Below are 72,089 nucleotides of genomic sequence, written 5' to 3' on the forward strand. Positions count from 1 at the left end.
TGCCTGCCTTTCCAACCCCTGACAATAACCCATCTACCTTATTTTACCTGAAGTGTGACTACCTCCCTGTATCTCCTCTCAATAACCCTCTCTGCCTCCCAAATGATCCGAAGTTCATCCAGCTCCAGTTCCAGTTCAAGGTTTTCGAGGAGCTGGAGTTGGGTGCACTTCCCACATATGCAATCAGTAGGGACACATCTGGTATCCCTTACCTCCCACATTCTACAGGAGGAACATTCAAATGCCCTAACCTCCAGTCCCACTATTCTAAATTCCCAGCGAGACAACAGAAAACTACTGAAAAAGAAATTAGTCTACTTACCAATCCAGCATACAGAACCTTTTTTTTGATTAGAGGAAGAGGACAGATGGGAAATACTACCTGAGTAGTGTTTCAGGTAAAGCAACCGTCCAAATATAAAGCCTCACTTATCCAGCAGTCCCGTATCTGCTCCTACTCAGCGTGTGCTCCACCTATTCACAAAGTAAGTTTATATGCTTTAAATTTACCTTCTCGTTGGGCCTCTGGTCCTCGCTGTCACTACTCCCATTTCAACTGCTGCTGATAAAATGAAGACTGCTGAACCCCTGGGGTAAGTTTATATACGATACATTTATCTTTCCGGTGGGCCTCTGGACTTCACTATCGCTCCTCCCATTCCCACCGAGAAAATGACAAAAAATAATCCTGACAATCCTCCTCGATATCTGCAACACCCCACCAATCTTTCTATCATATGATGAGGATTTTGAATCTGAATAGAACAAGTTATTTAGAAAGGACAAATAAGAGCATGTCAGAGTATAAATTAGCTCTGAAGAATTAAATTGCATGTATTTCAGTGTAAGGGGTCTTACATGTAATGCTGATGAACTCAGGTGACACTTTGGAGCAGGGCATTGGGATGTCATAGGAGAAAGTGAGGACTGTAGATGCTGGAGATCAGAGCTGAAAATGTGTTGCTGGAAAAGCGCAGCAGGTCAGGCAGCATCCAAGGAGCAGGAGAATCGACATTTCGGGCATAAGCCCTTCTTCAGGATTGGGATGTCATAGCCATTACAGAAACTTGGCTGAGGGATGTCCAGGTTTGAAATGTTATAAGAAGGATAGAAGGAGGGGGTTGTGGCATTTTTGATTACTGCTATAACTAGAGAACATATTTCTGAAACAAATGTCCAGTGAAAATATATGAGTTGGGAACAAATTGTCAACAATATATCAAAAAATGCTCAATGTCAACTAAATTAAAAAATTACCATATATCATTATTCACTTTACTAAATGTATAAATAGAGCAACCTGAGTTTTTCAAGTATCGTTATTTCAGATGTGCTTTTGCAATATATTTTCAAGATATTTAGGCAGCACGGTGGCTCAATAGTTAGCACTGCTGCCTCACAGAACCAGGGACCTAGGTTTGATTCCCACCTTTGGCGACTGTATGGAGTTTGCACATTCTCCCCGTGTCTGCTTGGATTTTCTCAGAGTGCTCTGGTTTCCTCCCACAATCCAAACATGTGCTGGTTAGGTGAATTGGCTAAGCTAAATTGCCCATAGTGTTAGATGCATTAGTCGGGGTAAATATAGGGGAGGGGAGTGGGTCTGGGTAGGTTACTCTTCGGAGGGTTGATGTGGGCATGTTGGGCCAAATGGCCTGTTTCCACACTGTATGTAATCTAATATTTGTGCAGGTTATCTCAGCAATGCGGATTCTGGGTAATCCAAGATGGAGGACGGGAAAAAATTTCTGGCTGTACAGCTTTTCCTTTTTTTGAGGTAATTTAGGTGCTGGAGGTGATTTCCTTGAATTCCAGGAGCAGCAATTACTGTTTTATATACTGTTTTGGAACTTTGGAAAAAAAAAGTCAAAACAACAGCAGTTTTAAAAGGGAGAAGAACAGACAAAGGAAGCACATGGTGAGGACAGTGCAGGAGAGAGAGAGAGAGAGAGAGAGAGAGAACCTGCACAGTTACCGCCTTTGCTGTTTTTAAATTCATGTGTCGCTGGACATTGGAGTACATCTGGGAAAATTAACAAAGTGAAATTCACAACTAATCTTGGAGGAACCAGTTTGGGCGAAGTTCACAACACAGAATCAGATAAGTTAATTGTTGTTTGAAATCTGTCCAAGAGAAAAGCTCTTGAGTACAGTGGGTTCTTCCTTGATTATATATTTTTTTGGAGGTACGTCTTATGATTAAGCTTAAAATATAAGCCATAGCTATTAATTTAGCCTGGTGCAGTGTTTTGTAGAGGAATAAGACGGTGTTATTTTCTGGGTCTGTAGATTGTGAAGGAACAAAAATGGCCTTTACAGTGATATGTACTTCTTGTCAGATGTGGGAGTTTAAAGAGAGTTTAAGGGTTACTGCGGATTATACCTGCCATAAATGCTGTTGGATGCGAATCTTATCAGATCGAGTGGATCGGTTGGAGAGACAGATAGAAACGTTGAGGAACTTGCAACAGCAACAGGATACGATGGATGGTAGTCATAGGAAGGGGGGAAAGTCTCAGATACAGTCTCATAGATGGGTTAACTCCAGGAAGGGTAAGAGAGGTAGGCACCTAGGGCAGGAGTCTTTTGTGGATATACCCATTTCCAACAGGTATGCTGTTTTGGAAAATGAAGGGGGTGATGGATTCTCAGGGGAATGTAGCATGAACAGCCAACTTTCTGGTATTGAGACTGGCTCTAATGCAACGAGAGATATGTGGCTTCCAAGAGATCAATTGTGTTAGGGGATTCTATAGTCTGAGGTACAGACAGACATTTCTGTGGCCAGCAGATAAAAATCAGAATGGTGTGTTGCTTTCCTGGTGCCAGGATCAAGGATGTCTCAGAGAGGGTACAGAATGTTCTCACGGGGGAGAGAGGCCAGCAAGAGTTCATTGTCCACATTGGAACCAATGATATAGGAAGGGAAAAGGTTGAGATTTTGAAGGGAGATTACAGAGAGTTAGGCAGAAATTTAAAAAGGAGGTCCTCAAGGGTAGTAATATCTGGATTACTCCCAGTGCTATGAGCTAGTGAGGGCAGGAATAGGAGGACAGAGCAGATGAATGAATGGCTGAGGAACTGGTGTATGGGAGAAGGATTCACATTTTTGGATCATTGGAATCTCTTTTGGGGTAGAAGTGACCTGTACAAGAAGGACGAATTGCAACTAAATTGGAAGGGGACTAATTTACTGGCAGGGAAATTTGCTCGAACTGCTTGGGAGGATTTAGACTAGTAAGGTGGGGGAGTGGGACCCAGGGAGATAGTGAGGAAAGGGATTGATCTGAGATTGGAATAGTTGAGAACAGAAGTGAGTCAAACAGTCAGGGCAGGCTGGGACAAGGTAGGACTAATAAATTAAACTGCATTTATTTCAATGCAAGGGACCTAACAGGGAAGGCAGATGAACTCAGGGCATGATTAGGAACATGGGACTGGGATATCATAGCAATTACAAAGACATGGCTCAGGGATGGGCAGGGCTGGCAGCTTAATGTTCCAGGATACAAATGCTACAGGAAGGATAGAAAGGGAGGCAAGAGAAGAGGGGGAGTGGCATTTTTGATAAGGGATAGCATTACAGCTGTGCTGAGGGAGGATATTCCAGGAAATACATCCAGGGAAGTTATTTGGGTGGAACTGAGAAATAAGAAAGGGATGATCATCTTATTGAGATTGTATTATAGACCCCAAATAGTCAGAGGGAAATTGAGAAACAAATTTGTAAGGAGATCTCAGCTATCTGTAAGAATAATAGGCAGTTATGGTAGGGGATTTTAACTTTCCAAACATCGACTGGGACTGCCATAGTGTTAAAGGTTTAGATGGAGAGGAATTTCTTAAGTGTGTACAAGACAATTTTCTGATTCAGTATTTGGATGTACCTACTAGAGAAGGTGCAAAACTTGACTTACTCTTGGGAAATAAGGCAGGGCAGGTGACTGAGGTGTCAGTGAGGTAGCACTTTGGGGTCAGCGACCATAATTCTATTTGTTTTAAAATAATGATGGAAAAGGATAGACCAGATCTAAAAGTTGAAGTTCTAAATTGGAGAAAGGCAAATTTTGACGGTATTAGGCAAGAACTTTCAAAAGTTGATTGGAGGCAGATGTTCACAGGTAAAAGGACAACTGGAAAATGGGAAGCCTTCAGAAATGAGATAACAAGAATGTCAGGGTGAAAAGGAAGGCTGATAGGTATAGGGAATGCTGGATTCTAAAGAAATTGAGGGTTTGGTTAAGAAAAAGAAGGAAGCATATGTCATGTATAGGCAGGATAGATCGAGTGAATCCTTAGAAGAGTATAAAGGAAGTAGGAGTATACTTAAGAGGAAAATCAGGAGGGCAAAAAGGGGACATAAGATAGCTTTGGCAAATAGAATTAAGGAAAATCTAAAGGGCTTTTACAAATATATTAAGGACAAAAGGATAACGAGGGAGAGAATAGGGCCCTTCAAAGATCAGCAAGGTGGCCTTTGTGTGGAGCCACAGAAAATGGGGGAGATACTAAATTAATATTTTGCATCAGTATTTACTGTGGAAAAGGATATGGAAGATATAGACTGTAGGGAAATAGATGGAAATGTCCAGATTACAGAGGAGGAAATGCTGGATGTCTTGAAACAGTTAAAGGTGGATAAAAGGTGGGGCTTTTTTCCCTGGAGCGTCGGAGGCTGAGGGGTGAACTTATAGAGGTTTACAAAATTATGAGGGGCATAGATAGGATAAATAGACAAAGTCTTTTCTCTGGGGTCAGGGAGTCCAAAACTAGAGGGCATAGGTTTAGGGTGAGAGGGGAAAGGTATAAAAGAGACCTAAGGGACAACTTTTTCATGCAGAGGGTGGTACATGTATGGAATGAGCTGCCAGAAGATGTGGTGGAGGCTGGTACAATTGTAACATGTAAGAGGCATTTGGATGGGTATATGAATAGGAAGGGTTTGGAGGGATATGGGCCCGGTGCTGGCAGGTGGGACTAGATTGGGTTGGGATATCTGGTCGGCATGGACAGGTTGGACTGAAGGGTCTGTTTCCATGTGGTACATCTCTATGACTCTTTCTATGACTCTAATTTGTCTAAAGCTGGATCAAGGCTCCATGAGATACAAAGCTGTCCTGACAGAATCCATAATGAGCATCACTGAACAGGCTATTGGTGAGTAAGTGCTGCTTGATAGAACTGACAATATCACCTTCCTGATGATAGACAGTCGATAGATGGGACAGTATTTGGCTGGTTGGATGCAACATACTGAGGAAATTTTCTATGACTTCCTTTGTTGTAGCTACTTTGAACAACCAGGCAAAAGCTGTGTTTGTTTTAGAACAAATGTCTAAGGCACCATAGCAGGAATTTGTTCAGGTTCACTGTTTTTACCTCATCTATTCAGCTGTTGCCTGATCTCATGTGAAATAGATCAAATTGGCTGAAGTCTAGCATTTAATCTGGTAGAAATCTCCATCTTAAAGATTCCGTTTTAACACTAATTCAGTAAGATTTTCAGTTGAGTTTGAGTTATCTAACTAGAGTTAGAAACATTAAATTATTTAAAAGTAATTCAGTCAGTAGTTTATTAGATTCAACAGGTTCAACATACTGCACAAGCTAAATGAAACCTAAGACACGTTGGAATGTTTTGCCATCTCAGAAGACAGGCTAACACATGGCACAAAGTGGGTGTTGATCTTAGTAGCTCAAGATGACAGTGAGTTAGCAGTTTGTTTGAGGTAATCACACTTCGTGTTCGTTGTTTTCCTTCTCAGGGTGGCTGACGTGTTCGATTATTTTTTCTGGTCTTCTACCTGGCAAAGACTGCTTCCTCAACACTAAGCATCTATCAACATACCAAACTTTCTGGGCTGGTTGTTTATCATGTGTAAATCACAGTTTGAGTGAGGATCTAAAATCTGGATTTAGGCTGTTGTCAGGAGCAACAAATCTATGTGGGCTTTTATTAACCACAAAATGACTTTTCAATATAAAATAACATTACAAAATAGATTCAGCATTAATACTGTGCTAAAATAGTTGAAAGCTGCATTCCTGCTTTGCTGAGCTGGCTAAATGAAAAGATAAAGCAGACAATTAAGTCTTCATAAAATGAATCATAAGACATTAAGGGAAGTCCCAGGTTCGATTCCGGCCTCAGGTGACTGTCTCTGTGGAGATTGCACATTGTCTGAGTGGGATTCTTCCAGGTGCTCTGGTTTCCTCCCACAGTCCAAAGATGTGCAGGTCAGGTGAATTGGCCATGCTAAATTGCCCGTAGTGTTAGGTGCATTGGTTAGAGTGAAATGGATCTGGGTGGGTTACACTTTGGAGGGTCGGTGTGGACTGGTTGGGCCGAAGGGCCTGTTTCCACACTGTAGGGAATCGAATCTAAAAAAAATTAACTGACCACCCTGACTAACCTTGAACTTGCAAGTGTGAGACATAATATGCGTAAGACAATACTGTTTCCAAGGAAATATCAATGAATTAACCTGCTGTCCAATAAGTCACCTTATCACATTTTATTGGTTTGCCTTGTAATTAGGGTTGTACTGTCTCTTAAGAAACATATAAAAATGGCTTGTTCAAATTCAATTGCACAGTTTTCTCCAAGGAACACAGTAGCTGTTAACCTCTGTGTTGCTGGACTAACCTGTGCCCGACGTTGTAATAAACTGGTGAACCTTGCTGAAATAGACCACAATCCGAGTGATTATTTTGACCGATCTCTTTGGGGAGGGGTCTAGATCTTCATATGGTGCTGTGACTCAGATATGACATGGACGGATTGTGGACAATGGTGTAAGAGCCTTGGGTCGTTCACTGTTGAGAGTTGAGGAATCGGCCACGCAGACGTGAGTTTTTTTTTCATATTCGTCTGGTTTTCGTCTCATTCAAGTAATGGTTGACCTGACCCCTCGCTGTCTTCCATCTCAGTCCAGACTGTAAAGGATCAGTCTTGGTAAAATAAGAAAAGGAGATAAATGGGATCTGGTGGGGTGCTCTGAGAAAAAGAGATAGAGCAATAAGATTCAGTTGGATTGGCATTGTTTAAATTGATAGTTAAATTGTTCTGTGAAATAAAGAAGTATCGCGATATATTAGAACGAAACTGTCAGGGTTTAAGAATGTCAGGAATGTTCTGCAGAAATCATTAGTCTCGTTGCTCATTGTCAGGCTATTGATTAGTGCAAGTTTTATAAGGTAAAAACAATGACTGCAGATGCTGAAAATCAAATACTGGATTAGTGGTGCTGGAAGAGCACAGCAGTTCAGGCAGGTTCCTGATGAAGGGCTTTTGCCCGAAACATTGATTTCGCTGCTCGTTGGATGCTGCCTGAACTGCTGTGCTCTTCCAGCACCACTAATCCAGTAGTGCAAGTTTTATGTCGAGTTTATTTCTATTATATCTGTTCGGCTTGGCTTGACACTTTTTTTTCTACTTGTTTTGGTGTTTGTTCTTTGTTTATGAAATATGGAGGGCGTTTGTTGCCTTTGTCATGTTTAAAAAAAATAAGAAAGCTGGCTAAGGACAAAATTACTGTTAGAAATGCTGATACAATTCTTGCTACTCAACCACAGGAAACTAGTGTGCGTACTCAACAGGGTCCTAGTGTCCGGACAGAAAGTTCTGCTGAAAGCATCTTAAGATTTAAAAAATTAGCAATAGAGAATTTGCTCGCCCCAGGGTTATGACAATTGAAACACCACTTGATAAGCCCTGGACCCACGCTGAAATCCGCTTCATGCTTCAAGATGCCCCTGATGCACTTGAGTGCCCAACATTAGTTTTAATTGGCTAGCACAAATCTACTGAAATTATAGTTGCTTGCTTCAGGATGTCCAGACTTCAATGAATTTGGCATACAGGACACATTAGGTAACTATTAAAGACTCTGTTGTATTTCCCCAAGTTGTGGGCGAATGCAGAGGCACAAAAGAAAAGTTATCTTGTAAATAGAAATAGACAATAGGGCCATTCTGCCCTTTGAGCCTGCACCACCATTCAATATGATCATGGCTGATCATCCTTAATCAGTATCCTGTTCCTGCCTTACCTCCATTACCCTTGATTCCACTATCCTTGAGAGCTCTATCCAACACTTTCTTAAATGAATCCAAAGACTGGGCCTCCACTGCCCTCTGGGACAGAGCATTCCACACAGCCACCACTCTCTGGGTGAAGACGTTTCTCCTCATCTCTGTCCTAAATGGTCTACCCCGTATTTTTAAGCTGTGACATCTGGTTCGGCACTCACCCAGCAGTGGAAACATGTTTCCTGCCTCCAGAGTGTCCAATCCTTTAATAATTTTATATGTCTCAATCAGATCCCCTCTCAGTCTTCTAAACTCAAGGGTATACAAGCCCAGTCGCTCCAGTCTTTCAGCGTAAGGTAGTCCCACCATTCCAGGAATTGACCTTGTGAACCTACACTGCCCTCCCTCAATAGCCAGAATGTCTTTCCTCAAGTTTGGTGACCAGAACTGCACACAGTACTCCAGGTGTGGTCTCACAGCTGCAGAATAACCTTTTTGCTTCTATACTCAATCTCTCTTGTTATGAAGGCCAGCATGCTATTAGCCTTCTTCACTACCTGCTGTACCTGCATGCTTACCCTCATTGACTGGTGTACCCAGATCTCTTTGTACTGCCCCTTTACCTAAATTGATTCCATTTAGGTAGTAATCTACCTTCCTGTTCTTGCCACCAAAGTGGATAACCATAACATTTGTCCACATTAAACTGCATCTGACCACTCACCTAACCTATCCAAGTCACCGTGTAATCTCCTAACATCCTCTTCACATTTCACCCTGCCACCCAACTTAGTATCATCAGCAAATTTGCTAATGTTATTACTAATACCATCTTCTATATCAATGATATATATTGTAAAAAGCTACGGTCTCAGCACTGATCCCTGAGGTACCCCACTAGTCACTGCCTGCCATTCCGAAATGGAGCCGTTTATCACTACTCTTTGTTTCCTGTCAGCCAACCAACTTTCAATCCAAGTTAGTACTTTGCCCCCAATACCATGCGCCCTAATTTTGCTCACTAACCTCCTATGTGGGACTTTATCAAAAGCTTTCTGAAAGTCTAGGTACACTACATCTACTGGATCTCCCTTGTCCATCTTCAGAATTACATCCTCAAACAATTCCAGAAGATTAGGCAAGCATGATTTCCCCTTCGTAAATCCATGCTGACTCTGACCTATCCAGTTACTACTATCCAGATGTGTTGTAATTTCATCCTTTATAATAGACTCCAGCACCTTTCCCACCACTGAGGTCAGACTAACTGGTCTATAATTTCTTGCTTTCTCTCTCCCACCTTTCTCAAAAAGTGGTACAACATTAGCCACCCTCCAATCCGCAGGAACTGATCCCGAATCTATCGAACTCTGGAAAATAATCACCAATGCATCCACGATTTTTCGAGCCACCTCCTTCAGTACCCTGGGATGTAGACCATCAGGCCCCGGAGGCTTATCAACCTTCAGACCTAACAGTCTCTCTAACACCAATTCCTGGGAAATATAAATTCCCTTCAGTTCAGGTCCTTCAGCCACTGTTACCTCAGGGAGATTGCTTGTGTCTTCCCCAGTGAACACAGATTTGAAGTACCAATTCAATTCTTCTGCCATTTCTTTGTTCCCCATAATATATTCCCCTGTTGCTGCCTTCAAGGGCCCAATTTTAGTCTTAACCATTTTTTTGCCTTTCGCATACCTAAAAAAGCTTTTACTATCCTCCTTTATATTTTTGGCCAGTTTATCTTCGTATTTCCTTCTTAGTAATCCACTGTTGTTCTTTAAAAGCTTCCTAGTCCTCCGTTTTCCCACTTATGTTTGCTATGTTATACTTTTTCTCTTTTAACTTTATATGTTTCTAAACTTCCCTCATCAGCCACGGCCAACCATGCCTCCTCCTAGGATCTTTCTTCCTTTTTGGAATGAACTCTGATCCTGCACCTTCTGCATTATACACAAAAATATCTCCCATTGTTCCTCCACTGTCATCCCTGCTAAGGTATTGCACCATTGAACTTTGGCCAGCTCCTCCCTCATAGCTCCATAGTTCCCTTTATTCAACAGAAATATTGTCACTTCCAATTGTACCCTCTCCCTCTCAAATTGTAGATTGAAGCTTACTGTATTATGGTCACTACTTCCCAATGGCTCCTTTACTTCGAGGTCCCTGATCAATTCTGGTTCGTTGCACAAGACCACATCCAGATTTGCCTTCTCCCTGGTAGGCTCCAGCATCAGCTGTTCTAAGAATCCATTTCAGAGGCACTCCACAAAGACTCTTTCTTGAGGTCCAATACCATCCTGATTCTTCCAGTCTACCTGCATGTTGAAATCCCCCATAACAACTGTAGTAACATCTTCGCGACAGGCCAATTTCAGGTCCTGATTCAACTTACATCCGACATCCAGACTACTGTTTGGGGGCCTGTAGATAACTCCCAAGAGGGTCTTTTTACCTTTAGAATTTCTCAGCTCTATCCATACTGACTCTACATTCCCCTGATTCTAGGTCCCCCCGTGCAAGGGACTGAATATCATCCCTTACCAACATGGCCACCCCACCCCCTCTGCCCGTCAGTCTGTCCTTACGATAGCACATGTAGCCTTGAATATTCATTTCCCAGGCCCTGTCCACTTGAAGCCACATCTCAGTTATCCCCACAATATCATATCTGCCAATTTCCAAAAGAGCCTCAAGCTCATCCATCTTATTTCTAATGCTTCGTGCATTCATGTATAGTATTTTTAATTTGTTACTGCCCTCACCCTTCCCATCAACTCCTATTTCACTCAACCTTACAGCATGATCCCTTTTTGAGTTTCCTTATATTGTTAGAATTGCAAATTGAACGGCTTGAGAGGTATTTAGATTTTGCACATTTGGTTTGTTATATATCCCAGCCAGGATTTATGTGACTAAACTCCCTAACGCTGACTGTTCTGGAATGTAAGGGCCTCATTACCCTTACAAGAAAGGATAAACAAAAGCTAAAAACTGAGCTATAAAGAAGGTTGAAAAATGTTCATGTGTGTGAGAGAAAGGAGACAGAGAGAGAGAGAGAGTAAGACAGGGTGTGTGTGTGTGTGAGAGAGAGAGACAGAGAAAGCCCCACAGCTTGTAGAAAGTTTAACCCTTTGTGATTCAGTTTGGATGCACATTTGTTTGTTGGTGATTCAATGTTTGTGTTTTGTTCCCTGGAGCTCGAGATCCGGGACTGTTTTGGATTAGATTAGATTAGATTCCCTACAGTATGGAAACAAGCCCTTCGGCCCAACCAGTACACACCGACCCTCCGAAGAGTAACCCACCGAGACCCATTCCCCTCTGAATGATGCAGCTAGCACTATGGGCAATTTAGCATGGCTAATTCACCTGACCTGCACATCTTTGGACTGTGGGAGAAAACCGGAGTACCCAGAGGAAACCCATGCAGACACGGGAAGAATGTGCAAACTCCACACAGAGAGTCACCCGAGGCTGGAATCGAACCTGGACCCTGGTGCTGTGAGACAGCAGTGCTAACCACTGAGCCACTGTGCTGCCCCCATTTTGAATCTGATTTGCATTTTGGAAAATTAACATGATTTCTTTTAAGGTTAAGGATTCATCAGTGATTATGAAATGAAATATTGAAATATTAACCCCATTCTTCTTACAGGTCATGACTGCCCGACTGTCAGTTTCTAACTAACCTTTTGTCCTTACATGAAAGCTAACCTTATTCAATATCAGATCAGTTTAATACAGAGGAAGACAACATTATAACCTTTTTTTTGTTTCAGACTCATTTGTTTCCACTTAATTTTAAGTCTGCTGTGTTTCATTGGTGATTATGATGTGCCAGTAGCAGCTTTATTGAGTGAGTCCCCTCCTTCAATGACGATTGAAGTTTAATTCAACATTACGCTGTGATAAATCATGTAACAAAATTAATATCCTATGGTTAATATCTGTGTCTTTGGATTCAGCCATTATTCATGCATTAGAAGTTTTTTTTGTCATCTGAGTAGACAAAAACTTTTAAGGTAACTGCAGCCATTTCACGATCTATAGCATTGTAAATGAGTAATGACTGGTCAGGACCAATTAAGGAACCTAAACTTGGATTTAAATTAAGGGACTAAAACCAATAATTGTGGTGGATTTCAAAGTTGGAAACTGTATACATTTTGCATTTTAAATATTAAATATTGAATGAAGGAATTTCCAATTTATATTAATAAGTTTTAAAATGTCTTCGTCACTTGTTCACTTTCCACCTTTGAATTACAGATAATGATTATTTCATTTATTATTTTTAATAGTCAACTATATTAGCCCGAATCACAAAATCAAAATTAATTGGCAGGATCGTTTGGTTTTATTCCCTTACACATTGTCAGTGACCTGTCTCATTGCCTGATGATTAATTTGAAGCATGGCTGCATTAATTCATTGTTAACTAAAGAATGGAAAGCTACCTTACTGACCAGTTGAAGAAAATCTGCATGTGATTGGGGGATAGACTTATGTATAGCAGATGGAACTCCCAAAAGCTGGGAGGTGACTGTGAATGGATATATGAAAAATAAAAGGGACATACGAGAATGTATGGAGGAATTTACAAACAGGATCAAAGCAACAGTACATAAAATAGAGAACTTAGATTCTACTAGGAATCCCGAGCTTATGTCTGGCTTACCAACCTTTTCTGAGGATGGGGATTTTGTCCCTAGATATCCACAGAGCCCCTAACATCTCCCGATTGCCCCCAGCAAACCACCCACTTACTACAAATCTTTCCTTCTTTTGAAAAAGAAGCATCCAGTCTTCATAGCCGACATCAAAGGGTTGAGTAGCCTGCGCCATCCTAAACCAGGTCCCATCCCGGGAACTAGAGTTATGTTAATGAAGCATGCCCCTGACTGCAAGACCAAACCAGTCCAATTTGCTCAATATGTCCAAGCATGAAACAAATTTAAGTGCAGTAAAATTCTGGGAATAGCCTGAATACGAATGGCTCGTGTTACAAGACTGAAATATGTGGCTATCTGTCTGACGGAAGTGATATACAATTGAACAATAATCAAGAAACTCAATTACCTTTGTTTAACCCTATGCTTTTGCAATGTTTTCCACCTGGAATCATTGACGTGATCCAGACCAACAATACAAACCAGTCCAGGAATTTCCAGTCGCAAATGAGGTGAGCGGTGGTTTTCTATTAGATGGTCAGAACCGGACTGAGGCACAATGCAAGTTACAAGTAAAACTAATTATGTCCAGCACCCTTGCAATCCCAAATGCCATATGCCAGCCCTGATAAGATTGATTGAAACCAGGTTGCCCACTGGGGGGGCGGAACCTACCTCAGGTGCCCACCACTGCTGCGCAACCTTTCCCCAAGGGGACCCCGAAAACAGGTCAAACAGGCCCCAGAATTTCACCTTTGAGACTGGGAACAAGACTGCAAAATCTCCTAGGGACAAATGGCTGGCCCTTGCTTTAATTTTTGAAATGTGGCCACTGGGGAGTAATGTGTATTTAATGTTACCTTGGAGCTGATGTGGAGAATTGACATGCTTTCGTCCTAGCAAAAAGAAAAACTGTTAATGTACATTGACTCTTCATTGTGCTTTTAATATGATCTATGATTATGGAGCCTTGTGGGAACATTGAAGATTTAACCCCCAAGCTGCAGCATTATAGTAATGCTGTTTTGTCCAATTAAAGTCACGCAAATTCGTGAAGCGTTCCATATTTTTTGGGTGGCACAGTGGTTAGCACAGCTGCCTCACAGTGCCAGGGACCCGGGTTCAATTCCCACCTCAGGCAGCTGTCTGTGTGGTGTTTACACATTCTCCCCTTGTCTGCGTGGGTTTCCTCTGGGTGCTCCAGTTTCCTCCCACAGTCGGAAGATGTGCAGGTCAGGTGAATTGGCCGTGCTAAATTGCCCGTAGTATTAGGTGCATTAGTCAGGGGTAAATGTAGGGGAATGGGTCTGGGTGGGTTGCTCTTCGGAGGGTCGGTGTGGACTTGTTGGGCCGAAGGGTCTGTTTCCACACTGTAGGGAATCTAATCTAATCTAATCTGGCAATTATCAAGATGCTTGGCTCATGCTGAGGAAACTGAGACTGTTTCTAAAGTAGTGGGCAAGTGGATGCAGCTGCTAAGCAGGCAGTCTTACACCCCAAATGTCTGGTCCCATCGGATCCCCCAGCAAAACCTGCTTAGGCACAGTAGAAGGACGGGTATGTAAGATACAGAAATCATGGGTGATGCCCCTGCTGAAAAGCACAAACTATGGCCTCAAATAAGGTATCCCCTCGATACTCAAACCAGAATGTGCATGACCCCTATTGGACAACTTTGTGTTCCTTCCTTGCTGCTGCCTATTTTAAATGATTATGTGTATTTTGTATACACATGGGCAAGGGGAAATGGTTTATATTAACACTCCATGGCCTCCAAGCTCGTTGGAAAGGACCCTTCCCGATCCTCCTCACCAGCCCAATTGCTGCCAAGGTCGCTGGATGCCTTGCCTGGGTCCACCTCCATCATTGCAAGATCATCGCACAAACCCCTCCAAAGTGGGGAGATGATGGAAATGATCGAGATGGTGGAGATGAATGAAAGGGAACTAAGAGAGGAACCGGAACCAGGCTACTAAGATAAAGATGTCTCTTTCGAATAGTAATTCTCCTTCTGTTTCAGATATCCTAACCCTTGCTTTAGCACTGACTACTAGAATCAAGATCGAACTTGCCCTGCTGTGTGGACTTACCATTGCCAGCACTGGTGCACAAGAAGGAACCATCCACCTGTGTGATCCTGAGCAACCAAGATTGTGTACTATCTATGCCAAGAAAATGTCCTTGTGTGCGGAGAGATTGAACATTACCAAGAATGACTGTTGAAGTAGTCAACTACATCAAAAAGATTGAACAGTTCAATCAGTGAAAGTGGGCAAAGAATTGGCAGATGGAGTACAACATGGGAAAATGTGAGGTCATGTACTTTGGTAAGAAGAATGGAAGCATGGACTATTTTCTAAATGGGGAGAAGTCTGAAATGCAAAGAAATTTGTGAGTTCTAATCTAGGATTCTCTCAAGGTAAACTTGCAGATTGACTCCGTAATTAGGAAGGCAAATGTAATTTTGGAATTTATTTTGAGAGGACGTACTTCGGAGGCTCTATAAAAGTCTGGTCAGACCACATTTGGAGTACTGTGTGCAGTTTTGGGCCTCATATCTCAGGAAGGATATACTCACCCCAGAGAGTGTTCAGAGAAAGTTCACGAGAATAGTCCCAAGAATGAAAAGCTGAACGTAAGAGGAATGTTTGAGGATTCTCGGTCTGTATTCAGTGGAGATTAGAAAGTTGAGGGGGAAATTAATTGAAACTTATAGAATACTGGATGGCCTGGACAAAGTAGATGTTAGGAAAGACTTTCCCTTTATTCTCAGGCTGTTCTCTTAGGAAGATAAAGGAACAGCCTTAGAATAAAGGGAAGACCTTTTAGAATGGAGAAAAGGAGAAAGTTCTTTAGTCAGAGAGTGGTGAATCTATGGAATTCACTGCCACAGAAGTCTGTGGAGTCCAGGTCATTGAGTATATTTAAGACGGAGATAGACAGGTTCTTTATTGTCAAGGAGACCAAGGGTTACAGGAAGAAAGGAGGGGAATGGGGTTGAGAAACTTACCACTCATAAATTACTTGTGGAGCAGACTTGATGGGCTGAGTGACCTAATTTCAGCTCCTTTGTCTTATGGTCTTATCCACAAGAACAGGATACAATGCTCAACTCATTGTTTATCAGTTCACCACCATGTGAGTGGTACGGTGGCTCAGTAGTTAGCACTGTTACCTCACAGCGCCAGAGACCTGGGTTCAATTCCCGCCTCAGGCGACTGATTGTGTGGAGTTTGCACATTCTCCCCGTATCTGTGTAGGCTTTCTCCAGGTGCTCTAGTTTTACTCCCACAGTCCAAAGATGTGCAGGTTAGGTGAATTGGCCATGCTAAGTTGCCTGTAGTGTTAGGAGGATGGGTCTGGGTTGGTTGCGCTTCAGTGTATCGGTGTGGACTTGTTGGGTCGAAGGGCCTGTTTCCACACTGTAAGTAATCTAATCTAATTACCATTTGCCTTCTATGAGTAAACCTATTCTGAATCCATGCAGCCAAGTCACTGTGCATCCAAAGCTTTTAATCTTCTGGATGAATCTGCCATGTTTGTCTCCATTACTACCAGGACCCTGACTCCCGTTTTCCCCACCTCTGGACCCAATCTGCCTCAACAGCTCCACTGCCCGGGACCCTAACCATATCTTTCCTAACAAGACATCAACGGACTGACATTTACTTTGTCCCAGGTCTGCCAGACGTGATTTTTCCCACCCATCTTTAACTACCCTAAACACTTGCCTGGCCCTCTTGCCACTTTGCTTCTGTGCCACTAAGCATTTATACCCAGTGGCACCTTACCTCCCTGGCAACCTGGCACTTTTCCAATTGTATCCTATCATCTGGCACCCTACTCTCCTGATATCCTACCCATTCTCACCCACATCCCCTCCCACTTGGCATTCTACTCACTCAGCACCCTGTTTCCACCCAAGTGTGGCTCTGAATTCCTGAAGGAACCATGATCACAATCTCCTGTCAAAAATGCAGAGTTCTCTCCTTTCGGAAAAACGCATGAGATTGCTACTCCTCAGAAACTTAAGCCTTATGCATATTATCAGTAAGCATTTAGCCTCAGTGTGTGGAACCATGAAACACATTGGCAGTCTGTGTTCCCAATGATAACCAAGATGAAACAAAATCAAATAAAATCACCCAAGCTTATTTTCTAACAAGGAACATATACACTTGAGTGATTTTAGTGCAGTAAGTGTATTAGGAAGCAGATGTAATTATAATCTATTGAACTCTGCTTCTTGCAATTTATAATCTCACTGAACCCATCAGTAAAATTACTCCCTTACAATAACTTTAATCTATTTATAATTTAGGCCCAATCATTACATGGGCTAGCCTATAAATATATTGTGAAACAGCAACCATTTACAAATGTTTCTCACAGCATGGCTAACATAACCTTGCACATACAACTGTACATTCTTATACTATCATTGGCTTCAGACCACAGACCTTATCTGGGAGAAAGTGAGGACTGCAGATGCTGGAGATCAGAGCTGAAAATGTGTTGCTGGAAAAGCGCAGCAGGTCAGGCAGCATCCAAGGAGCAGGAGAATCGACGTTTTGGGCATGAGCCCTTCTTCAGGAATTCCTGAAGAAGGGCTCATGCCCGAAACTTCGATTCTCCTGCTCCTTGGATGCTGCCTGACCTGCTGCGCTTTTCCAGCAACACATTTTCAGCACAGACCTTATCTGTCTCCAGCCACATTCCAATTTACAACTTACTACTGTCTTACCTCAATGCTCTTTATAGTCCAGCAACTTATCATAGTTCAATGTGGGATCATTATATATAGGAAGGCCTCAAAACATTCATTTTTATTTGCAAGCATCAAAAGTGAATAAAACTCAAACAAACATCAGTTACATTTGCTTCTTGCCACACGAACACAACGATATTTGTAGACAATGAATGATTACTGCAAGCAGTTCTCACTGACTGGAACTGATTGTCTGGCATGTAGTGTCGGAAGCAGCTGCGTTTTATCATGTAAAGCTGATGCTCCTTCTACTCAGTGTCTTCATCCTCCTCTTCACAAGACGACTTCCACTATCCCAGTTTGTCAGCATTCATCATGTCTCCTCATTGTCGGATCCAGTTCTGCAGAGCACAACATATTAGAATTATATGACACACTCTGTCTATACCAGATTGAAAGATCCTAACAGACTGGTCTAACATTAGAACTACATTTTCAGCAAACTAACCAATTAATTTAATCCATCTTTTAAAAGATATCATAACCCACTTCTGGAGCAGATTAGATTTGAATTTATACCACCTGGCTCAGTGATAGTGACACTGCCATCGTGCCACAAACCTGACTTTTTTTTATTCACGCATGGGATGAGGCCAGCAGATATTGCATTCCTAATTGTCATAAGGCACTTAAAAGCCTACACTTATTCACATGTAGTGTCCTAGAGTCTGACAGCATAGAGACAGGACCTTGGCCCAAACTGGCCCATGTTGACCAAAATGTCCATCCACATCAACCTAACTTCCCTGCACTTGGGAAGTTTCCTTTAATACATTCCCTACCAATCTATTTGTCCAAATGACTTTTAAATGTTGTTAATGTACCTGCCTCAACCACTTTCACTGTCAGTTCATTCCATAGGGGTACCAGTGCACCATGATGGTTGGTGTAACTGAGCTGTAGGCCCAGGTCCCAGAAGGTAATGTTGAGAGATGAAGGCTTAAGTGAAAGCATTTGATAGGAACTCAGGGAAAATCAGAATTGATGGGCTTGATAGGGAGTACAAGGAAGAAAGGAACATGAAGGTTTAATTGTCCATCTGGATTGACAGTCTGCAACCTAGTCTGTAAAGCATGACCTGTGTTGCCATCCTTCTTCACCTGAATCACAAATGCTCACTGTTAACAATAAATGACTGTAACCATATCCAGAGTAGGTAGAGTATGTGTTTCTTTTCCTTTCAGAGGATGCAAGCTCTTCTTGTGAATGATGTGATGCCTATCAAGGGGCAATTGCATTAATCAGACATTAACACAGCATAGGTTGAAGACATCTGGAATTATGTTATTGTGTATATGAAGCATATGCAGCGACAAATCATGTCAAATACAAATCCTGGTCATAAGGAATCTTGACCATTAAAAATTAATCAAAGTCATCTCTGTGAAGTAGAAATAATTATAGGTGATATCTAAAGTGTCATCTTCAAACAACATGTTTTTGTAAGCAATACTGCCTTTCCGAGGTGATGTTGCATGGATGGACAAGGTTACAATAATCCTTCTGCATTTACAATCTCCGAATGTATTTGTACAGCATTAGCATGTGGTCCCTATGTTGAAGGTCCATGTGTAGGTATAAGACCATAAGGTCATAAGACAGAGGAGTGGAAGTAACGCCATTTGGCTCATCAAGTCCATTCTGCCATTTAAGCATGGCTGATGGGGATTTCAACTCCATTTACCCGCACTCTCCCCGTAGCCCTTAATTCCTTGTGAGATCAAAAACTTATTAATCTCTGCCTTGAAGACATTTAATGTCATGGCTTCCACTGCGCTCCGTGGCAATGAATTCCACAGGCCCACCACTCTTTGACTGATGAAATGTCTCCTCATTTCGATTCTAAATTTACCCCCTTGGGATATTACTCATGTCTTCCACTGTGAAGAGTGATGTCAAATATTTATTAAGTTCTTTAGCTATTTCCTTAATTCCCAGCCTTCCTGCATCAGTTTGGAGTGGCCCAGTGTTGAGTTTTGCCTCTTGTTTGTTTCTGATGTATTGAAAGAAACATTTTTAATTGTACTGGATAGCCTACCTTCATATTTGATCATCTCCTGCCTTAATTCTCTCTTTGCTATCCTTAGTTTGTTTTTGTAGTCTTCCCAATCTCTTGATTTGCCAGTGCTCTTGGCCATTTTATCAGCTCTCTCTTTATCTTTGATACTTTTCCTGACTTCGTTTGTCAGCCATGGTTGTATAATCCCACCCCCCGGATAATCTTTCTTTTCTTTGGGATGAACCTCTATACTGTGTCTCTATACACCTAGAAACCCCTGCCATCGTTGCTCTACTGTCTTCCCTGTTAGGCTTTGCTTCCAGTCGATCTTCGTCAGTTCCTCTTGTATGCCCCTGTAATTTCCTTTATTTAACTGTAACACCATTACATCTGATTTTACCTTCTCTCTTTCAAACTGCAGACTAAACTCTACCATATTATGATTGCTACCTCTGAAGTGTTCCCTTACTTTAAGATCTTTTGTAAAGTCTGGCTCATTACATAGCACTAAGTCCAGAATAGCCTGCTCCCTTGTGGGTTCCATCACAAGCTGTTGCAAAAAGCCATCTGGATAAGCATTCCATGAATTCCCTTTCTTTGGATCCATTGGCAACATTATTCACCCAATCCACCTGCATATTGAAGTTCCCCATGATCATCGTGACCTTGCCTTTCTGACATGCCCTGTCTATTTCCTGGTACATCTTGCACCCCTGATCCTGACCACTGTTAGAAGGTCTGTACATAACTCCCATTATGTTTTTTTTTGCCTTTATGGTTCCTCAACTCCACTCACACAGTCTCCATATCATCTGACGCTATGTCATTCAGTGCCATAGATTTAATTTCATTCTTAACTAATAAGGCAACCCCATCCCCTCTGCCCACCTCCCTGTCTTTTGATAAGTTGTAGCTCCTTGGATGTTTAACTGCCAGTCCTGAGCCCCCTGTAACCATGTCTCTGTGACGCCTACCACGTCATAATCATTCACGATGATTTGTGCCATTAATTCATCTACTTTGTTACGAATACTACTAGCATTCAGGTAAAGCACCTTAATGCTAATTCTCTTATCTACATGATTTCCAATATCTCTCGTAATATGTCCTAAATTATTTTCTTTCTTTTTGTTTCATTCCTAGTCTGCCTTGAATTAAACCCTGCACACATGCTAACCAGCGGCTTATCTTTCTACTTGACTCCATACTCACTGTTGCTTTCCCTTTCCCTTTCCCCCAACTCACAAGTTTAAAATCCTCATAACCACCCAATTTATCCTTTTCACTAGAACACTGGTTCCAGATCAATTCAGGTGGAGACCGTCCCTTCGGTACAGATCCCCACGGCTCCAAAACTGATGCCAATGTCCCATGAAATAAAATCCCTCTTTCCCACACCAATCTCTTAGCCACATGTTTAATTCCCTAATTTTCTTATCCCTATGCCAATCAGCACGTAGCTCGGGCAGTACTCCAGAGATTATGACCTTCAAGGACCTGTTCATCAATTTCCTTCTTAGTGCTTGATAATCCCCAAACAGGTCCTCCTTCCTAACCTTGCCAATTTGCTTGTACCAATGTGGACCACAACAACTGGATCTTCTCCATCCCGTTCCAATATCCTTTCAAGCTGGTCGGAGATGTCCTGCACCCTGGCACCGGGCAGGCAACACACCATGCAGGACTCCCGATCTGGCTCACAAAGGATACTATCTAACCACCTAATAAGAGAATCCCCTAGAACAATTACCTGTCATTTTGCTCTCCACCCCCCCCCGACCTTGAATGGACTTCTGCACCATGGTGCTGTGATCAGCTGGCTCATCCTGCCCACTGCCCTTTTCCTCATTCAAACAGGAAGCAAAAATCTCATACCTCTTAGATAAGGTCAACTGCTGAGGCTCCTCCATTCCTGAACTCAGAATCCCCCTACCTGCCTCACTTACAGTCATTGTTGTCCCTGATTACTAACTGAATTTGAATTACTTAATCTACCGGATGTGACTGCCTCCTGAAACAAAGTGTCCAGGTAATCCTTCCCCTCATGGATATGCTGCACTATTTCAAGGCTGCACTTGTCAGAATGCTCCAAATTCCATTGAATGGAGGACTATGCCAAGTTATCATTGTTCTTTGTGATATGAATGCTGGCAGCTCATATTACTAAGAATTTGTTCTATTTTTGATATTTCCCAAAACTGGTTCATTGGATGCAGCTCCAGCAGGAGTTATCATTGCTGTGGTCACTGGACAATAAAGGCGCAGAGAAATTGAGGAAGAACAAATGTGCGACCAATCCCAGGACTAGTAGCAACCCCCAGCAGCTGCTGAACAACCTCCACAGGAAGATGTTGCAGCTGAAGGTTCTGCCATATGCAAATAGAAGAGGCCCAGAATCTTTGGCTTTCAATATAGTTTCCTCCAAGTCAGTGTGCCGCAGACTGAGGATGTCCTGGGGTACGGTCACAGAATAGTCAACTGCTGGAACAGGTCTTTTGAACTAAAGGAGTGGGTGGCCATGCCATCCAGGTTACCATCAAGGGGACCACTGTACTAAGTTATGTACCTACTGCTTGTAAGGACCAACTTGGTACCTGTGTGGGAACTCTTCATCCTCAAACATCATGATTTGGAGACACCGCTGTTGCACAGGGGTGTACAAAGTTAAAAATCACACAATACCAGGTTATAGTCCAACAGGTTTAATTGGTAGCACCAGCTTTCAGAGTGCTGCTCCTTCATCAGGTGGTTGCGGAGTATAAGAGTGTAAGACACAGAATTTATAACAAAGTTTACAGTGTCCTCAAACATTGAATGCATTGAGGCTGTCGCCAATTCAATTTAAGGCAGGTGACACCACTTCAACTCTTTTCCCTGTGACAAGGTCAATTCTCCCCAGCCTGACCAGTATATTTTGCCAACATACCTGGATTTCCCAGATGTTAGTTTGTTCAGACTGTCAACATTTCATGTTGAGATGATTATATCACAACGCTGCAGAGTTCATCAATGAATTCATTAAACGTATTTTCTGATCAGGGGAATCACATATCAAAAGTTTAGGACGAATACCTTAGAGACTGCCATGATGCCTATATCCTTGAGAATTCTTATGTTCCTGCTTCATTTCAAGGGTTGGATGTCTTACAGTCAGATGGTTACTGGGAGACAATGCTTATCCTCAGCAACCATGGCTGATCACACTGTTCTGCAACTAAGGCAGTGCGCCAATGCAATGCATTTCATTTTTTGACCCCCAAGCCACCATGTAAGATGATAAGCTTGCTGAAGATGAGGGTGAATGGTTGGATCTGCCTTGCAGTCCTTTCTAGTCAGGGTGGGCTGCAAATTTTTGCATGTTGCCCACTGCAAAACTGGAACCACCCAAGAGGGCATCATAGAAACTGAAGGCCTGTAAGTATGATAGAAGCCATCTGTTATGAAGTTGAAGGCATGTACAGTACTTTTAAGAAAGAGTGAATGCTGTTCTGCACTGAGAGCTTACAAGCAGTACAAGTGTACTGGAAAATTGAAAATATGTAACATTTAGCTGTGAAATAGAGTTGGTTGCTGTTTTGACAACAATTCAAATTTAGCCAATCAATTTAAATTACACCCAGGATACTAAACCCCAATCAAATTTGAATTTATTGTTTTGCCAACATCGAGCGAATGAGACAATCCAAAGTTGGGGTTTTACAAAAACAGGCATTTTGAAAATCAGACAGAGCAACTGCCATCAACACAGATCCAAGAAATTAGGAAAGACTCTCTATCAAAGGTGCATGTTAGAACATAGAACAATACAGTGTGGAACAGGCCCTTCGGCCCTCGATGTGAACTATTCTCAGCTCGTCCCCCTACATTATCCCAAAATCATCCATGTGCTTATCTAAGGATTGTTTAAATCTCCCTAATGTGGCTGAGTTGACTACATTGGCAAGTAAGGCATTCCACACCCTTATCACTCTCTGCGTAAAGAACCTGCCTCTGACATCTGTCTTAAATCTACCTCCCCTCAATTTGTAATTATGTCCCCTTGTACAAGCTGACGTCATCATCCCAGGAAAGACACTTTCACTGTCTACCCTATCTAATCCTCTGATCATCTTGTATGTCTCTATCAAATCCCCTCTCAGACTTCTTCTTTCCAATTAGAACAGATCCAAGTCTCTCGTCCTTTCCTCATAAAACCTTCCTTCCAGACCAGGCAACATCCTGGAAAATCTCCTCTGCACCTTTTCCAATGCTTTCACATCCATCCTGAAATATGGGGACGAGAACTGTAGACAATATTCCAAGTTTGGCTGCACCAGCATTTTGTATATTTGCAGCATGATATTGCGACTCTGGAACTCAATCCCTCAACCAATGAAACCTAACACACTGCATGCCTTCTTAACAGCACTATCCACGTGACAACTTTCAGGGATTTATGTGCACGGACTCCAAGATCCCTCTGCACATCCACACTGCCAAAAATCTTTCCATTGACCCAGTACTCTGCCACCTCTCAGCCCAATTCTGCAGTTTATCCAACCTGTAATATTCTTCCAAAATGTCCACTATTCCACCGACTTTAGTGTCATCTGCAAATTTACTAATCCATCCAGCTATGCATGTGTCTAAGTCATTTATAAAAATGACGAACAGCAGTGGTCTCAAAACAGATCCTTATGCCACAACACTAGTAACCGGACTCCAGGCTGAATATTTTCCATCAACCACCACTCGCTGCCTTCTTTCAGAAAGCCAATTTCTAATCCAAACTGATAAATTACCCTCAATTCCATGCCTCTGCATTTTCTCCATTAGCCTACCATGTGGAACTTTATCAAAGGCTTTACTGAAGTCCATGTATACCATGTTAACTGCCCTACCCTCATCTACATGCTTGGTCACCTTCTCAAAAAAACTCAATGAGGTTTGTGAGACACGACCTGCCCTTGACAAAACCATGTTGACTATTTGAAATCAAATTGTTTCTTGCTAGATGATTATAAATCTATCTCTTATAATCCTTTCCAAAACCTTTCCTACAACAGAAGTAAGGCTCACTGGTCTATAATTACCTGGGTCATCTCTAATGCCCTTCTTGAACAAGGGCACAACATTTGCAATCCTCCAGTCCTCTGGTATTAAACCTGTAGACAATGATGACTCAAATATCAAAGCCAAAGGCTCTGCTATCTCCTCCCTAGCTTCCTAGAGAATCCTCAGATAAATTCCATCTGGCCCAGGGGACTTGTCTACTTTCACTCCTTCTAGAATTGATAACACCTGTTTGTAACTAACCTCAATCCTTTCTAGTCTAATGTCTCGTATCTCATTCTTCTCTACAATATTCTCCTTTTCCTGAGTGAAAACCAATGAGAAATATTCATTTAGTACCTCTCTGATCTCCACAGGGTCCACACTCTACTTCCCACTACTATCTTTGACTGGCCCTATTCCTACCTTAGTCATCCTTTTATTCCTCATGTACCTATAGAAAGCTTTAGGGTTCTTCTTTATTCTATTCGCTAAATACAGCTCATGTCCTCTCTTTGCTCTTCTTAACTCTCGCTTTAAATCCTTCCTAGCTGATCTGTAACTCTCCATCGCCTCATCTGAACCATCTTGCCTCATCAACACATAACCTCCTTCTTCTTCGTAACAAGAGATGCAATTTCTGTTGCAAACCACGGTTCTCTTACCTTACCACTTCCTCCTTGCCTGACAGGGACACACCTATCAAGGACACATAATATTTGCTCCTTAAACCAGCTCCACATTTCCAATGTCTGCATCCCTGGTTTTACTATTCCATTCTATGCATCCTAATTCTTGTCTAAGTGCATTATAATTGCCCTTGTCCCATCGATAACTCTTGACCTGTGGCATGTACTTATCCCTTTCCATGGCCAAACTAAACATAATTGAATTATGGTCACTCTCTCCAAAGTGCTCACCTACAACTAAATCAATCACCTGGCCTGGTTCATTACCAAGAACCAGATCCAGTGTGGCCTCCCCTCTTTTCAGCCCTTTGACGTACTGTGTCAGGGAACCCTCCTGTAACATTGGACAAAAACCGATCCATCAGACATACCAGAGTTATAGCGTTTCCAGTCAATGTTGGGAAAGTTAAAGTCCCCCTTAATGACCACCCTGTTTCACTCCTACCCAGAATAATTTTGCTAATCCTCTCTTCCACCTCCCTGGAACTCTGCAGAGGCCTATAAAAGACTCCAAGCAGTGTGACCTCTCCTCTTCTGTTTCTAACCTCACACCACACTACCTCAGTAGGTGAATCATTCTCAAAAGTTCTCTCAGCCACCGTTATACTATCCTTGACTAACATTTGGAAAATATTCACAGTAAAAAGAACGAAGATGACCCAGGGAGATCTTCAGCCAGAAGAAGACAAGCAACAAAGATGACTGCGGCTATGTGGTTTTGAAATTAAATTGATGTAATTTTAATCAGTGTCTTACTGAAATGGCATATTATTACAGAGTTGGAGGCAGGTAATAATCAGTTTAGAGAAAGGGGGGCTTAGAGTTGTGATAAATTGTTTAATGTTCACTTTTAGAGTTAAAAAATAAATTGATATTATTTTCTTTAAATAGTAGAACTTGTGAGTTCTCTATTACTCATATTTTAACAGGTGAGGCAAACTTTTCTGGGTGTTTGGTTTAATTAACAGAAGGGTTCACTACTGTGTTGTAACACTTCTGAGAAGGAAGGTGAGGATTTTGAGCAGGAGAAATATTAACTTCAGCATGATAGGGTACTTTGCACAATAGTCAGGCAGGACTAAATTAGCACAGACAATGGATGTAAGTTGAGTGAGATCATTATTCAATGATAATAACTTCATTTGTTCCCAAAAGTAATTGTAACTTTTTAATCTTAATTTTATTGAACAAGAAGAGTGAATGTTACCAACTGTTTGAAGGCTTTATAACATGTGATGCTCTCACATTGAACAACTACAAGGTGTTATGTTTTTCTAGGCATTAAGGAAAGATTAGCACAATTTCAGACAGAATTTTATCATGGATTTGCATGAAAGACAGCTTCATTCTTATAGTTTTAGTTACCATGGAATGAGTCAGACTGAAAAAGTAGCAACACATTTACAAATGTGTGGGCGGCACGGTGGCACAGTGGTTAGCACTGCTGCCTCACAGCGCCAGAGACCTGGGTTCAATTTCCGCCTCAGGCGACTGACTGTGTGGAGTTTGCACGTTCTCCCCGTGTCTGCGTGGGTTTCCTCCGGGTGCTCTGGTTTCCTCCCACAGTCCAAAGATGTGCAGGTCAGGTGAATTGGCCATGCTAAATTGCCCGTAGTGTTAGGTAAGGGGTAGATGTAGATGTAGGGGTATGGGTGGGTTGCGCTTCGGCGGGGCGGTGTGGACTTGTTGGGCCGAAGGGCCTGTTTCCACACTCTAAGTAATCTAATCTAAAAAAAATATGACCTTGCATTTTCAATGAGTATCACTTGTACCATATATGTGCCCACAGAAACTTCTCTTTTACATTTTCCTCCAACTATGTACTATGAAGTGGTGTTCCTGACTCGCAGCAGTTTACCTTATGCATGGCTTAGTATATGGCAATGGCAGTGTAAAAGCCAGAAGTTTCTTGAAATAACAAGTGCTGCTGCTGGTAAGCACATGGTGCTGTCAGTGCTTTGTCACAGGAGTGCGAACATAAAATAAGGTGAGTATCAGAGAATTACATGAGAACTCGCTGAAGATGTGGAGAGAAACTCTCCATGGAACTCCTCAAGATTGGTGAAATTCAGTCCAAAATGTTTTAAGTACAAGAATAGGGATATTTATATTCTCGGTTGACCAAAATTAACAACAATACCTAAATAATGCATATATTTTAATCATTGAGTGTATGATTAGTGAAATTAATTAAATCTCAAAAATACCTATTTGCCACAAGTAATATTTGCCTAATAAGCAAGATGAATTACTTGTGAATGCTAAGAAATCTATAGATACAATAGATACACATATCTCTACAAAAGCCTAAAGCAAAATAATAAAACATATAAAAATGTACTTCCAATTCAAACTAAATTTATACAAATAGGTTATCAATTTATTAACTTTCCTGCGACATTAGCAATAGGTTCCAGTTATGATGAAACAAGCAATAAGCTGACAGTAAAATATACATTTCATACCGATACCAGCTTATCAAAGAAATGTGAAGCCTATCGTCAAACTGGACTGATATGAAAGAAGAGCTAATTCTACAAACAAATGAAAAGGGCTTATGCCCGAGACATCGATTCTCCTTAGATACTACCTGATCTGCTGTGCTTGTCCAGTGACACCCTTTGCAACTCTGACTCCAGTATCTGTAGTCTTCATTTTTTCCTAATTATCAAAGAGAGGTCAGGTTTTAGCTGCCTGAGCCAAAAGTGACTCTGAACAATCAATACAAATAGAGCATAACACATCATTATCTACAATTGTTGAGTACATTTGATCTTGAATGCTAAACGATGAACCTATTACAACAGTGTCAGTTATGTTCAGTATGTGTTATCAAGCACTTTACAATGAAAGTTCGTAACATAGACAAAGCAGTTTCACAGATAACATTCTGATTTACCATGTAATTGTGTTCTGTATGATAGTTGGCTCATGTTCCAGCCCTGAATATTGTTATTATACTATTGGGCAGCAAGGTGGTACAGTGGTTTGCACTGCTGCCTCACGGTGCAAGAGACCTGGGTTCAATTCCCACCTCAGGCAGCTCTCTGTGTGGAGTTTGCGCATTCTCCTGTGGGTTTGCTCTGGCTTCTCCCACAATCCAAAAGTGTGCAAGTTATGTGGATTGGCCATGCTAAATTGCCCACAGTGTTAGGTGTAGGGGGGTGGTTTGTGGGTTGGTGTGGACTTGTTGGGCCGAAGGGCCTGTTTCCACATTGTAAGTAATCTAATTACTAATATTATTATGTCAATGGTCTGTAACCAAGCTCATGACAGGACCGTCCATAATGCAATCTTCAACAGTTGGCATGGGAGTGTCACATTTGCTCACTGGCAGATAGGTATATCTCATCTGATTTTTGACTGCATTTAAGAGGTGTTCTTGGCACATTACATACGTTGACACCAGAATCACAAAGACTTGTGTAGTATGGTAGGCAGGAGTCAACTGTCATGAATTTACATTGAAAGGTAGAATGTCCTGTTACCATATTTGAAGGGCACTGTGACAGGTACATATCCCTTGCAAGCCAGGAGTATCACTCAGATTCTTAAAGTAAATGTCAGCACCAAAACACTCTATCCCTTGAACCACCTCTTGATTAGGCGTCCTCCCTTACGCAGAAAGACTAATTCCCTTCTCCAGCCTCTTTGAACTGAGTGTTACAATCCCCCCTTTACTCACTCAGTCATCTTCCATGCTCCAAGCAAATTAAATTACATCTGCACAAATTCAATCATGGCATAGTACAGACGCATCTCAAAAATGATAAAGTTATTCCAAAATTCAACAAGTTAAGTATTTCACCTGTTGTCAGTTGTTAGGAGTCAGAAGGTTCAATTTGCTTACTTGTAGACAACTTCATTTAAAAGGAGAATTTAATTCTGGCAAACATTTCCTTTAAAATTAACGCAAGAGATGTGAAGTGATGCAAAAGGGTTTCCCAGTGCTTGCTGCCAGGAAGCTCAATCCGCCCTGTAAGTTCTGAGAATGTAATTACAGAAGTTCATTCTACCAGAACATAGAATATAGAACAGTACAACCTTTTCGGCTCATGTTGTTGTGCTGAGCATTTATCTTAATCTAAGGTCAACCTAACCTACAAACCCCTCAATTTACTGCCGTTCATGCGCTTGTCCAGCAGTTGCTCAAATGTCCCTAAGTCTCTGACTCTACTAACACCACTGGAAGTGCATTCCACAAACCCACCACTCTCTGTAAAAAAACAATCTCTGACATCTCCCTATACCTTCCTCTAAATACCTTAAAATTAAGGCCCCTCATGACAGGCATTTCTGCCCCCAGGAAAGGATTCTAGCTGTGTACTCTGTCTATGCCTCTCATTACCTTGTACACCTCCATCAAGTCACCTCTCTTCCTTCTTCTCTCCAGTGTGAAAAGCCCAAGCTCACTCAATCTTTCTTCATAAGACAAGCCCTCCAATCCAAGAAGAATGCTGGTAAATCTTCTCAACACACTCTCGAGAGCATCTACATCCTTCCTATAATGTGGCAACCAGAACTGGACACAATATTCCAAGTGCAGTCTAACCAGGGTTTTATAGAGTTGCAGGAAAACCTTGTGGCTCTTAACCCCAATCCCCTTGATAATGAAAGCCCAGACACCATACACTTTCTTAACAACCTGATCGACATGCGTGGCAAGTTGCAGGGATCTGTGCTTGTGGACTCCAAGATACCATTGTTCCTCCACAATACCAAGAATCCTGTCTTTTAACACATATTCAGCATTCAAATTTGACCTTCCAAAATGAATCACTTCACATTTATCCAGGTTGAGCTCCATCTGCCACTTAGCTCAGGTCTGCATCATGTCAATGTCTTCTTGTAGCCTGCAATATCCTTCGACACTATCTACAACACCACCAGTCTTTGTGTCATTGGCAAACTTACTAACCAATCCTTCCACTTTTTCAAGTCATTTATAAAAACTACAAAGAGCAGAGGCCCAAGAACAGTTGCCTGTGGGATACCACTGGCCACCGACCTCCAGGCAAAATACTTTCCATCCACTACCACTCACTGTCTTCTTTCAGTCAGCCAATTCTGTATCCAGACAGCCAAATTTCCCTATATCCCATATCTCCTAACTTTCTGAATGAGCCAACCATAGGTAACCTTATCAAATGCTTTACTGAAATCCAAATCCACCACATCCACTGCTCGACCTTTGTCAACTTGTCTCGTCACATCCTCAAAGAGCTTAATAAGGCTTGTGAGGCATGATCTTACCCTCACAAAGCCATGCTGACTATCTTTAATCAAGCTATGTTTTTCCAAAGTTAAAAATCACACAACACCAGGTTATAGTCCAACAGGTTTAATTGGAAGTAGGGACACTCCTTCATCAGGTGATTGTCACTGGAGGAGTGTCGCTCCGAAAGCTAGTGTGATTCCAATTAAACCTGTTGGACTATAACCTGGTGTCGTGTGATTTTTAACTTTGTACACCCCAGTCCAACACCGGCATCTCCAAATGATGTTTTTCCAAATAGTCATAAATCCTATCTCTCAGAATCCCTTCCAACACCTTGCTTATCACAGGTGTAAGACTAAATGGTCTATAATTCCTAGGGATTTCCCTATTCCCTTTCTTGAACAGAGCAACAACATTTGCTTCCCTCCAATCATCCAGTACTACTCCTGTGGAGAGTGAGGGTGCAAAGATCATCGCCAGAGGCCTCACTGCATATTGAGTAACAAATCAGTCCTGAACACATCTGATAAAATCAGCTCCATCCTTACCATCTGCACTGAGGAGGTTCCAATAAATATTGGGGATTTGAAGTCACCCATAACAACAACTCTGTTACATCAGCATTTTTCCAAGATCTTCTGTCCAATCTGTTCTTCCATCTCCCTGCTGCTTTTGGGGGGTCTATAGAAAACACCTAGAAAAGTGACTGCTCCGTTCCTGTTACTCACTTCCACCCATACTGACTCAGTAGACAAACCCTGCTCAATAACCTGCTTTTCTGCAGCTGTAATGCACTCTCTAATTAACAATGCTACTCCCCCTCCTCTTTTACCTCCCTCCCTGTTCTTTTTAAAAGATCTAAACCCTGGAACATCTAGCAACCATTCCTGCCCCTGTGAAATCCATATCTCAGTTATGGCCACAACATTGGAATTCCAAGTACTGATCCATGCTCTAAATTCATCACTCTTATTCCTGACATTACTTGAAAAAGACATACTTTAACCCATCCCTTTGCCCTATCAACTGTGTATCTTTCCTGATAGAGTCTTTACAATCTATTTCTGCCCATTCAACAACTACCCCCTCCCCTGAGAAACTAGGTTAAGCCCTCCCAAAGTGCTCTAGCAAATCTCCCATCCAGGACATTGTTGCCCCTCCAGTTTAATTGCAACCTGTCCTTTAGTACAGGTCCAACCTTCCCCAGAAGGTATCCCAATGATCTATGTATCTAAAGCTTAATCTCCTGCACCAATCCTGTCGCCACGTGTTTAGCTGCACTCGCTCCCTGTTCCTCGGCTCACTAGCATATGGCACCAGTAGTAATCCTGAGATTACTACTGTGCTTGTCCTGCTTTTTAGCTTCCAACCTAACTCCCTGAAATCACTTTTTACATCCTCATCCCTTTTCCTAGCTATATCATTGGTGTCAATGTGCACTACGACTTCTGGCTGCTCACCCTCCCCTTCAGAATCTTATAGACTCGATCAGAGACATCCCGGATCCTCACACCTGGGAGACAACATACCTTTCTGGAGTCCTGTTCGCAATCACAGAACCTCCTGTTCATTCCTCTAACTATTGAGTGTCCTACCACTGGCACTTTTCTATCCTCCCCCTTTCCCTTCTGAGCCACAAAGCCAGGCTCAGTGCCAGAGACCTGGCCACTATGGCTTTCTCCTGGTAGGTTGCCCCCTCCATCAGAATCTAAAACGGTATACTTATTATTGAGGGGAATGGCCACAGGGGATCTCTGCACTGTGTGCCTGTTCACTTTCTGTCCCCTGACTGTAAACCCTCTATCTTTTCCTGTTCCTGAGGTGAGACTACCTCCCTGTAATTCCCTTCTATTACCTCCTCTGCCTCCCGAATGATCCAAAGTTCATCCAGCTCCAGCTCCAGTTCCCTCACACAGTTTCTGAGGAGTTGGAGTTGGGTGCATTTCCTGTAGATGAAGTCAATGGGGACAGTAGTGGTGATCGTTACCTTCTACATCCTACAAGAAGAGCATACAACTGCCATAACATCCACTCCCACTTTTCTGAATCTCCAACAAGACTATTGAAAAAACTAGTAGCCGTACCAAGTTGGCAGACAGAACTTTTTTGGTAAGAGGAGGAGGATGGGGGACACACTAGCTAAGTTATGTTTTGGGTAAAGCAACTACCAAATATATTACCTCACTTACTCAGCAGTCCCGTGTCCGCTCCTGCTCAGCATGTTCTCCACCTATTCAGAAGATAAGATTTTAAGGGAGGAATTTACTTTCCCAGCAGCCCCCGGTCCTTGTTTTCACCACTCCCGCTGCTACTGCAAAAGAAGAAAACTATATTTTGGCCTTTTGTGCAATTAAGTTCCCCAGCGAACATTGCTTCCTGTTACTTAGCATAGCCCAAGATTTCACTCAAAGAATGGTGCAAAATATCGACAATATCATTTGGTTCTCTACATTGCTAACTCAGTGACTTTCATTTCATTATCAGTCTATAGAGACCCAGGCTAATGAGCAGAGTGGCAGCATCCATACCTCTGGGCTATAAGGTATGAATTGAAGTTCTACCTGCTCCAGAGGTGTCAGAGGTCCATAGCATGTCAGAAGAAGCTGATTAAAATATCTATAATCTGTTTTTTATGTTTATTTTTAAAAGCTCATTGAGCATTTCTTGTTGCAAAAATAACATGAGAAGACCAATAAAAGACTGATACCTGCTACGGTCTTCGACATTCAATCAGTATTACTTATCTCCTTTTTTTCTCCCAAGATGGTTATTTTAATTTTCTAAGTACTGATTTCTGGAGATCAAGCATTGCACTCTATAGCAACATAGTTCTATTACTAGATCACTAGAATTTCCAAGAATACTAATGGAAGAGATTGTTTAGGTGGACGTTTTAGATTAAATGAAAAAAAAGACTCTGGAGGATACTCTGCTGGGCCTACAATCCCAAAAATAAGTGTAAATAATTGTCCGAGCTTACTAAATCTCAACTTAGATGAGACTTGGAAGTCATCAATCATCTTAATTGGATTTCATTCCAGGCATGCAATCTTCTGTTTAGTCCAGATAAATTCGAGGCAATCTCTACCAAACACTCCGTCTTCAACCAACAAAGCTAAATAACAGCTTTACTTCTTCTGATGCATGTACTTCCAATTTTTGTTCATTCATCTGATGCGGATGCTATGAAGTTCCTCAAATTGTTCTCCTGATAATTCATGTAAAGGGCATTTTATGTTAGTACTGTGATCACCCCACACATTAATGCAACATTCATTACTTCCAAAATGGTCTCCTGGACGAATTTTGAACATTCAAGTCTGAGAAAGGAACTTTCCAGATGTATTTTCTTAAACTTCACTTTTTTTTCTCAAATTTCATCTTTGCCAAGTTATAATATGTTTTTTTTCAGAGTGCAGAGAGTATGCATTGTGGTGAGCAAGGCATGTCAGCTGCATGATACAGGCTGAATGGATTGTGTGTCCATCATTGTTTGCATGTCCAATTAGCAATGAAAACAATCAATATGAGGGTTCTAAATGAGGGTTCAAAACATCACACAGAGCACAAAATGCATTCTGAAGATAAAAGGAAGCTTGGAGCTCTTCTTGTGACTAAGTCATTACATATCCAGGTGAAAAACAGTTATGAAAAAATTATAACAAAGAGTTCATATGTTTGATACTCAAAACGTGCTGAGTTAATTAATCTCAACTCTGTTACTAGTAAAGGTGAGACTATTTTCCCAATATCCCCAAGATGAGAGAATAAAAATCAAACATGGACTATCTCGTGTCTCTCACATAAACAAATGCTGGTGCAGACTAGCTGGTCCTCAGCTGTGATGCTTTCCTCAAACAAATAGTCTCATGTAAATGTAATGATGCTATTGCTTTAAGAGGTGTGTTTTGTCTTGGATTCTTTTGGAGAGAACTTGGGAGACAGGTATTGAGCAGTCTCTGAGAAGATAAACAACTTGTGAGGCCTTGGGTTTTTTAAAAAATGTGAAACAGTAGAAGCAGCCTGAGTAGATTTGATCAAGCTCTCATAAATCAATGATTTTCAGTTAGCTTTCAGCAGTTGCTATTGTGGGCTTAAAGAAGTGGAATCTATTTGCTCTCTCTCGATTATAGCCAAAAGCTAGGAGTTCTCTTCCTAGTCTGCTGCATTGTATGTGAGACAAAATCTTTTTCTGACTTGGCTTTTTTGCAAAAGGGTGTGTTTATGGGATGTTATTATACTGGAACAGTCACTTAATAATAGTTACTGTCTCTATTATGCTGTTAAGTTTTCCAATATAATTAAATTATTATAAATCCATCTTTCTTTTGCTGTATTTTAATGACAGTGTTTAGATATATTGTATTTTCCTTAACATCGAGTAGTTTGACCAGTCGAATTGCATCTGGAGCGCAGCATTTTACATTTGCCTTTAAAATAAGAAAAGGTTACGGTCCAGGCTATCATCTTAAATATTTTGAGGAAGTCTGGTCTGGTCTAACACAAAATGCATTCATGAATCCTTATTTCAAAAAGGAAAACTAACATTTAGGGAACTTATAATAGAAATGTTTAAGCTGAAGGAAGACGAGATAGACAGTAGAAAACATTAAATTGAGCCTTTTCTATCAAAAAATAATTGTCTGTACATAAAAATAAAATTATATGTGTACTTCATAACATTTTGTAACAATACTATGAAGGTTGCTTGTCTATATCAAATGAGGGAATAACATTTGGGGTGTGCCTGGATGAGCTGCTTTTTGCAGGGTCAGTGTAGACCCGATGGACAGATTGGTCTTCTTCCATATTGCAGGTATTCTATGATTTTAACTGTAAGTTGTGGGCGCATGGTGGCACAGTGGTTAGCACTGCTGCCTCACAGCGCCAGAGACCCGGGTTCAATTCCCGCCTCAGGCGACTCTCTGTGTGGAGTTTGCACATTCTCCCCGTGTCTGCGTGGGTTTCCTCTGGGTGCTCTGGTTTCCTGCCACACTCCAAAGATGTGCAGGTCAGGTGAATTGGCCATGCTAAATTGCCCGTAGTGTTAGGTAAGGGGTAGATGTAGGGTTATGGGTGGGTTGCGCTTCGGCGGGGCGGTGTGGACTTGTTGGGCCGAAGGGCCTGTTTCCACACTGTAAGTAATCTAATCTTGCTTGATGGGATTCTGAGAAACAGGATCTACATGCCTTTGGAAAGACAAGGACTGATTAGGGATAGTTTGACATGGCTTTGTTTGTGGGAAGTTATGTTTCACAAATTTGATCGAATTTTCTAAAGAGGTGACCAAGATGATAGATGAAAGCAGAGTGGTATATGTTGTTGACATGGGCTTTAACAAGGCCTTCGACAAGGTTCTGCATGATAGACTGATTAATAAGGTTAAATCACATGGGATCTGGAGAGAGCTAGCCAGTTGCATACAAACTTGGCTTGGCAGTATGAGACAGAGGATGGTGGTACAGCGCTGTTGTTCAGACTGGAGACCTGTCACCAGTGCTGCAAGAATTGGCTGGGTTTGTCATTTATATAAATGATTTGGAAAGAATATAGGAGGCATGGTTAGTAAGCTTGCAGTTGACATCAACCAAATTGGTGTTATAGTAGACAGTGAAGAAGATTATCTAAAAGCACAATGGGATCTTGATCAACAGGGTTGTGACCCAAGGAATGGCAAATAAAGTTTAATGCCGATAAATGCATAGTATTGCATTTTGATAAGACAAATCAAGGCAGGACTTACACAGTTGATAGCAAAGCAGTGGAGAGTGGTGTCAAACAAGATATACAGCTCCTTGAAAGTGGTATCACGGGTCATCATCAGCAAGCATTCTCCTTTCATCGCTGAGATCATTTAGTACAAGAGTTGGAACATCATGCTACAGCTGTAGAAGACATTGGTAAGGCCACCTATGGAGTATTGCATAAAATTCTTCTTGTCTTGGCAGAGGGAGGATGTTATTAAACTGGAAAGGGGGCAAAAAAAAATTACAAGGGTGTTGCCAAGAAGTTTTAAGTTATAAGGAGAGGCTGGATAGCCTGGAACATTTTTCTCTGGAACATAGGAGGCTGAGGGGTAACCTTATAGAGGTTTATAAAATCATGAGGAATGTAGATAAGATGAATAGGTTTGAAAGTCTAAAATTAGAGGGCATAGGTTTAAGGTAAGAGAGGAAATATTTAAAGGGGAGGTAAGGACAGCTTTTCACAGAGTTTATGGAACAAGCTGCCAGAGAAAATGGTGGAGGTGAGGACAATTATAACATTTAAAAGTAATTTGGACAGATACATGCATAGGAAAGGTTTAGAGGGACATGGTCCAAAATAGGCAAAAGTGGTATAGTTCATTTTAGGAAACCTGGTCGGCACGGATGAGTTGGGCTGAGGTGTCTATTTCTATGCTGTATGACTCTATGATTATAAATCTACTGGAATTCTCTAAGGGTATAACTGATAGAGTTGATGAGGAATAGCCAATAATTGTGGGTTCAGAAGGTTTTTGATAAGGTCCTATACAAGATATTAATTTGTAAAACTCTATTGAGGGTAGTGTACTGATTGGTAGATAGCAAACCAACAGTAGGATGGATCATTTTTAGTCTGGCATGCAGTGACTAGTGGGTTATTATATGGATTTATAACATATACTGATGATTAAGATGAGGGAATTGAATTTAATATCTCTAAGTTGGCAGATGACACAAAGCTGGGTGGGAGGATGAACTCTGAGGAAGATGCACAAATACAGTGTAATTTGGACAGATTGCATGAGTAGACAAATGCACACCAGGTTAAGTACAATATAGATAAATGTGAGTTTATCCACTTTGGTAGCAAAAGCGTGAAAAAAGATTATTGTCTCAATCGTGATATTTTGGTGAGATCACACCTGGATTATTGTGTGCAGTTTTGGTCTCCTTACCAAAGGAAAGATATTCGGCCTATGAAGGAAGTGTACCAAAAGTTTACCAGACTGATTCCTGGAATGGCTGGACTGAGTTTGAAGAGACACTGGATCTGTTAGGATTATGATTAGTGGAGTTTAGAAGAATGAGGGACGATCTCTTAGAAACTTAGAAAGTTCTGGCAGGATGAGATAGGGTAAATATAGGAAGGATGTTTTCAATGACTGGACATCCAGAACCAGGGGTCATAGTTTAAGGTTATAGATGATTAGATTACCTACAGGGTGGAAACAGGCCCTTCAGCCCAACAAGTCCACGCCGACCCGCCGCCAACCAGACCCACCCCCCTACATTTACCCCTGCACCTAACACTACGAGCAATTTAGGTCAATTCACCTAACCTGCACATTTTTGGACTGTGGGAGGAAACCAGAACACCCGGAGGAAATCCACGCAGACACAGGGAGAATGTGCAAACTCCACACAGACAGTCGCCTGAGATGGGGATTGAACCTGGGTCTCTGGCGCTGTGAGGCAGCAGTGCTAACCACTGTGCCACCGTGCCGCCCATTTGAAGACTTGAAGAAGGTTTTTCCACCAGAGATTGATGAGTCTGTGGAATTCTATGCCACAGAAAACAATTGAGGCGAAAACATTGCAAGTTTTAAAAACGAAGTTAGATATAATTCTTAGCTATAAAGGGATCAAAGACTATTGCGAGAAAATGGGTACTGTTTACTGAACTGAGTGATAAAACACGATCATATTGAATGGTGAAGCAGGTTTGAACAGGCAAATGGTCTACCCCTGCTACTATTTTCTTTGTTTCCATGTCAAAGCACATCACATTCAGTGAAATAGATTTGAAATGCAGTCAGTAACATCTTTGCTGGGCAGACATGAGGGCAGACAAAAGGTTTCCTAAACAACAATGATCTAAATGACCAAATAACAGAGGTGGGCACGTGGAGCATGGAATGTTTTATTTCCCTCTCCGATTCAATTTTGATTTAATCCCTCCACTTCACTTTTTTGATCACATAGGCATTACCCAGAAAGAGAAGGACACTATGTGTCACTGGCCACTTGGGTGTTCTTTCTTCCTGGTTATAGATTCATAGAGATGTACAGCATGGAAACAGACCCTTCGGTCCAATTTGTCCATGACGACCAGATATCCCAACCCAATCTAGTCCCACCTGCAAGAACCTGGCCCGTATCCCTCCAAACCCTTCCTATTCATGTACCCATCCAGATGCCTTTTAAATGTTGCAATTGTACAAGCCTCCAGCACTCCCTCTGGCAGCAATTCCACACACACACCATTCTTTGTGTGAAACCGTTGCCCCATAGGTCTCTTCTTTCTTTCCCCTCTCATCCTAAACCTATGCCCTCTATTTCTGGATTCCCACACCCCAGGGAAAAGAATTTATCCTATCTATGCCACCCATTATTTTCTAAACCTCGATAAGATCACCGATCAGTCTCCGATGGTCCAGGGAAAACAACCCCAGCCTATTCAACCTCTCCCTATAGCTCAAATTCTCCAACCCTGGTAACATCCTTGTGAATCTTTTCTGAACCCTTTAAAGTTTCACAACATCCTGTACTTAATAATCTGACCAATAAAGGAAAGCATACCAAATGCCTTCTTCACTATCCTATCTATCTGCAACTGTACTTCCAAGGAGCTATGAACCTGCAGTCCAAGGTCTCTTTGTTCAGCAACACTGTCCAGGACCTTACCATTAAGTGTATATATCCTGCTAAGATTTGCTTTCTCAAATGCCGCACCTTGCATTTATCTAAATTAAACTCCATCTGCCACTCCGCAGCCCATTGACCCATCTGGTCAAGATCCCATTGTAATCCGAGGTAACCTTCTTCACTGTCCACTACACCTCCAATTTTGGTGTTATCTGCAAACTTACCTCTTAAGCTCACATCCAAATCATTTACATAAATGATGAAAAGTAGAGGACCCAGCACTGATCTTTGTGGCACTCCAATGGTCACAGGCATCCAGTCTGAAAAACAACCCTCCACCATCACCCTCTGCCTTCTACCTTTGAGCCAGTTCTGTATCCAAATGGTTAGTTCTCTCTGTATTCAATGAAATCTAACCTTGTTAACCAGTCTCCCATGAGGAGCATTGGCAAATACCTTACTGAACTCCATGGAGATCACTTCTACTGCTCTGCCCTCATCAATCCTCTTTGTTACTTCTTCAAAAAACTCAATCAAGTTTGTGAGACATGATTTCCAATGTACAAAACCATGCTGGCTATCCCAATCAGTGTTTGCCTTTCTAAATACATGTACATTCTGTCCCTCAGGATTCCCTCCAACTACTTGCCACCACCGACGTCAGGCTCACCAGTCTATTGTTCCCTGGCTTGTTCTTACCACCTTTCTTAAGTAGTGGAACCATGTTAGCCAACCTCCAATCTTCTGGCATCTCACCTGTGACTATTGATGATACAAATATCTCAGCACGAGGCCCAGCAATCACTTCTCCAGCTGCCCCCAGAGTTCTAGGGTACACCTGATCAGGTCCTGAGGATTTGTCCACTTTTATGCGTTTCAAGACATCCAGCACCTCCTTCTCTGTAATATGGACATTTTTTTTTAAAATGTCGCCATCTATTTACCCACAATCTATGTCTTCCATTCCTTTCCCACAATAAACACTGATGCAAAATACTGGTTTAGTATCGCCCCCATTTTCTGTGGCTCCACACAAAGGCTACCTTGCTGATCTTTGAGGGGCCCTATTCTCTCACGAGTTGCCCTTTTGTCCTTAATGTATTTGTAAAAACTCTTTGGATTCTCCTTAACCTTATTTACCAAAGCTGTCAAATGTCCTCTTTTTGCACTTCTGATTTCCCTCTTATGTATATACTCCTGCTACTTTCTAAGGATTCACTCGATCTCTGCTGTCTATACCTGTTATAGCTTCCTTCTTTTTCTTAACCAAACTCTCAATTTCTCTCGCCATCCAGTATTCCCTACACTTACCAGCCTTTCCTTTCACCCTAACAGGAATATACTGTCTCTGGACTCTCGTCACTTCATTTATGAAGACTTCCCATTTTCTAGCTGCCCCTTCACCTGCGAACATCTGCTCCCAATCAACTTTTGAAAGTTCTTGCCTGATACCATCAAAATTAGCCTTCCTCCAATTTCGAACTTTAACTTTTGTATTGGTCTGTCCCTTTTCCATCACGATTTTAAAACAAATAGAATTATGGTCGCTGGCCCCAAAGTGCTCCCCCACTGGCACCTCAGTCACCTGCCCTGCCTTATTTCCCAAGAGTATGTCAGGTTTTGCACCTTCTCTAGTAGCTACATCCACATACTGAATCAGAAAATTGTCTTGTACACACTTAACAAATTCCTCTCCATCTAAACCCTTAATACTATGGCAGTCCCAGTCTATGTTTGGAAAGTTAAAATCCCCTACCATAACCACTATTATTCTTACAAATAACTGAAATCTCCTTCCAAATTTGTTTCTCAATTTCTTGCTGACTGTTAGGGGATGGATAATTCAATCCCAATAAGATGATCATCCCTTTCTTATTTCTCAGTTCCACCCAAATAACTTCCCTGGATGTATTTCCAGGAATATCCTCCTGTAATGCAATGCTGCAATGCTATCCCTTATCAAAAACGCCACTTCCCCTCCTCTCTTGCCTCCCTTTCTGTCCTTCCTATTGCATTGTATCCTGGAACATTAAGCTGCCAGTCCTGTCCCATCCTGAGCCACATTTCTATAATTGCTATGAGATCCCAGCCCCATGTTCCTAACCATGCCCTAAGTTCATCTGCCTTCCCTGTTCAGCCTCTTGCATTGCAGTTAATTTATCAGTTCTATCTTGTTCTCTGCTTTGTCCCTGCCTGCTCTGACCATTTGATTCGCTTCTTTTCTCAACTGTACCAGTCTCAGATTGATCTCTTTCCTCATTATATCCCAGGGTTCCACCTCCCCCAACCTTCAAATCCTCCCGATAAGCTCTAGCAAATCTCCCTGCCAGTATATTAGACCCTTTCCAATTCAGGTGTAATCCATCCTCTTGTACAGATCACTCCCATCCCAGAAGAGATTTTAATGATCTAAAAATGTGAATCCTTCTCCCATACACCAGCTCCTCAGCCATGAATTCAACTGCTCTATCATCACTTGCTCGTAGCACTGTGAGTAATCCAGATATTGTTACTCTCAAGGACCTCCTTTTTTAAATTCCTGCCTAACTCTCTATATTCTCCTTTCAGAATCTCATCCTTTTACTTTTCTATGTTGTTGGTTCAATGTGTACAATGACCTCCTGCTGTGCCCTTTCCCTCTTGAGAACATTCTGCACCCTATCTGAGTTAACCTTGATCCTGGCACCAGGGAGGCAACATACCAATCTGATTTTTCACTGCTGGCCATAGAAACATCTGTCTATGCCTCTGACCAGACAGTCCTCTATCACAATCGATTTCTTGGAACCTCACGTAACCCGCATTGCATTTGACCCAGTCTCATTACCAGAAATTTGGCTGTTCATGCTACATTCACCTGAGAATCCATCACCCCTACAGTTTTCAAAACAGCAAACTGGTGGTGGAATGTGAATAAAATTTTCTGCACTCATTGTTTCTTCAACCGACACGCACATCACATAGGTGCTGGGGAGAAATAAGAATTACTGCTGTTTGGCAATATCCTATTGCAGACTCAGCAACACTCTTTCTGTTGGTAGTATTCTAGAGTCTGATCTGAGAAGACTGTGGATTTGAATTCCATTTCAGACTTTTGAGCACAAGATTCTATGCTGACATTCCAGTGCATTGCCAAGGAAATGGTGAATGCTGGGTCTGCTATTTTGCATATTAGATGTTTTTGTGCTGACGTACATATAAAAGATCCCTTGATACTACTTCAGAATAGAGTCAGAGCATTCTCTTTACTCTCCTCATGAATAATTACCCTCAATAAACATCACTAAAACAAGGATTATCTGGCCACTGTCGCAGCTGTATATGGAATACAGTTACATTCAGACAGGAAACCATACTTCAAAAGTAATTTGTTTTTTGTAAAGTACTTTCAGACTTCATGAGCAGGTTAATGAAAGGTGTCAAATAAATGTAACTCTTTCTTTCATTAATGAATGAAAATCAGCTCCAATTACATGTTGAAGGGATGCTTGAACCAAAATAATCTACCAAAATAAGAGACATAAGAGAACAGGACAGATTGAATGTGAAGTCGAACACGGGCTTATCATTATTTAACCTGGTGTACCCAACATTCTGTCATTTTTATTACAGAACAAAATGTTACCATCAACTCTGGATATAGAACTAAGAGATGGGAGATGTCATTGTTGAAGGCACAACATTTATTTTCCTGAGGAAGCATAGCATCCTGATACTTCACAGGATGCATTCTCTGACACTGAAGCCAACTGTATCTGGTTCATCTGTAATTCCTCTTAAAAAGTGACTTCAATCCAACTTTAAAAGGAGGCAGTAAATGTAACTTGAAATCTGTCATGTGAATCTGTGAACTGAAACCATTTACAGAATCTATCTACAACAGCAAAAGCTTGTATATATGTGTATATAAACATAAATATCACCTTTAGCATAATAAAATATCACAAAGCATTTCACAGGAATATTATTGAGCAAAATTTGACACTGGAGAGATATTCAAAAAGAAAACTAAAAGACGAATCAAAGGCATAGACTTTAAAGAATATCTTAAAGGAAGAAAATGAAGCAGAGAATTGTAGAGGCTTAGAGGAGGGAATTCTAGAAGTGAGAACTTCGGCAGCCAAAATATAAGGCCACTTTAAAATCAGAGGATGGTCAAGAGGTCAGAATTAGTTAAGCTCTGAGGTTTCAGGAGATTGGAGGAGATTACAAACTTTAGAATGGGTAAGATCACACAGGTAGTTGAAAATGAGGAAGAGGTTTTATAATTAGGATGTTGTTGAACCAGGAGTCAATATCACTCCGCTTTGAAATAACTGTATCCTGTTACCAAATCACCCTTTATTGACTTGTGCACAGTACACTGTGTCAGTGTACTTGGAGTCAGTCCCCTCAATGAGGTGATTCTAAATTTCTTGTTTTTTTTTAAATTTAAGTTTACATAAAGATACAAGACATGTAAGCAATTACAGTACAATAGAGAATCAAGGACATCAGCATAGGATGCCCCAAATCTCATTTTAAGCAGTAACAGTACATCAAACCGAACAAAATTGTCACAAAGGTCACTTTTCCTTTCACATGAAAGGAAACATAACATTCCCCAAAGATAAAACATTAAACAGTAGGCAAAGGCCCACCGTATGCAACAAACACCTCACATTAGAGCACATCACCTGAATCAGGTTAAATACAAAACAGTCCATAAGACATATATCAACTGAAACAGCAAAAACAGTAAAAAAAAATACACAACACACAGATTTGGCTCTCAGCCACCCTTCTGACCTTACATCCCAAGCTGCTCCATGCACCAACTAGCCAGTAGCCTGTCTTCTGTTACGTGGACTGGCTAAGAGCCATCCAGCTCCCAACACCTTCCAAACCCCAACTGCCCTACACATCCTCTGGCACTTGGCCACCCTGCCTACTAACTGGGCATGCCCAACCCACTTTCCCCCCCGAGCTAGCCATCAGCCAAATGGTCCCCGGCTGGTCCGTGCACCGTATCCTGCCTTCCATCTAGACCCCTGCACCATCCAACCTCTGGTTATCGCATGCATCTTCTGGCACCTTGCTGCCTCGCAAACAAACTGTCCCTCCCTGGCTCACTTTTTCCCAGGCTGGACATCTGTCTTCCAACTATTGACAAACTGGCCATTGGTTGAGCCTATTTTATATAAGAACACACAAAAATATGACACACACACACAGAAACACACACAAAGAACAAATTCCACTGACAGTAACAGAATCACACACAGTGACAAAGTCCACAGACAATTACAGAGCCCAAACACAGGAACAAAAGTCTACACCCAAAGGCAGCTTCCATGTCCAAAGGCAGAGTCCACACAGACAGGGAGAATCTACTCCCGGGGGCCAAATCGACACTAGAAATTAAATCCACACACGAAACCAAGTACACACACAGGTGAAGTCCACTCATAATGGCAGATTACACTCATGGAGGCACAGACACATCCAGGAAGCACAGACCACAGATTGATGGTCAATCTTACTTGTGAAGGCACAGTCCACGAACCAGCAGTAGGTAGGCAGGGTGCCTTCGCCAAGTCATCCTCCAGTCACCAATCCTCCAGAGTGCACTGACTGCACAAAAATCAGCTCACCAAAAAAAACAGTTCACACTGGCTGTGGCCCAGCAAGCTCAGGAATAAGTTCTCAATAAAAAGAACAGCAGTTTACACTGACTGTGCGACCAGCCAGCTGAGAATTAGTCCTCTCAATCGAGGTTATTTAAATCTCCTGGTTATATTTTCTTTTCCGGCCTCATATTCTCTAGACACCCATGTGGCCAATGAACCATTGACAAGCAAACCACAGAGCGAGCAATGCTTATGTAAAAAAGTGAAAGGGAGGGTAGGGACTAAATCAATATAGAATTGGAGGGGGAAATAAAGCACTCCATTCCCCGCGGTGTCCACTTCTCTGTAAAGGTATCAAGAAGATTGGTAGACACCACATGCTCCTTCTCTGGGGACACCCAGGCCCGAACATAACTGCAGAAGATGGGCAGGCAATCGGCCATAACAACCCCCTGGCCAGCCCACTGCCTGGACTTGTTAATGGCCAGCCTGGTCAGGTCCAGGAGCAGACCCATGAGGAGATCCTCTGACCTCCCTGATCCCCTCCACATCAGGTACCCAAAGACCAGAAACATGGAAGTGAATTGCAACCAGAAGCAGAGAAGAAAGTTCTTCAGGTGACCAAAAAAGGGGTGCAAACACTTGCACCCAACATATACATGGTCCATGAACTCCACAGTGCCACAGCATTTGCAGTTGACTCTGCTGGTTATATATATATTTTTTTAAAAAAGCATCCACACTACTGCCAAACAGCAGTAGTGTCTATTTTAATCAGCACCCATGTTGTGTGTGTGTAGGACACAGTGAAAAAACATCAAGTATAGAAAACTTTATTAATATTCCACCACCAGAAAGTAAAACTACCCAAGTGGCCTGTGGTAAACAGAGCCCCATTCTTAAGGGCAATGCCTACACAAACAAAAAAGTGAAGGGGAGGGTAAGGATTAAATCAAAATAGAATTGGAGGGGCAAATAAAGCACTCCATGCCACTCATTGACTTTCGCTTCCTAAAGACCCCGAGAGAATTAGTGAACATCGTGTGCTCCTTCTCCAGGGACACACGGGTGCAAACATAGCTACAGAAGAGGGGCAGGCAATTGGCCATAAAGGTTATTTGCATGGCTCGCTGCCTGGACCTGTTTATGGCCAGCATGGCCAGGCCCAGGAGCAGATCCACGAGGAGATCCTTTGTCCTGTCTCGGCACCAGATGCCCAAAGATCAGGAGCATTATTGTTTAATTACTGTATGCTTAGTAAATCTGTCACATCTGACCCTCAAAGTGACAAACCTGATTAAATTAAGGAGTAAATTATTAAGTAAAGAATATATAAATACATCTCCTCTAAAAATTGGCTCAGTGGTAATAATTTGTTATTGAGTCAAATGTTTATGGGTTTCTAGTGAACAAGGGCTAGGAGGATCTCATTGAGTATCAGATTGCTGATTGGTGTTGTTAACATGGTAAATCAGAAACACTGGCTGACAGATATAAACCATAATCTTAGAGGCCGGGTGTCTCTGGAGAAGGAGCACGCAGTGTCCACCGACACCCTGGAGTTGTTCAGGGAGAGGTGGGTGCCGCAGGCAGTGGAGTGCATTATTTCTCCCTCCAACTCTATTTTGATTTAATCCCTGCCCTCCCCTTCACTGTTTGATCACACAGCATTGCCCTTTGATGTGAAGGGCACTGCTTGTCACTGGCCACTCGGGTGTTTCTTTGCTTCCTGGTGGTGGAAACTGAATAAAGATTCATACACATTGTGTCTTTCACTGTGTCTCACACCTGCACACACACAACATGGGTGCTGGGGAAAAAATAAGTGCTACTGCAGTTAGGCGGTTGTGTGGGGGTAATTAAAAAATATAAACAGGAGTGCCAGAGGTTCTGTTCTCTCTAAGAGCTGGCTCTGAGGGAGCTGGACCAGTGTGTGCAAGGACTCGCCTCTTGATTGTGTCAAAAAAAAAGAACAGGAGTGTCAGACATCCTGTTAAAAAAACATAATCTTCGATCACACAGCATTGTCCTTTGATGTCAAGGGCACTGCTTGTCACTGGCCACTTGGGTGTTTCTTTTCTTCCTGGTGGTGGAATATAAACAAAGCTTGTTGTTCTTCATTGTGTCAAAAACGTCAATTTTCCTGCACTTTGGATGCTGCCAGACCTGCTGTGCTTTTCCAGCACCACTGTCATCTTGACTTTAAACCTTGGCCCCAGGACATTTACCTGAGCAGCTGGATTAGCTACTGTAATGGAAAATTAACAAATTTAACATTTACTGTGAAATCTGAATTTAATGCTGTGCTGAGTGCTGAGTTCTGCAGCCAGAAGACAGCTTGTCTTTGAACTTTGTAAACATTCAACTTGACCTTGCTACAGTCGAATTCAGCAAAAGCTAAGGAAAGCATAAGAACAGTTATATCCACGACCAGGAGATGAGAAAATAACAGCTTAAGTTTTCCCAGTCTTTGCCCTTGAGAGTGTGATAAGAATGGTATAAGAAGAGTATCTGAATTGTGCTCAAGTGCCCTTTACATGGGACATCTGGTCAAATGAATTGGGTTGATTCTGCAGAATCTGAATAAAGCTCTTTTCTTTGCTCTTGCTAACAGTTGAGTCGAGTTGATTTAATTTCCACGCTAGCTACCCAGTGACATAACTACCACCGCTCCTCACAGACAGCATTAACATGACAGACAAGTAAATGGTTAGGAATAGATAGGGGAGTCCAGGCCAAAAAACATAATCTTACACTGGAAAGGGGCAGTACAAGATATGTCACCGAGGTCCTCAGCCCTGCTTACATTCCAGTTATTGAGGTTAGTAAAGCCAATACACTGCCTTTAATCTGTAAAATACATCACCTTTTCATGTCTTCAAGCTGCTGTGAACACAGACAAGTAGCCCTGGACAGTCCTGATTTACAGTACTTTGTAGATAACTTCTGAATTTGGGAGAGGAGCTGGAATTAGGTTTGTGCATGGAGATGGCTTCAGTTACCTGGAGCTCAGCCTCTGCTTTGAAGTGATGACTTGTAGACATCGAGACTGCTGCCTGGGAGCAGGGCTGGCACTTCTGCTAAAGAGACTAAGCATTTAGTTCAAGGTGACAGTGCAGTCACAATCCCTGTTCCATCTTCTACCCATGAAGTTCAGACTCCGATCAAACCCATCATTTCAAACAGCACTGGACATATAAAGTAAAGCATTCTATGTGCAAAAAAACCCAGGAATCTTTGAATGTGACTCTGTGGAGTCCATGGCCCATGTGTATATGGGATGTGGGAATTTAGACTCCCTTTTTAGTTTTTTAAGGATGCTCTTTTATGTTATTGGTTGCTCTTCAGCCCTATTTCCCTGATCTTTGGGCAGCAGGTGCTGAGGGGAACAGATAGGTCAGAGGCTCTCTTCGTGGGTCTGCTCCTGGGCCTGGTCAGGCTGGACATTAACAGGACTAGGTCGTGGATTGTGGAGGGCGTCATTAGGCCTGACTGCCTTCGCCTCTTCCACAGGTATGTTTGGGCCCGGGCATCGCATGAGATGGAGCACACTGTGTCTATCAGCACTCTTTATCACTTTAAGGAGTGGTGGGCACCCTGGGAGTGGAGTGCTTTATTTCTTCCTGCAATTCTATTTTGGTTTAGTTCCTACCCTCCCTTTCACCTTTTTCACATAAACTTTGCTTGCTCTGGGCTTTGCTTGTCACTGCTTCCTTGGCCACATGGGTGATTTTTCCTGATGGTGGAGTAATAATAAATTATTCAAAGAAAAAAATATATAACTAGGAGAGGGGTTGCTGGAATATAAGCACTATCTCTGTATGACATATATAGAACAGAGAACATAAAACATTACAGAAAAGTACAAGCCCTTTGGCCCTCGATTGTGCGCCGCTCTGTCATACTCATCTGAAGCTCATCCCACCTACACTATTCCATGTACGTCCATATGCCTGTCCAATTACAACTTAAATGCACTTAAACTTTACGAATCTACTACCATTGTAGGCAAAGCATTCCATACCCTTACTACTCTCTGAGTAAAGAAACTACCTCTGACACCTGTCTTATACCTATCTCCCCTCACTTTAAAGTTGTGTCCCCTTGTGTTTGCCGAGCCCATACTTGGAAAAAGGCTCTCCCTGTCCACCCTATCTAACCCTCTGATCATCTTGTATCTTCTATTAAATCACCTCTCAACCTTCTTCTCTCTAACGAAAACAGCCTCAAGGCCCTCAGCCTTTCCTCATAAGACATTCCTTCCATACCAGGCAGCATCCTAGTAAATCTCCTCTGCACCCTTTCCAAAGCTTCCACATCCTTCTTATAATGCGGTGACCATAACTGCACACAATACTCCAAGTGTGGCCATATCAGAGCTTTGTACAGTTGCAGCATAACCTCCTGGTTCCGGAATTCAATCCCTCTATTAATAAAGGCCAAAACACTGTATGCCTTCTAAGCAAACCTGTCAATCTGGGTGGCAACTTTCAGGGATCTGTGTACATGGACCCCGAGATCTCTCTGCTCATCTCACTCCCAAGAATCTTACCATTAGCCCAGTACTTTGCATTCCGTTTACTCCATCCAAAGTGTATCACCTCACATTTGTCCACATTAAACTCCATTTGCCACCTCTCAGCCCAGCTCTGCATCCTATCTATGTCTCTCTGCAACCTACTACATCCTTCGTCACTATCCACAACTCCACCGACCTTAGTGTCGTCCGCAAATTTACTAACCTACCCTTCTAAGCCCTCATCCAGGTCATTTATAAAAATGACAAACAGCAGTGGACCCAACACTGACCCTTGCGGTACGCCCATATTAACTGGACACCAAGATGAACATGTTCCATCAACTACAACCCTCCGTTTTCTTTCAGCAAGCCAATTACTGATCCAAACTGCTATGTCTCCCACAATCCCATTCCTCCATTTTGTATAATAGTCTACTGTAGGGAACCTTATCGAACCTTATCCATATACACCACATCAACCGGTTTACTCTCGTCTACCTGTTTGGTCATAAGTATGGGAAGTAAATATAATACAAAGAAAAAGAAAATAAAAACAAACAAAAACCAGAAGTGATATGTTAAGGTGGGATTTGGGATTCACCCGCATTTCCCTGTGAATTAGTTGTAAGGTGGGGATTGGTGTTTGGTCATGTTGCCCCTTTCCCCTATAAATTGCTGTTTATTGTAAACTGCTGCATATTGTTGACCGTTGTTATTTTTGTACAGTTTAATAAATAAAAAAAGAATATGATCAGGAGATTCCACTGTTTGTTTTGTGGCACTGTAGAGTTCATGGGCCATGTATATATGGGTTGTGGGCATTCCTTTTTTAGTTCTCTTAAGGATCTTCTTCTTTGTTTTTGGTAGCACTTCAGCCCCATGATCTTTGAGCACCCAGTCAGAGGGGGGAGGGCAGGACAAACAATCTCCTAGTGGGTCTGCCCCTGGGCCTGGCCATGCTGTCCATTACCAGGTCCAGGAGCAGAAGTGTAGGGGGTCATTATGGCCAGTTGCCTGCCCCTCTTCCACAGTTATGTTCAGGCTTTGAAGGAGCACACAGTGTCTACCACTACTCTTAACCTCTTTAGGCAGAGGTGGGCACTGTAGGGAGTGAAGTATTTTATTTTTCCCTCCAAATCTGTTTTGATTTAGTCCCTTGTATCCCCTTCACCTTTTTCAGATTAGCATTGCTCGCTGTAGGCTTTGCTTAGCACTGGTTCATTGGTCTCACGGTTGTCTTTTCTGGTGGTAGAATGTTGATAAAGTTATTTTCATTTGGTGTGTCTTGCACCTACACGCACGCAAATATGAGTGGTGAGGAATGTAAGTACTATTGCTATATGACAGTAATTTGATGTAGGTGGAGGATGCGTTGGGGAGAATGGTTGCGGTGGGTGGTAGATAAAGAAAAAAATACAGGAGATTAGATTTCCTCAGTTCAGGTGACTGACCTCCGAGCTGGCTGGCCAGAGCCAGCGTGTTACTGTGGGTTTCAGTTTTTGGTTTTATTTGTTTGCGGGGAACTGGCTCTTGAGTCAGCAGGCCAAAGTCAATGTTATTGTGGGCTTTTGTCTTTATTTATTCATAGGAAAAGAAAATTAAAATCAGAAGAGGTAGGTTAAGGTGGGATATGAGGTTCATCTGCATTTCCCTGTGAATTGGTTGCACGGTAGGGTTTGGGGTTTGGTCTTGCTACCCCTTTCAACTGTAAATTACTGTTTATTGGAAACTGCTATTTAGTGTTGACTGTTCCTATTTTTGTACTGTTCAATAAAGAAAAAAGTATTAATCAGGAAATTCAACTATTTGTTTTGTGGTGCTGTGGAGTCCATGGACCATGTATATGTTGGGTGTGTGCATCTACACTTCCTTTTTAGTTTTCTTAAAGATTTTCTTTTATATCTTTGGTTGCACTTCAGTCCCATGCTCCTGGTCTTTGTGCACCTGGTACAGAAGGGAGTGGGTAGAACAGTGGATCTCCTCGTGGTTTTGCTTCTACTCTTGGCTCTTAGTCTCTTCTGCGGTTATGTTCAGGCCCGCAAGTCTCTGGAGATGGAGCAACAAGTGTCTAACAATACACTTGACTCTTTAGGGAGAGGTGGGCACCATGGGGAGTGGAGTGCTTTATTTCCCCCTCCAATTCAATTTTGATTCAATCCCAAGCCTTCCTTTCAGTTTTTTTTATATAAGCATTGCTCACGCTGGGCTTTGCTTGTCACTGGTTCATTAGCCACATGGGTGTCTTCCCCCCATGCTCCTGATTTTTGGTCACCCGGTGAGGAGGTGGGAGGGTGCCCCAGAGGATCTCCTCATGGGTCTTCTCCTTGGGCTTGGCCTTAAACAGGTCCAGGCAGCGGGCCATGGAGGGGGTAATTAGGGCCGATTGCCTGTCCCTCTTCCGTTATTATGTTCATGCCCAGGTGTCCCTAGAGAAGGAGCACATGGTGTCCAATGCCCTTGAGCTGTTCAGAAATAGATGGGCACTGTAGGGAGGGAAGTGTTTTATTTCTCCCTCCAGTTCTACTTTGATTTAATCCTGACCCTTCCCTTCACTTTTTCATTCACTTAGGCACTGTTGTTTGATGAGAAGGGCACTGCTTTGTCACTGGCCACTCAGTTGTGTTTACATTGTTCTTGGTGGTGGAATAGAATAAAGTTTTTGCACTTCACGTTTCTTCACCGCATCCTATACCAGCACCCACATCATCCGAGGAACAGGAGAGTCGATGTTTTGAGCAGAAGCCCTTCATCAGGAATTCTTGATTATTGGTAAATTATTGGTAATTTATCAAAATTCACTGGACTCTGGGCTAGTTCTGACAAGCTGGAAGACAGTGAATGTCATGCCACTGTTTAAGAAAGGGTGTAGGAGAAAGACAGGTAAATATAGGTCAATTAGCTTAACAACTTGAGGAAAATGCTTGAGGCTATCATTAAAGAAGAAATAGTGAGACATCTGAATGGAAAGGGCTCCATCAAGCAGGTTCAGGAAGAGAATGTCTTGTTTGACAAACTTATTGGAGTTCTTTCAGGATGTAACAAATGCAGTGGATGGAGGGGAACAGTAGATGTTGTATACTTGGATTTCCAGAAGGTGTTTGATAAGGTGCCACATCAAAGACTCATCCATCAGTTAAAAATGCATGGAGTTGCAGGAAATGGCTAACCAATAGAAAGCAGAGAATTGGGATAGATAGGTGTTTCTGTGGTTGGAGCGGGGTGTTGCAGGGGTCGGTGTTGGACCCACAAATCTTCATGATATATATATAAATAATTTGGAAGAGGAGACCAAGTGTAACATATCCAAGTTTGCTGATGACACTAAATTGATTGGCAAGATAAACTGTGCAGAGGTTGTGGAGGGTCTGCAGAGAGATTTAGATAGGTTAAGTGAGTGGGCAAAAGTCTGGCAGATGGAATACAATGTTGGTGAATGGAAGTAAAAATAGTAGATCAGAGTATTATTTAAATGGTGAAAGATTTTAGCAGAGGGACTTAGGAATGCTGGTACATGAAACGCTTAACATATTGATTTGTAGGCGCAACAGGTAATCAGGAAGGTAAATGGAATATTGGCTGTCATTGCTGGAGGGATTGAATTTAAGAGCAGGAAGGTTCTGCTGCATTGTAGAAGGTGTTGGTGAGGTTGCACCTGGAGCATTGTGCTCAGTTCTGGTCTCCTCACTTGAGGATGGATATATTAGCCTGAGGCACTACAGAGGAGGTTCACGAGGTTGATTCTAGAGATGAGGTGGTTGCCCTATGAGGAGAGGTTGAACCGCCTATGACTATACTCACTAGAACTTAGAAAAAGAGAGGATATCTTATAGAAACAAATACAATTATGGAAGAGATAAGAGGGGATAGAGAGGGGATCTTATAGAAGCATATAAAATTATAAGTAGAATGGAAGCGGGCAAGTTGTTTCTGTTGATAGGTGAGACTAAGACTAGGGACATAGTTTTAAGATTAGGGAGAGTAGATTTATGACAGAGATGAGGAGGAACTGCTTTTCTTAGAGAGTAGCAAATCTATGAAATTCTCTGTTCAAGGAAGCAGTAGAGGCAACTTCATTAAATATATTGAAGGCACAGTTGGATGATTAAAGGGTTATAAGGATATTGGAGGTGGGAGGAGCTGGGATGATGGAGAGATCAGCCATGATCTTAATAAATGGAGGAGCAGGCTGGATGGGCCAAATAGCATATTCCTGCTTTTATTATCATGATACTATGAATTAACTAATACCTGATAAAATCTTTCAAAAATTTATGTTCCATTGTCTGATTGTGTCAGTTTGTGCCCAATCTTTATGACTACTAATAAAAAGCAAGTTGGAATGGAAACTTGAGGAAAGATTAAACTTTTTAAAATTTGCACCCACATTGCCTATTGCACCCTGACCAGAAACTCTTTGCAGAATTTGTATTTCTTTTAAACCACCTTAACTGGATTTATAATGAAACTTGGAAAGACTCAATCCTTCCCTTCCCACTACGTTTGTTTGCAGTAGAATTCAATAAAACTGCAAACTATCAGCAAGGGGATTGCTGAGCATCCAACCAACTTAGACTGAGGACCAGAAATACGTCCTCAAAAGGAACCTTTCTCTTATTCAAGTTACTGGGGCATGAATATCCAAATGACTGATGGCACTTTATACACGAAACCATCTTACAACATGGAGTATTCTTCTCACTCTAAAGTCAACTTTGTAATTAAAACCTTTTTACTGGCACCTTTGCTAAGTCCTTGACTAACCTCCTGTATGGAACCTGGATGGAGATGGAGAAAGTACAGGTCATCTTCATACAATCTCAGAAGTATGAATTATAAGTAACTGCAGAGGAGACAGAGATTTATCCATTGTGATTTTTCCCAATTTAGTGACAGTCTCACTGCAGAGGCAGAAATTGATGAGTGGCTCCTGAAATGCATACATAAGTTCGGCTTAATTTTGAAGAACAGGGCAATTCTGCAGAATTTTGTCATAACATTGTGCTGGTTTGCATTGTCACTGCAGAACCTTAAGTATTTGAAGGAAGAAAATATGCAAGGCCAACTGGAAAAGGCAATTAAATTGGATTAATTATACAGCATCATCAAAGAACCAACACAGAGCTGCCTCCAGGTTTGTGTCATTCAGGGAAACAAAACAGCGACTTCTGTAGACTGCTGCTGCACACCATCCAACTGTTCTCTTTTATGCACCACCTGGATACACCTTGGCATGCCCACTTCCCGCCTGGTGGCGGGGAACATCAGTGGAAGGCTCTCTGCATGGGAGTCCTCCCTTTTTCCTCTGGGTTCTGGTTCGGAGGCTGTTGTAAGCAATAGTGCCCCAAAAAATACACAGATTGTCATGGCTATTCGACTCCCAGTCCAACTGTTTATTTTGTGGTGCTGTGTGGTCTCTGGACCATGGTTGTGGGTATTTGGGCTACACTTTTTACTTACCTGAAAAACCTGTTATTATCTTTTTCATTGCACTGCAGCCCCACGCTCCTGATCTTTGGGCATCTGCTGTGGAGGGGTGTGACAGGTTGGAGGATTTCCTCATAGGTCTGCTCCTGAACCTGACCAGGCTGGTTATCAATAGGTCCAAGCATTGGGCCATGAAGGGGGCCATTTCTGTTTTCCAGCATCACTCTAATCTAAACTCTCAATTCTGTTAATTGCCTATCTCTCTTCTGTGGTTATGTTTGAGCCTGGGTGTCCTTGGAGAGGAAGCATATGGTGTCCACTAATGCTTGATGCTTTTAGGGAGAGGTGGGCACCCTTTAGTGGGGGTGGTGGTGGGGGGGTGGTGGGGTGGGGATGTGGACAGTCATTTATTTAGCCCTCAACTTCTCTGTTGACTTAATCTCCACTTTCCCCCTCACTTTCTTCAAGTAAGCATTACCCTTATCAGGCTTTGCTTGTTACTGATTCACTGGCCACATGGGTATTTTCCTGGAGGTGGAAATGTGAAAAGATTAGATTACTTACAGTGTGGAAACAGGCCCTTCAGCCCAACAAGTCCACACCGACCCTCCGAAGATCAACCCACCCAGACCCATTTACCCCTACACTTAACACTATGGCCAATTCACCTGACCTGCACATTTTTGGACTGTGGGAGGAAACCGGAGCACCCGGAGGAAACCCATGCAGAATGTGCAAACTCCACACAGACAGTTGGCCGAGGCGGGAATTGAACCCGGGTCTCTGGCGCTGTGAGGCAGCAGTGCTAACCACTGTGCCACCGTGCCGCCCTGAAGTTCTTTGCACATAGTGTCTTTTGATTGAGTCACTGCCTGTGCCCACACATCATGAGTGATGTTGGGAAAATGTAAGCACTACCACTGTGCAGTGGCAGTACAGGGGGAAAAAAACAGGAGATTCAGAAAAAGAAAGAAAATGAAAATAATGAGTACAGCCATAATGGGCAGAATGGCCTGCTACAGTGCTACATCTTTCCAGGATAATAATATGTTAGAAAGCGAAAATCAAAATTAGTTCAAGCATAAATACAACTGCAATGTAATTTTTCCTCAAAACTCAAATTCCACTTTTAAAGTTTAGTTAATCTAACACCAAAAATTTGAAAAAGCCATCTTTAAAGATATAATTCTTTTAAAGTGGCTTGGCCATGGTAGAAAGAAAGAGCACAATGATGTCTTTTACACAATCCTGATATATTCTAAGCTTCATGAGGGTCCCAGAGCCTCCACACATTGGTACCATTTGTTTTCCTCGCATCACTGGACAAATACCATCATTAAATGTCATCTAACAAATCTTATCTGTTCTGCTAAAAATAGCAGCAGCTTCACTGGGCTGCAATGCCATAATTTTTTTTTCCAGAGCCAAGTGCAAGGTCAAGAAGCAGGGATGAGAGAATCCACCTTGCTGTTCTACAGTCAAGCACAATCAGCAAATGTTCCAGATCATTGAAATAATATTTCATTGCCTTTTCTTTACAAAGATTGGAAACCTAACAAGAAGTTTAAGTATCATGCTATAGCAAAGAGTGCCCTGCTCGATGGGGGATAAAGCGAAGTTGGAACTTTCCTTACTTGGAACAAAAAGGTATCTTTACTAGCAAAGATTTATATTTTTTTCAGAAATAATTTTGTTTCTTGTCTGTCATTTTAATGGGGGAATTAGTTTAATTATTTGAAATAGTGGCCAAAAGAATTTCATATGCTGAGATAAAAGATGTCTGGTTTGAAAACGTTTATTACTGACTTGAAGAGCAGAAGAAGATGGCATCAAGAAAAGAATATACATTAGATGGCTAATGATGCTGTTCTTATAAAATGTGATCTAACCCTTCTTTAGCTATGGCTAACTCAATTTGGACTCCCATTTAGAATCCCTACAGTGTGGAAAGAGGCCATTCGACTCATTGAATCGATGCCAACCCTTCATATAGCATTTAACCCAGACCCAATCTTCACAATATCCCCATAACTCTGTATTTACCATAGCTAATCCACCTAACGTGCACATCCCTGGGCACTACAGGACAATTAAAATGGCCAATTTACTTAACTTGCACAACTTTGGATTGCGGGAGGAAACCAGAGCACCCAATGGAAACCCACAGACACAGGAAGCATGTGTAAACTTCACACAGCCACCCAAGGCTGGAATCAAACTGGGGTCCCTGGCACTGTGATACAGCAGCGCTAACCACTGAGCAATTAGAACACCCCAAATATATAGCTATTCATTGTCCAGTTAGAGTCATAGAATCTCAGAGATATATAGCATGGGGGAAGTAGACTTGTCAGTCCAACTTGTCCATGCCAGAAATATATCCAAAATAAAACTAGTCCCATTTGCCAGCATTTGGCCCATATCCCTCTAAACTCTTTCCCTTTCATATAACCATCCTGATGTCTTTTTAAATGTTGTAATTCTACCAGCCTCCACCACTCCTCTGACATCTCATTCCATACACGCAGCACCCTCTGCATTAAAAAGGTGTCCCTTTTACATCTTTATCCTGTAAACATAAACCAGTACCTTCTAGTTTTGGACTCTCCCACCCCAGGGAAAAGACCTTGTCTATTTACCATATCCATGCCCCTCATCATTTTATAAACCTCTATAAGGTCACTCCTCAGCCTCTGATACTCCAGGGAATGTAGACCCAGCCTGTTCAGCCTCTCCTTATAGTTCAAATCCTTCAACCCTGGCAACATCTTTGTAAATCTTTTCTGAACCCTTTCAAGTTTCACAACATTCTTTCTAAAGCAGGGAGACTAGAATTGCACGTAATATTCGAAACTGGCCTAACCAACATCCTGTACAGCTGCAACATGACCTCGCAACTCAATGCCCTGACCAATAAAAGCAAGCATACCAAACGCCTTCTTCACTATCTACCCATGACTCCACTTTCAAGGAACTATGAACTTGCACTGCAATAGCTTTTTGTTCAGCAACACTACCCAGGACATTACCTTTTAAGTGTATAAGCCCTGCCTTGATTTGTCTTTCCAAAATGCAGCATCCTGCATTTATCTAACTTAAACTCCATCTGCTACTCCTTGACCCATTGGCCCATCTGATCATGATCCTGTTGTACTCTGAGGTAACTTCTTCACTGTCCACTATACCTCCAACTTTGGTGTCATTTGCAAACTTACTAATCATACCTCATGTTCACATCCTAATCGTTTATATAAATGATGAAAAGCAGTGGACCTGGTACTGATCCTTGTGGCACACTGCTGGTCACAGACCTCCTGCCTGAAAGCCAACGCTCCACCACCACCCTCTGCCTTCTATCTTTGCACCAGTTCATAGAATCCCAACAGTGTGGACACAGGCCATTCACCCAACAAATCCACACCAACCCTCCAAAGAGTAACCCATCCCACTAACTAATCCTGGACACTACTGATGATTTAGCATAGCCAATTCACTTAACCTGCACATCTGTGGATTATGGGAGGAAACCAGAGCACCTGGAAAAATCCCATGCAGACAAGTGGAGAATGTACAAACTCCACACAGACAGTCACCCGAGGCTGGAATCAAACCCGGGTCCCTGGTGCTGTGAGGCAACAGTGCCAGCCACTGAGCCATTGTGCCACGCTATCCAAATAGCTAGTTCTCTCTAACCATGGGATCTAACCTTGCTAACCAGTCTACCACGAGGAAACGTATTGAACGCCTTATTGAAGTCGATGTAGATCATGCCCAATGCTCTGCCCTCATCAATCCCCTTTGTCATTTCTTTAAAAATCGCAATCAAGTTAATGAGACACTATTTCCCATGCACAAAGCCATGTTGACAATCCCTAATCAGTCCTTGCTTTTCCAAATACATTGCCATCCCATCCCTCATGATCCCTTCCATCAGTATGCCCACCACCGATGTCAGGCTCAACAGTCTATAATTCCCTAGCTTTTGCTTACCACCTTACTTAAGTAACAAAGTTAGCCAACCTCCAGTACCTTCTGGTACCTCGCTTTGGCTATTGATGATGCAAATGTCTCAGAAAGGGGCCCAACAATCACTTCCCTAGCTTCCCACAGAGTTCTAGGATACACGCGATCAGGTGTTTATCCACTTTTATGCATTTTAAGATACTGAGCACTTCCTCCTCTGAATAATTTTCAAGATGTCACTATATATTTCCCCACATTCTCTATCTTCCATATCCTTCTCCACAGTGAACACTGATGCAAAATATTCATTTCGTATCTCTACAATCTCCTGCAGTTCTATACATAGGTGGACTTGCTTATCTTTAAGGGGTCCTATTCTTTCCTTAGTTACACTTTCATCCTTAATTTATTTGTAAACTCCCTTTGAGTTCCCCTTACCCTTTTTGCCCTCTTGATTTCCCTCTTATGTATCCTCCAACTGCTTTTATGCTCTTTTGGGAATTCACACAATCTCTGCTATATGTGCCTGATCTATACTTCCTTCTTATTCTTAGCCAAAACCTCAATTTCTCTAGTCATCCAGTATTCCCCACATCTACTAGCCTTGCCTTTCACTCTAACTGGAGCATATTACCTCATTTTTGAAGGCTTCCCATTTTCCATGCGTCCTTTTACCTGCTAACAAATTGATTTTTCCTTATAGAGACTCCATGACTGTTTAAATTCCCTCAACCAGTGTGGAGTAGTTTTTGACATATTTAAATTTGCCATGTAAGTTATACACCATACTTCTCGGATATATGCCTAAGTGCGCACATCTCACTGTGTGATGACTTGAAGTATGAATTTCTCTTTCTTGTGTCCAAATGCTGAAAATTTCATCAAAGATTTTCAGCCATTTTAGTACCTATCTTGTGTTAAGTTTTAGCAAGTACACATCAAGCTATCTCAAATTTTATGTCTTTGAGAACTTAAGGTTTAGAACAACACAGTTATTTTTAGCATCCACCTCTAGCAGATTGTCCAAATTGCACTATTTTTGGAATTGCAAAATGCACATTTTCCTTTTGTGTTTTCCTTTCTTTAATCTTAATAATCCCAAATGTTTGATCTGTGCTTCTTATGTAATTCTGAAAACCTTGATTCACTTGAGTACATTCAAAGCTGTTGCTTCAAAAGCAAGTATATCTCTCCCTCGATGAGGAGACCAAACCTTACAAAGCTGTAGTCTCACCAATGAACTACACAGTTATCGGAAGTTGTCCTGGCATTTTTCTCCATCTCCCTTAAAAAAAAAGTTTAACATTCCATTTGCCTTCCTAATCACTTATTATTCCAGTAACATTGTGTGATTCCTGTTTTAGGACACCCTGATCTCTATACCACAGCATCCTGCTGTCTTTCTTTCTTTAAACAATATTCTCCTTTTCTAGTCTTCCTGCCAAAACAATCTCACATTTTTCCACATTATGCCCAATCTGACAATTTTTTGCCCATAAAGTAACGTTTTTATCATCTTTTGCTGCCCTTTTGTATTCTCACTACTTGCTTTTCTATTTATGTGTCTCGGTATTAAAGCAAAGAGGAGGCATATAAACTGTCCAGAAAAAACAGCAAACCTGTAGACTGGGAGAAGTTTAAAATTCAGTAGAGGAGGATAAAGGGTTTAATTCTGAAAGGGAAAATAGAATATGAAAGTAAGCTTGCAGAAAACGTAAAAATTGCCTGCAAAAGCTTCTGTACACATGTGAAGAGAAAAAGAAGGATGAAGACAAACGTAGGTCCCTTGCAGATAGAATCAGGTGAATTCATAATGGCCAATAAAGAGATGGCAGACAAATTGAACAAATACTTTGGACCTGTCTTCACTAAGGAAGACACAAATAGCCTTCAGGAAATGCTATGAAACATGGGCTCAAGCATGAATGAGGAACTGAAGAAAATCCTTATTAGTCATGAAATGGTATTAGGGAAATTAATGGGATTAAAACCTAATATCTCCCCAGGGTCTGATGCTCTGCATTCCAAAGTACTTAAGAAAGTGGCCCGAGAAATAGCAGATGCATTAATTATCATTTTCTAGTATTTCGTAGATTCTGGAAGAGTTCCAATGGACTAGAGGTCCAGATAATGTAACTCCACACTTTAAAAAGGTGAAAGAGAAAATGAGGAACTATAGGTCATTTAGCCTGACATTGGTGGCTGGAAAATGCTGGAGTCAATCATTAAGGATGTAATAACTAAGTATTTCGAAAGAGGCAACATAATTGGCCCTAAACAGTACGGATCCACTAAAGGGAAATCTTACTTGACATATTTTCTGGAATTTCTTTGAGGATGTGATCAGGAGAGTAGACAATGGTGAATCAGTAGATGTGTATCTGGATCTTCAAAAGACTTTTGACAAGGTTCCACACAAGAGATTAGTAAGGAAAATTAACACTCATGGTATAGGAGATAATGTATTGACTTGGATAGAGAACTGGTTAGGAGATAGGAAGCTGAGAGTTGGAATAAACATGCACTTTTCAGAGTGGCAGGCAGTGGTCAGTGGTGTGCTGCAGGGTTCAGTGTTGGGACCTCAGCTGTTCACAATACACACTAATGATTTGGATGAAGGAATTGAATGCCATAACTCCAAATTTATAGATGATACTAAACTGGTGGCAGAGTGGGAAAAGACTCGACAAATGCAATATAAGATGGACAAATATGAGGTTATTCATTTTGGTCACAAAAACAGGAAGACAGATTATCATCTGAATGGTGGCAGTCAGGAAAGGTTGAGGTATAATGAGACCGAAGTGCTATGGTGGAGCAGTTGCTGAAGGTTGGTACACAGATGGAGCAGTCAGTGAGGAAAGCTAATGGCATGCTGTCATTCATAGCAAGGGAATTTAAGTCTCAGAGTAAGAATGTCTTGTTGCAGTTTTCCAGGGTCTTGGTGAGGTCACATCTTGCGCATTGTGTGCAGTTTTTGTTTCTTAGTCTGAGGAAGGACATTCTAGCTATTGAGGGAATCCTGCAAAGGATTAATTCTATTCTAATTTGATTATTCTGTTCTAAAACAAAAAACAGAACAGATAGTTTATTTAATTACCCTGTCTGTCATTAACTCCACAGCATAAACTTTTCATCCAGTCACACAAAGGTCTACCAGGCACTTGACTGAAGTCACATGCCTACTTACAAATAAGGCATTCGGGTCATAAAATAAGTTTCTAACTCTTTTAAAAATAAGACTGTCAATGGTGACAAGGTTCCCAGTGGGAGACTGGTTAGCAAGGTTAGATCTCACAGAATACAGGGAGAACTAGTCATTTGGATACAGAACTGGCTCAAAGGTAGAAGATAGAGGATGGTGGTGCAGGGTTGTTTTTCAGACTGGAGGCCTGTGACCAGTGGAGTGCCACAAGGATCGGCGCTGGGTCCTCTACTTTTTGTCATTTACATAAAAGATTTGGATGCGAGCATAAGAGGTACAGTTAGTAAGTTTGCAGATGACACCAAAATTGGAGGTGTAGTGGACAGCGAAGTGGGTTACCTCAGGTTACAACAGGATCTTGACCAGATGGGCCAATGGGCTGAGAAGTGGCAGATGGAGTTTAATGTGAGGTGCTTCATTTTGGGAAAGCAAATCTTAGCAGGACTTATACACTTAATGGGAGTCCTAGGGAGTGTGGCTGAACCAAGAGACCTTGGGGTGCAGGTTCATAGCTCCTTGAAAGTGGAGTCTCAGATAGAGATGATAGCGAAGAAGGCGTTTAGTATGCTTTCCTTTATTGGTTAGAGTATTGAGTACAGGAGTTGGAAGGTCATGTTGTGGCTGTACAGAACATTGGCTAGGCCATTGTTGGAAAATTGCATGCAGTTCTGGTCTCCTTCCTATCAGAAAGATGTTATGAAACTTGAAAGGGTTCAGAAAAGATTTACAGGGATGTTGCCAGGGTTGGAGAATTTGAGCTATAGGGAGAGGCTGAATAGGCTGGGGCTGTCCTCCCTGGAACACCGGAGGTTGAGGGGAGACCTTATAGAGGTTTACAAAATCATGAGGGGCATGGATAGGATAAATAGACAAAGTCTTTTCCCTGGGGTGGGGAAGTCCAGAATTAGAGGGCATAGGTTTAGGGTGAGAGGGGGAAGATATAAAAGAGACCTAAGGAACAACTTTTTCACACAGAGGGTGGTACGTGTATGGAATGAGCTGCCAGAGGAAGTGGTGAAGGTTGGTACAATTGCAACATTTAAAAGGCATTTGGATGGGTATATGAATAGGAAGGGTTTGGAGGGATATGGGCCGGGTGCTGGCAGGTGGGACTAGATTGGGTTGGGATATCTGGTCAGCATGGACAGGTTGGACTGAAGTGTCTGTTTCCATGCTCTCTGACTCTATGACTAAGCAAAATCCATGTGCTTCTATTTTAAAACAATTCAAATGCCAAAAATATTCATATATTATTGTTATGAATATTCTGGACATATGTTTGCTCACTGAACTGGAAGGTGTATTTTTCAGATGTTTTGTCACCAAACTAGGTAACATCATCAGTGAGGTCCAGAGGAAATACTAGTGGTAGGCTGCTTTCTATTTAGGTGTTTTAAGTTTTCGTGGGTTGGTTATGTTCTTTTTCTCATGGGGTGGTAGATGAGATCCAAGTCAATGTGTTTGTTGATAGAGTTCCGGTTGGAATGCCATGCTTCTCGAAATTCTCATGTGTGTCTCTGTTTGGCTTGTTCTAGGATGGATGTATTGTTCCTCTCGAAGTGGTCTCCTTCCTCATCTGTATGTAAGGATACTAGTGAGAGTAGGTCATGTCATTTTGTGGCTAGTTGATGTTCATGTATCGTGATGGCTAGTTTTCTGCGTGTTGTTAAGTTCGTACAAGGTATTTTGTAAATGACTTTAGGTTAGATTACTTACAGTGTGGAAACAGGCCCTTTGGCCCAACAAGTCCACACCGACCCACTGAAGCGCAATCCACCCATACCTCTACATTTACATTTACATTTACCCCTTCACCTAACACTACAGGCAATTTAGCATGGCCAATTCACCTGACCTGTACTGTGGACAGGTGGGACTGTGGGAGGAAACCGGAGCACCCAGCAGAAACCCACGCAGACACGGGGAGAATGTGCAACCTCCACACAGTCAGTCGCCTGAGGCAGGAATTGAACCTGGGTCTCTGGCGCTGTGAGGCAGCAGTGCTAACTACTATGCCACCGTGCCACCCACTAAAGAAGGGCATTACTCTCGAACCAGGTAGGACTCGAACCTACAATTTTCTGGTCCAAAATCAAACGCGCTATCCTTTAGGCCACTGGCCCAAGTGTTACGTCACTGGCCCAAGTTTTGCTTGTTGTCTGTATAGGGTCTTTCAAATTCATTAGCTGCTTTTAAGTGTATTGGTGGGTTTGTGGGCTACCATGATGCCAAGAGGTCTGAGTAGTCTTGAAGTCATTTCCGAGATATCTTTGATATAGGGGAGAGTAGCTAGGTTTTCTGGACATGTTTTGTCTGCTTGTTTGGGTTTGTTGCTGAGAAAGCGATGGACAGTGTTCATTTTGAATACACTGTCTAGGTGATTTTCCTTTGCTCTTCATAGTTTCTCTGTGCTACAGTGTGTGGTGGCTCATTGAATTAATGTTTTAATGAAGGTTCCTTTGTGGATGTTGGGATGATTGCTTCTGTAGTTCAGTATTTGGTCAGTATGTGTTACTTTCCTGTAGACCCTGGTTTGAAGTTCTCCATTGGCTGTTCGCTCTACTGCAACATCTAGGAATGGTAGTTTGCTGTTGTTTTCCTCCTCTTTAGTGAATTTTATACCAGTAATGGTATTATTGATGATCTTGAAGGTTTCCTCTAATTTGTTTCATTTAGTGATGAGAAAGGTGTCATCCATGCAGCGGACCCAAACTTTGGGTTGGATGTTGGCAGAGTTGATTATTCGAGTCTCTGCATTGCTGCCTCTGCTAAGAACCCATGGGTGTTCCATTGGTTTGTTTATAGGTTTTGTTGTTGAAGGTGATGTGTGGTAAGGCATAGATCCAGTAGCTTGATGATACTGTCCTTGTTGATGAAGTTGGTGGTGTTTGGTATATCAGTCCTTGGTTCTTCTAATAATGTAGTCAGTGTTTCCTTGGCCAGGTCGATATTGATGGATGTGAACAGGGCTGTTACATCAAAGGAGGGCATTATTTCATCCTCTTCTATCTTGGTGTCTTTGATGGTCTTCAGGAATTCTTGGGTGGAGTGGATGGAGTGACGTGAGCCTTCTACTAAGTGTTTTAGTCTTTGGTGCAGCTCCTTGGCCTATCTGTAAGTTGGTGTTCCAGGTAGCGAGACTATGGTCTGCGGGGGCCTCCTGGTTTGTGAATTTTAGGTAATCTGTAAAAGCGTGGTATGTCGGATCCATCTGGTTCCATTTTTTTGGAAGTTGGTCTTATTTACTTCTCCACATTTCTGAAGTTTTTTTGAGTAGGGCTGTGATTCAGTTCAGTAAGTGTTGGTATTTGAAGTTAATGCATTCACTTCCTCAATGTGGTCTCTTTGATTTAAAATGCCTTTCAAGTGTCCTTTGTCTGCAGGGAGAATAACAATGCTTTTATCATTTTTTTTAGTCTTTCTAGTGCTTTCCTTTCTTGTCTATTGAATATGTTTCCTTTCTTTTTCCTGCTTAATGTTAATGCAACTGTCTGACTGATGGTTTGCTGGGTTTCTTCTGTGAGTTGGTTGTCTTACCTCTACTTAAGACAGCATTTTCAGTGTCTGTTAAGGGCTTTTATTCATGCTTCTGTGTTGTCTGTGTTGTTATTTTGTGTAAGTTTGTCTATTTTTTTGTGCAGGTCAAGTTTTTTTTTCATTTTCTGTGTTTGTTGCTGCCTAACATCTATGGCTTGTTGTACTGTGTTGGTCCTTTCATGGTCTGTTGCATTAGTGAGTAAAGATTTTTAGCGTGAAATTTCCGGGTTGTATTTATGGAGTCTGTTGTGGTGGTGTGTTATGGATGTGTAAGTGGTACTGTACCTTTAAAAGAGCTAAAAGCTAGTACAACTACCTGAGAGCACCAAATGTTCTGAATAAGGAGCAATGTAATAGTTGGTCAAACAGCTAGTGTTGCTAGTGTAAAATATCCCTTTAATGATAAATTAAAATTTTTAACATATTTTATCAGATTGGATATCAGACAGTTTCTGGCTTGTTGGATTTGATTATAATGTTCCTAGTAAAGGTATCTTTAATCCAGTGTCTTCCTCTGCTCCTTTTTCCTGCAGAGATCAAACATCGAAATTGTTGTGCCAAATCACTCTGTGATCTTAATAATTTTATAGACCATGTGTCATTCTCTTTTGCTGTTTTGTTTTGCTTGAATGGAGTACAACTACAAAATGTCCAGATTTCCCACTCTTCTGGCATTTGGCATTTATGGTTGGTCAGTTCTTGCCTGCTATGTGGCAGTCGTCTGCACCTATTATATCTGCTTGAGCTATTATAATTTTTTTCCACTTGCAATTGTGTTCCTTGTTGTCAGTATGCTTGATTGCATCTCTGGCTGCTGTGGCTTGTGGTGTACATGGTGGCTTCCGTCTCTGAGCACTGACATTAGCTGTCTTACTCTTTCCTTTTCATCTTCTCATCGTGATCATCTCTAATACTAAACAATTACCTTGTCAAATTTATTCACTCACATTTTGTATTTCAACAATTAGTTTGTCCCTGATCTTTTCTTCTCTGTACATTTTGCTTATCTTGCGTACTCAGTTCTGAAAGTGTCTCTGCAGATTATTTGATATTTTCCTTCCTTCATGAAGCCAATCCCTTTGTTGAATCACATTTTTCTTGATTCTGAAATGTCCTTTGAACCATTCCATCGCTATGTCATTACTTTTACTTACATCCAACCAAGAATGCCCTTGCTTTTCCCCCTCATGCTGTAAGTCAGTGTGTTCACTAGTCTAATTTTTGTATGTAGTTGTCCAATGGAGCTTTATAACCAGCTTGTCCCTTTAGTTAGGAAGGGGAGCATACAATTCTGCTGTTAGAATATTTAGGTTTTCTGTAATATTTAGTTGCTGCATAGTTGACACGAGTCACATTTTGGGACATGATGATAGTGTTCCAGTTGTAACTCACTTCGCAATGATGTCCCTCCTCAAAAATTGTTGTTTTCTAGGAATACTTCAACAAGGTAGATTAACAACTTTAAGGGTGGCACGGTGGCACAGTGGTTAGCACTGCTGCCTCACAGTGCCAGCGACCCAGGTTCAACTCCCACCTCAGGTAACTGACTGTGTGGATTTTGCACATTCTCCCCATGTCTGTGTGGGTTTCCTCCCACAGTCCAAAAAAAAATGTGCAGGTTAGGTGAATTGGCCATGCTAAATTGCCCATAGTGTAAGGTGTAGGGGAATGGGTCTGGGTGGGTTGCGCTTTGGTGGGTCAGTTTGGACTTGTTGGGCCGAAGGGCCTGTTTCCACACTGTAAGTAATCTAATCTAGACTTGTTTTCATGGTCAGTGACTATAATTCAAGTTCTGACATGATATGATATATTAAAACATTTGTAATTTACATAGACAATGCAGCTACATGTAACATCAACACAGGAAATGGCTAATTCTTTACAAGGGAATGAAATGCAAAAGCAGGTAAAACAACAATCATAGTAATAAATAAATGTGCAGATAAATTTGCAGAGGGACAAACCAGGACTAATAATAATGAGGTCTGAAATCTCAAAAATGTACCTGATCCAAGAATTAATTTATGTTTATCTTGGTGTACTTCTTCTGTTTTTTTTGTCTAATTGCACCAACATCTGTTAACTTTCCTGAGCTTACTGTTACTTTGATGTCAGATTCCTGGTCAACAACATCTTTTCTTTGTACACATATAGACTTCTTCCTCCTGGTTTATTTTCACTTGAACAACTTCTCCATTAACTATGGTTCTCTCTCCAAGGTTAACGTTTTGAGTCCAAAATGACTTCTTCAAATTTTCTTCTTAAGAGTCATATCAAATTTAACTCTGCTTCTCCACAGGTGTTGCCAGACCTGCTGGATTTTTCTGTTTTCTGTTTTATCTCACATTTCCAGCAACTGCAGCATCTTGCTTTTATTTCCATTAATCTTATTTGCTTCTACTAGATAAAACATGTTAACCACATTGATCTGACTAGACCTGTCTCTTTTATAGCATGTATTCACTTACTTTGGTGTAGATACTCAACAAATTAGGAATCCCTTAAAATGATGGGTAGCTCTTATGGTAAATATGAGTATATAACTACAAAGTAAGAGTGAGTGCATTACATGAAATCTCCCCTATGTGGTGGGATGTTGTGTAAGTGTAAGGTCTGGTTTGCATGCTTGAGTCAACCTTGCATAACTGCAGCTCATCAGGTGATAAAAGATTAAGAAAGATGACCGTGACACAACGTGATGTCCTGCAGCAATCCAGAACTCAATTGTAGCAGAGTCAGAATGATTAAAGGGATATAATTAGACTTAGTGCAATTGGTTATGCTATTGTAATGTGAATAGGGCATAGCTTTTAGAAAAACATAAACAAGGGTACTCTCACTGCTCAGGGGCAATCAGGAATTACTTTTCTGTTGGTCACAGCTTTCATTTGTAAATAAAAGTTTAACTTCTTGAGGAATTCTCTGCGTCTCCTGGTGATTATCACAGAGCATCGTGTACAAACTTTCCACAATACTCTTAATTCAAGATTCATGATCTCATTCCAATTTTCTGGATTACAAGACTGCAGGCTGCTAGGGGCTCACGAGTTCACATCCAGCACTCCCAATCTTGCTAGCTCCAAGATAAGCATTGCCACTCTTACTAATTTTTCACAGAATTGGGCCAGCATTTTAAAGAGTGTTGGCTGAAAGTCACTCAAAGGTATCATGAACCATAGTCTGCATAAGATAACAGTTTGTTCAAAAGGACCATCTCACATTATTCATGACAAGGAATGCTCTCCAAGCAACCTCGTGCAGAGGTAAACCATGAATCACAGTCCAAAACAAATGGACTTCATGCCAAGATATGGGATTTTCATACCAATTCACCTACTAAACACCGAATGGAAAGAATGAACTGAGTAGTGAAAGTTTCAATAGCCAAAACCGCAAAGCACTTGGCACTGGGCTATCAGTCTAGACTTCAGATGTAATGAAACTTTAAAGGATCTGGATGACTGGCACTTTTATTGGTGCGTAATAAGTGGAATTTTTTAGCATTGTGAAAAATTACCAATGAAGTATTGTTTGCTTTTTTCAAGCTTTTCCTCACATGTTCAACTGGAATCAAAGAATTCGGCGGCACGGTGGCACAGTGGTTAGCACTGCTGCCTCACAGCGCCAGTGACCCGGGTTCAATTCGCGCCTCAGGCGACTGACTGTGTGGAGTTTGCACGTTCTCCCCGTGTCTGCGTGGGTTTCCTCCGGGTGCTCCGGTTTCCTCCCACACTCCAAAAGATGTGCAGGTCAGGTGAATTGGCCATGCTAAATTGCCCGTAGTGTTAGGTAAGGGGCATCTATAGATGTAGGGGTATGGGTGGGTTACGCTTCGGTGGGGCGGTGTGGATTTGTTGGGCCGAAGGGCCTGTTTCCACACTGTAAGTAATCTAATCTAAAAAAAAAATTAATTGCTCTTCTAGAGAGTATTGTGGGTGAATAGACATAGAAGTGCCATACCCTGACATCAGAACATGAGGAGCGCTGTGTGGGTGAATGGGAGATATTTGATGTGGGAGTAATGAGGGACCATGGAGTTATTTGAGGGGACATAACTTGTTGAGAGGGCATGAGTGGTCATAGCAGTTAGGGGGAGGAATAAGATGGTATGGATGGGGTTTAGGGAGTACATGGAGTTGAGTGAGTGCAAGAAATGAGGATTGAAGGACTTGTTTTAATTGTTGCCAGGGCAACATCCTACAGCAACAAGGCTGTATCTGCACCTTGCAGCTCTTACTATGCCTCCAAACTGTTTTTAGAGTTGGCCAGCTCAATAGCAGCTGGCACCCACGTACCAGCAATGAAGATCACATCCTTGCAACCACTTATCCCAAGGTTAACAGCCATGTCAGGAAATTTCTTAACTCCCATTTCACATCTTGAAGATGAAAATGCAGCACATTGTGTCCCTATCACCCAGTCACAATCACCATTGAGCCTATTTTTATACTACATTGGAAATATAACTGCAGGCCTTTCTTCCTTTACAATGTCTTCAGCATGGACACTCTGGAAGATACAAGTGACCACAGTATAAAGTGAATTGCACCAACCTGCTAACATTGATTCTATAAAATGGAATTTTCAGGAAAAAACAGCTAATGGAATATTAGCCGTAGTGATAAGAACCAGCATATAAACAAGAAAACTTTGTGCTTTAACAAGTACTTTGGTCAGTTCACACATGAAGTACAGTATTTATTTTGGGTATAGCAGCTGGGAAAGGTTTTGGAGATGCATTAGAATTTAACCATTACTTACATGTCATTCAGACCTAATTTGTATTCCCTTTAGTTTTGAGACTGAATGGATCTAATCTGAGCTTTAAAAATAGAATCATCAATTCAGACAGCTCAGAAAAGGCTTTTCAGCCAATCGAGCCTGTACCGACATAGCTACCACTAAAAGCTAATCTCAATTTTCTGCACTTGTCACACATTCTTGAATGCTATGATATTTGAAGTACTTATCCGAATTTTCTTAAAGGTTTAACATTTCCAGCCACCACTACTTTCCCAGGTAGTGCATTCCAGAGTGAAAAAGCTTTTTTCTCAGACCACCTCTGAGTCTCCTGCCCCTTACCCTAAAATATGCCCATTTGTGATTAATCCGTCAATCATGGGAAACAGCTGCTCTCTTCACCCTGCCCACACCCCTCATAATCTTATACATCTCAATCAGCTCCTCTTTATTCTTCTCTTCCTGAAAGAAAACAATCAAAGACTATCCTTAAAGCTCAATTTCACCATCGCAGGCTACATCCTGGTGAACCTTCTCTCAAGCCCCACTCATGCTTGCACATCCTTCCTGTAGTGAGGTGACCAGAACTGCATACAGTACTCCAGCTGTGGCTTAACCAATGGTCCATACAATGCCAACATTACCTCTTTGCTCTTACAGTCTATGCCATGATTGCTCAAGGCAAGTAACCCATATGTGCCTTCTCAACTATCCTATTCAGGTGCCCTGCCGACATGAGGGATCTGTGGATAATTACCCCAAGATCCCTCTGATCCTCTTAGCTCCTAGTGTCATGCCATTCATTAAATATTCCCTTATCTTGTTTCTTCTTCCAAAGTGTATCACCTCTTACTTATCAGGATTAAATACCATCTGTCACTAATCTACCCATCTGATCAACCCATCTATGTCTTCCCATAACCTACAGCAATCTTCCTCACTCTTAACCACTCTATCAATCTTGGTGTCATCTGCAAATTTGCTGAACGTTCCCCCTATATTTTCATCTATATCATTTATGTATTCAACAAAGAATAAGGGTCCCACTATTGATCCTTGTGGCACACTGCTAGAGCTGACAATGTGTTGCTGGAAAAGCGCAGCAGGTCAGGCAGCATCCAAGGAACAAAAGAATCAACATTTTGGGCATGAGCCCTTCTTCAGGAATCCTTGTAGAGGGAGGAAGAGAGCTTTTTCAAGGAAGGCATCCTTGCAAGAGGATTCGCAGTAGGTTAAAATCTTCTAGGAGAAAGTGAGGACTGCAGATGCTGGAGATCAGAGCAGAAAATGTGTTGCTGGAAAAGCGCAGCAGGTCAGGCAGCATCCAAGGAACAGGAGAATCGACGTTTCGGGCATAAGCCCTTCTTCAGGAATCTGAAGGTTTCCTGAAGAAGGGCTTATGCCCGAAACGTCGATTCTCCTGTTCCTTGGATGCTGCCTGACCTGCTGCGCTTTTCCAGCAACACATTTTCAGCTTCTGTCCTGTTACTAAGCCAGTTTCTGATCCATCTTGCTAAGTTGCCCTCGATTCCATGCGTTTTAATGTTCTCAAGCAATCTCCCATATGGAACCTTACCAAAAGCTTTGCTAAAGTTCATATAAACTACATTAACTTCATCCACACACTTGATCACAATTTCAAAAAAAATTCCAGCAAATTTGTTGGGCATGACCTCCCTCTGACAAAGCCATGCTGAGTAACCCTAATTAGCCCATGCATTTCCAGGTGGATATAATTTGCTCTTTCGGAATTTTACCCAATAGTTTCGCTATCACTGACATGTGACTCACCAATCTGTAATTTCTTCATTCCTCTCTACTCTTTTAAAAGTTTCCTTGAAAAAAACGAACCAGAAATGACATCACCCACCTTGAGAAACCAAGACCAATAGAGAGGCGGGACATACCACCAGCACTTCACCAGAGATTCTCACTGATGATGTTACCTAGTATGGTGCTGAAACATTTGAAAACAAATCTTCCAGCTCAGCAGCTAACTTGCATACTTCAATTCTAAGCAAAAAAGAATAAAGTTTTATGCCAGGGCCCTTGTAATTTCCTGCCTTAGCTC

At 41.8% G+C, this 72,089-nt stretch overlaps 1 long non-coding RNA gene across 1 annotated transcript; it reads left to right on the plus strand.

Moving 5' to 3' along the window:
• Positions 1-6,619: 6,619 nt before the first annotated feature.
• LOC140492181 (uncharacterized) lies at positions 6,620-42,825 on the plus strand. The gene is made up of 3 exons (XR_011963512.1): positions 6,620-6,848; positions 14,725-15,031; positions 42,634-42,825. It is a non-coding gene; the product is annotated as an uncharacterized lncRNA (long non-coding RNA).
• Positions 42,826-72,089: the final 29,264 nt, after the last annotated feature.

Source organism: Chiloscyllium punctatum, chromosome 20 (genome assembly GCF_047496795.1).
Source record: "Chiloscyllium punctatum isolate Juve2018m chromosome 20, sChiPun1.3, whole genome shotgun sequence".
NCBI lineage: Eukaryota > Metazoa > Chordata > Chondrichthyes > Orectolobiformes > Hemiscylliidae > Chiloscyllium > Chiloscyllium punctatum.